Source organism: Helicoverpa zea, chromosome 24 (assembly GCF_022581195.2).
Source record: "Helicoverpa zea isolate HzStark_Cry1AcR chromosome 24, ilHelZeax1.1, whole genome shotgun sequence".
NCBI lineage: Eukaryota > Metazoa > Arthropoda > Insecta > Lepidoptera > Noctuidae > Helicoverpa > Helicoverpa zea.
In genome coordinates, this window is record NC_061475.1 from 8,130,031 (window position 1) to 8,202,119 (window position 72,089).

Sequence of the window (72,089 nt, forward strand, 5' to 3'; positions counted from 1 at the left end):
TTTTTTTTTTTTTAAGAAATCGTGAATGCAATCAAAGTATTGTTTGTAGGGTGCTCTTAGGGAAATGAGCAAGTTATATCCAAGTTGAATGAAAAGGGCCTTGTGTCATTAAGCGAAAGCCAACCTACTGAAAATGGCAAAGAGAAAAGTTAAAAAAATATATAATTAAATTATAACTACTTATGTTTATCATCTACACATTATTTTGCAAATCAATTAATTTTGATTTTAACTAACCTGGGAATCGAACGCACAAAGCAGTATTATAGTTTCAGTTAATTATAGGTATCATATTAAGATTATATTAAGTTTTATGTAAATATGTACACATTTGTTTACCTATGTTCAAAATAATAATAAAAAAACATTTACTGTCAGAAAAAAGTAGAGACAGATTCTACAGGTGTGCGGCACTGTTTGTTTGTCAAATAAATATTTATTCTGCGCCACTCGTTCAAGTAAACAGTAACAAATTAGTTTATAAACTTTCGCGATTTCTACAAGTATACATAATCGAGACTTATGAAGTAACAAATTGTCTGGGTTTTGTCTATTATTACAACGTCTTTCAAAGGTTATCAAAACAACAATTTATATAAAAATATATTTATTAAGTACAAAAATACATCATTGTAATCTATTTAACACTATGTACAAAGTCTTCCTATCTTTTACAATCTTAATACATTTCTTAACATCTATGTATGTACTTTAATACACTGATATTTATGTACGGAACCATAAGGACACATCTGTTGTCTCCATAATGCTTAGGTGGATCTCACACTACCATATCCTGCTTCGATGCTATAGATAGATGCAAATTTTTTTTCGTTTTGATTATGTAGTATGATCACTGTCTCGGCTGGACTATGAAAATCATCATCATTATGAAAATACACTTTATTTTGTGTAGGCTAAATAATATTTTTAATAAGGCAGTCGCTCCTTGTAAAACACTGGTAGGTACTCGGCTGCATACGGTAAGACTGGAAGCCGACCCCAACATAGTTCGGAAAAGGCTAGGCAGATGATGATGATTTTATTTACATTTACAGTATCTTTGAGCCAGTATAACTTTGTAGAGTTACACAGAATTGATGACAATGTTTCTTGACATGACAATCTAATCACGACAGAGATAAAAAAAATCACTTAAAACTGTCAATACTGTATAATAGATGCAGGTCATACATGGTGCGCGGTAGTGTGAGATCCGCCTGATGGCATTACAAGACATTTTGATGTATATCGTACAAGCTGTGCCGTTATGACAGCACGGATTTATTCAAAACTATTTTAAAGCTTGATAGAGTCAAAATGACAAACTTCATTCACTAGAAATATAAGATCTGTTCTGTTACAGCCTTTTTTTTATCGTCCCAATGCTGGGCTGGCGGCCTCCTCTCACACGGAGAAAAATTGAGTGTTAATCACCGCTCTTGCTCAATGCGGGTTGGTAAGATCTACTAGTTTAAAAAAAAAACTTTACTCTGATTATAGTAACATTCTTTGTAAGGTACTTACTTGGTGATGCTTGGATTGGAATACCATTTCACAAGCTTATTATCCTAATATCTCGAAAATCTACTTTTTAATACTTAGCGCGATTACACATCAGGCCGAAACGGCTATATTTTCTCAATTAAAACTGCGGCAAAACTGTGTGAAGGCCTTCAGTAACAATCCTTAAAAAATCTGAAACTAATGATTACAAAGCAGTGCTTACAAAAATCATCTAATCAGCAAGAGAATCTAGAATTAATTTTAATAATCTCCCTTTAGAAGTCAATTTAAGCAAAAGCCTGAAATCTCCAAAACCAATTAATATACTAGAAAAGAAAATATTCAGTGCTCATCATCATACTTCCAAAAAAATATCTACAGCCACAGAATAAAGATGTACAGTTGTGAAGCTACGTACGGTAGACTGCACATTAGTGGTAATTGTCATGCACCTTAACTCAATAGTAATAAGTACGATTTTCCTATAAAACTGTTACCATTGACCTGAAGTTGACTGTATTAACGTTCGTAAAAATGTCACTCACACACGCATGTGCATCGACGAGCTTCTACCGGTGCTACCGGTGCTGTCAGTATTGAGTGTCGTGCATCGAGCACATGCTTTTGTGAGTGACATTGTTACGAACGTAAGTAGGTTCACAACTGTTAACAAGAGAATGAATTTAGGCTGTGTTCAAACTAAACTGACTGTTAGCCGCTGAATGTGAACGAATGTTACGCAATTTATTGTATTTCCATACATATTCACTTTTGCGTTCGCATCTAACTGATGAAACGTTATGCGTAGTATGCTTAGACACTGACATATTTTGACAGCTGTCAGCCAGCTCAGTTTGAACGCTGCCTTAAACTGTGCTACAACTACGCAAAAAGCGACCTTATCTATATATGCGTAGAGACTGTATTCACAGAGACGTTGGAAATGCCAGGTTTGACATGGTTAGCGTTTGAATTTTCTTTCTCCTTTCGTTCCTGAGGTTTCCTCTTGGGTCCTAGTAGGAGTTTCTGGAGCTGGCAGGCTGGGGCTTCCACGAAGAGATAGAGGGGTAAGGCAAAAATGTAGGTGGTTGTTACTATACCGGCGTAGAGCATAATCTGTAAAACAATATTGGTATTAGAATTCTTCTCAAAAATAACTTCTGTTTATCCAAATTTTGCTGATTGCAATAAGATCGCAACTTTATGTCCAGCTATCGGGCTAAAAATGCAAGAAAGTCTATCTTGTTGTGAAAATATTTTTCATTTACTATGTCCACACCTGATAAATAATGTTAATAGAATATAACCTTTCCTTTACAGACTTTTGCTACGTCTAGAACTTCGGATTTATGGCGCCACTCCCTGTTAGGTACTTATTTTCATTAGCTTTGTCTATGTACATTTGTTCTGACCTCTTCCGTTAGCAGTATATCTTACTAACAGTCCCCTGCGGTTCATCAACTTATTTTCTGAAGAATTGAGCTTGAGTTTTTGTGAGGTAAATTAGTATTCATACTCACAGCAGTATAATCAGTAGCATAGAAGGATCTCCTCATCTGTCCCCCATAAGTCCTGAGCACCGTCGCGTGAAGCAACATGGCACAGTAGGACATCCTACCCAGGGGCTGTAGTGGACCCCATTCTACGGAGGCCACGTAGATTCCTAGGAAAAGAAACTCCTGTTAGGTTCGGTTGAAATCTTGAGTTAGACACTCGCTGTTTGGTGTAATGCTGAACTGGAACTATTGGCACAACCATTATTGGAATCCTTGTTACTTATTGTATTTGTCGCGTGTTGTGTTTTTTTCTTTCTTGAAAATCATCACTTTAAAAGCTTCAAATTTCTATAAATATGTCGAAGCCTCAAACTAAGTTCAAAATTTTTATAGATCTCATCATCAGTAGACAGAGTGCTTTTGGGATATTTATTTATTTCACTCACTATTTCATGGTAATATTTTCGATAGGGAAAAATTATACGTATAACAGACAAGATCAAGATAATTAAATTGGGTAGATTACCACATTTTGGCTGTAACACTTATTTCTGTAAGTTTTGTGTACATTAAAACTATAGGAGCTGCTTAGTGGATAACAAGGTTGAGATCTCACAGCATTAGCTAAACCAGGACTAATCTACCTTATTATTAACTAAAAACTATTAAAAAAACAATATACTCACTATTACACCTATAAAAGTACCCAATGATGAACACACAGATAGCCAGAGCGAAGAAGTTCTGGTTCAAAGCGTTGAAGATGGCAGACTCGAAGGCTGATGCCTCACGGTGGTGCAAGTCCCATCCCATGAGGACGGTACCACCGGCCACGGGGATGGAGATGAGACAGAGGAGCTTCATCAGCTGGAATTGGATGAGGTGAGGTGTTAAATTGGTCTTTAAGGGTTTGTAGGTAAGGTTGAAATTTGTTTGAAGGATTAGTTCTGTTTTGCCTATAGCAATTTTTTGTTTAGTTAGAAATCACCGTTTTTAACTAAACAAACAACACTTGATACTAGATGTTTTACATGTTAAATTTTTATATGAATTTATGTATGTTTTTACACTACGTTTCTGGATTTTTTAAAAATATAGCCAAATATAGTAGGATCAATAAAATTATTTCGACGGTTTAGTCAATCCTAAATGAATACTTGATTCCATCTATTTGGGTCCAAACTTTTTCATTTTAAATCATATAAAAACTACTGGTCAAACGACTACTCATTTGAATTACACCGTGATTAAATAAACTGCTGACAATTTATTGGTACTTATGTAAAAATACTAAAATTTTCCGCAACTTACCATAGATTCTCTAAGATCCCATTTCTTCTGCTGAGCCTTATGATAGAAGTACGCAGTTAGTACTCCTAGATGGTATCCAGCCCAATTGCCTTGAGCAGACACATACGCATGGTAAAACGTATCATTGTACCCGAAAATATCCCTTATAGACCTGGAAATAAAGTCGAATATTGTAAAGCAAAAAGTTAGGGAGGTAAGATGTTTTCGTTTTGGGTGTTGGGGAAGTTATGAGCGAAAATTTTGGATATCTTTCGAAGTCACGTTCAAAAATAATGTGTGTCACGATTTCTATTATGGCATAAGCAGAGATTGAAGTACTGTTAGTATATTTGTGTGAAAATACTTCAAGTGAGGATTAGGGCTTTCTTTGACTTGAGGGCCCGTTTAAGATGTGTTGGTGAAATTAAGCAATGTTATGTTTACGATAGAATGTCAGTAAAATGAAGTGAAAAATAAACATACATGCACGGTATGAAAATTACTTTGTATATGAAAAAAAAATACAATAAGTAACACCGAAATCCATCTAATATTATAAAGCTGAAAGTTTTCGTGTGTTTGGTCGTGGTAATCTCAGGAACTACTAGTCCGATTTAGAAAATCTTTCAGTGTTAGACACCACATGAGGCAACCAAAATCGCGGACGAAATCTAGAAAAACCAATCAATGCTACTTACTCTGGGAATATGCTGACCCTAATCGGCAGAAGATTCATAAAGTAGCTCTGCAAGAAGGGGATGAGTAGACTGATGACCATCACAGCTGACAGCACTGGTACTCCACTCCTGGGCCATCTCCAGATAATGAGGAGCACGACCAGGGTTATGAGGAAGAGCTGGGTGTCGGTGCCGAGGTACCTGGAATGAAAAGTTAGGTTTTAAGGTGATTAGAATGTTTGTTTGCCAGTTGTTATGGTATAATATAAGGTACTAGCTCGTGCCAGCGGTTTCACCCGCATCCCGTGGGAACCTCGGCACGAACCCGGATAAAAAGTAGCCTATAGCCTTCCTCGATAAATGGGCTATCTAATACTGAAAGAAATTTTCAAATCGGACCAGTAGTTCCTGAGATTAGCGCGTTCAAACAAACAAACAAACTCTTCGGCTTTATAATATTAGTATAGATTTCAAAAATACACAGAAAATATCTATGATAGTAAAGCTTTCTTTTATTTCTGTATACTATGTGTTACTAAAATACAAATAAAAATAATATCTAAGTAAAGAGTTTTGTACATTTTGGTATTTGTGATATTAAGGAAAGTGGGAATGTATTACTTAAATAGGATTGTTGTCTTCATGAGGGACCATTTTACATCCTCTAAGATTTTTTTTTTGGAACTGTATACCTACACACAAAGATAAAATAAAGAAAATTATTTTTCTTAAATTCTATTACATTCTTTTGCTTGCAAAAGAAATAAAGTTGTGTTAACGTGAAAGTAAATACTTCAACAAACGAGTTCTTCAAGGAGCACTTCTAAACGGTTGTTTAAACTATTGTCACTTCTTAAACCATGTCAAGGAAATCCCATTTATTTGATTACCCTCCAAAAGCGCACGAAAAAGATAAAGATACCATCTTTCTTAACATTTCTCAACTCTAATTACGAATGCAACTTAAACTTGCCTTGGACAAAGACTATATTTACTCTAAATTGCGCAACGCTTGTAAAATAAACCTTGTGACTTGAGCAATAAGACTCAAATTGCTCATGATGTTTGCTCTTAATATTTGCTTTATTGTCGTAAGTGGTAAGAAAATCTGACGAATGATGAAATGTATGGAGGTCAAGGGAAAAGCGAGAAACCTTCGTGGTGATTGTTATAGAAAAAAAGAAAATAAAATCATGGTTTCTATTGGTGTAATTGTTTTTCTGTTCTATTTGAATTGTCCTTCAGGTGGAAATTCGGTCATGGTAAGTAGCTAATATTGACTACTCCACTTACTACTTCTTATTAGTTAATTAATTTAGTGTATTGCAGTATCAAAAGTGTATTAAAAAACAAGATTTTATACTCGCTTTCAACACCCACTATTGAGGTAGGTATTGGAACTATTCACTAGCGTTCCGAGATAACTGCTTCCCGTAGCCGGATTTATAAAAAGTTTCCTATTTCCTTCTGTCTAATTTTCATCTTAAACGGTTCAACCATTCTTAAGTTATAAGTAGTGTAACTAACACGTCTTCTTCTATATATATAGAGTCTTCTTCTTCCTGCCCTGTTCCCAATTTTATTTGGGGTCGGCGCAATATGTCATCCTCTCCTATTTTTCCCTGTCAGTCGTCATACTGGCACTCCCTGCCTTCTTATTCATGTCATCTTTCAGGCAATCCCTCCATCTTTTCTTAGGTCTTCCTCTTCCTCTCCATCCATCTACATTCATACTTAGCACACACTTTGTTGCATGCGTATCATCCCTCCTGATTACATGCCCATGCCATGGCAATCTATTAATCTAATTCTATATACTTAAAGTAATGGAAAAATAACAATTCAAACCCATCAAGAGAATTTCATATACCTCAACAAAAATACTAATTTCTTTTCCCAATTTCCTTTTTTTCCATTACTTACGTAGAAACAATGATAATATTAGATACGTTACATAACAGATGTCTGGCTGTCTAATCAGATTTCGGTTCGTAAGGCCATACCGTCTAGACAGACAGAAATGAGACTGTAATCTCGGATAGCGAAAAAAAGTAGATTACCTACATTTGAAAAATTAGCACTTCCAGATATTGTTTTTTTTTTCGAGATAAATCTGTTAAGTAATCTAGATTTGTAGGAGCTTGTGGTTAAGAAATGACTGAAGTCTGTATAAGTTTTGTCAATACATGTTAGTAGGTGCCTAAATTAAATCTAAGTTGAGAGTGAGTTGCACTGTTTAACTATAACGATAACTAAACTGTAACCAACCGTCAAATCGGCGATGTGACAACTGAAAATGGTCTGGTTATCGTCATAGTAAAATGGTGCAGTCCACCGCAAGTTTGTTGTTTGGATTTGTCTCTATTTGCGTTTTGCAGTACGACTGTAAATAGGTTTATGTTTAAAATGGTTTAATGTCTTTCACCCGCAGCCTATTGAAACTATTTCGTCTACTTTCACCACCTTTCTTAATAATTCAATTGTAGGGACTTCTAAAAAGTATTAAAGTCTTTAATTAAGGTTTATTAATCTTTATTAAAAAGTAATTCTCACCTATTATACTTTAAAATCTACACACTGGCAAGTAATATAGTCATTATCGAACAGCATAATTTTGTTGTAACCGTAAGGTTTGTAGGAAGGAAGGCATTCGTCATAGCCAAGACTGGTTGCATCGCTTTGGGTAAGTGACGTTTCCTACCACACTATAAATCATTAAGGATGCATCTACATAGTGCAAGTAGCTTGCGCATGTTGAGACACATGCGCAGGTTACATGCATTTTAAAAACGTGCGGGTCCAGCGACTCGCGCATGTGTCAAAGCAAAATACCCACCCACCCGCGTGCTCTTGTCATTTGTCACTTGCGCATGTTAACTTGCTCCAGCTACATGCAGCCTTAATGCCAGCTAACATATCGATTTTTGTTTTTATTATATTAACATCCCTGGTTGACCTTAAGTTGCATCTGTTAAGTTCTTTCTCGAATTGTTTGGAGAATAATGAGGTTTAATACTGGTTCTGACTGTCATTTAACTTGGTATCTTTGTCAGATGTTACGAATAATCAGAAAGTCTGACAACCAATCCTAAGGCTCCTCATTTTAACTGGTAAGTTTCAAAAAGTGCAGTGGTTAAACTGAATTTAAATTACATGATGATTAAATAAAACTAAAGAATAGAACAGTTGAGTGATAAAGTAATATAATTATACAAAAGTTAAAAAAATACTTATTAGCAGATTAATGTTTGTGTTATCCGTAGATCATCATTAACTTTGTTGGTATAAAGCAACTGTTTGTAAATATTCAAGTTATTTTAGTAATAACAATTGCAATGCTTGTTAAAAATATGATATATGATGTTTATTTTCGTAACTAGGATATAATTAATTATATCTTTTATACGTTTGTTTTAATGATGAAGTTATTCCTTTCACTGAGTATTTATCCTTCAGAAATATGTTTGAAACAAACTCACTTTTGAAGACTCTATTATATTATTTTAATGAAACAATTATAATGTTCTTGCTAATTTAATTATATGGTTTGGCCATTTTTGTTCCTCGATCAAATTACTCTCAAAACTTAAATTTTTCACTGTCAATATGCTATCTAAAGCATGCAAATCGAACCATTTACTTTAAAAAATCTGCAAAAAATACTCGAAACCTTCGTTCCGCGTGATCGCGTTTGCATTAAGCGCAACAATTTCACGGGCTTTACAAACAAATTGCCACATTTCAGTTCACGCATCTCTGATTATCATAAGCTGTTTCCTTTTTCCTTCGCAAGTAATTGTTTATTTGCAGCAGACTGCAGACTAAATAGTCGGCCGACAATTGCTCCGATGCTTGAAAAAAAAAATTTTTTATGCAAAGTCGTGAATTCAATTGCTGGGAAGTTCGTTCCACCACTTCTTCTTCCCAGCAAAAATACATACAGGAAGTGGTGAAGGGCGGGCTTATTGGGGGCTGTCTTTTGTAAACTTGACCTCCAAAATGTGCTGATTTTCAGCCTGTTTGGATATACTTTTTATTTAAATTGATGTTATCTTATCTAATCAAAGTTTTTAGTCGGTCTGATACCGGCCAAATACCTGATCGTTTTTATGTGCTCATTACCATACATTTTCACACTGATTTATGAGCCGGAATAAACTATCGGCCGACTAAAAGTTTACAGTGTGTGTGTACTCATTTGAAGTTAAATCGTTCTTATCATTTGCTAGGGTTCGTTGACCGTTATGGTTGTTGAGTTTTTAATTGGCGTTACGTGTTTTTAAGTATGTGTTGTGAAGCAATTTTGAGTTGCTTGGTAAGTTTGTATATGTAGGAGCTGAGAGATGGTTGTCATTTGAAATAACAAACGTTTTTATTCAGGTCCCCAAAAGACCAAAACTGAACCCTAAAAAAATATGAGAAAAAGATCAGGTAGGTGTTGATAAACCTAAGAATAAAAAAAGCCTGCTTATAAAAAAACCGATAGTGTTTTGTTTCTCTTGAAGAAATTATTAAAATTAAGTAGATAATGATGGTCTACAAAAAATGCAAAATGTGAAATCCCAGTGACAGTAATTTATCTCTAACGAGGGGAATTTATGTAATTGCAATCACTCGTTTTATGTTTGCGAGCGTTTGCGAGCATTCAGCTTTACGATAACCTTGTCACCTATTCGGGCATTTTACGTTTCAATTCATAATATTATTACTGCATGCATTATCACATATTAAGTCATAATGACGTATGTGGTTGATAAAACGTTACTGGGTAATGCAACAGTTCTTTATAAGACAGGTTTTCAAGTTTTTGGCTTAGTAGGTACTATCCCGGATCTCCATTGCACGGGTGCATCAATCACCTACTTCTACACTTCGGACTGCTTTATTATAAGGGTTACCTAAAAACCACAAAACGTTTTCGGGCCGACCCGGGAACCCCGTGCACAGCAGTCGTCCACTTGATCAAGAAGGCAGTTTTCTAAGCTCGTGTAAAATGTAGTCCATAGCTTACCTTTTCTTCTTATCAAGTATGGGGCAGGTTTAATCACCTAACAAGCCCTTAATGTCAGAGTTTACTCAAACCTTCCTGACGGCCGGAAAACTATAGCTTCTCTATCTTGTCTGGCCTATGTTGTTCAATGTTAGTTAATACTAATATTAATAAATAACTTACCAAGCCTGAGGCAAGCACAGATGCTCAAAAGGAAACAGGTTAGGGCTGAGGATGACCAGCTGCCACCAGTTCATGCGGCACATGTCTCGCTCCCTCTTCACTACCGCATCCCACATGGGGCCTGAGCCCATGTGCGGGACCCATGTCATAGCTAGGCCCATTACTACTAGTACTGCTGGCATTAATCTGAAATACAAGAAGTATGGATTACTGGTCCTGCTGTTCGGTGGAGGGTCAGTAGGTTTCCTTGAGGGCGGAGTGTAAGAGTTGGATTATACCCATGGGGACAATATGAAACAAAAATAAACTTTTTGGAGAAGGCGAAGGACAATGGAAGGATGCGAGCTGCCCAAGACGGATGGCGTTTACGGTGCTCAGCTAGTATGATGATGATGATATCATTTCTCTAACTAGCCAATACGGTCGTTACTACAGTTAAATTTGTATATTGCAACTAATTTAAACTAAGCAACATACTTGTTTTGTAAATATGTTGTTGGTTTGCCTGAATCCTACTTATATTATAAATGTGAAAGTTTGTGAGAAAGTATGGATGTATGTTTGTTATTCAATCACACAAAAACGGCTGGACCGATTTGATTGAAATTTGGTATGAAGACAGGTGATACCCTGGATTAACACATAGGCTACTTTTTATCAACATACCACGCGGGCGAAGCCGCTGGTGGAAGCTAGTAAATAAATAAATAAATGATAAAATTATCTGGAAAATTCATATGAATATTTTTATCGAGATAAATAGGCTAGCTACACCTTTTCTACTATTACTTATCTCAATGTTGGCATATGTAGATTGGTTCCTTTTTGTATTAAGGAGGTCTATTTGAAAACATACCTGAGCCATCTATTAACAAGAGCCATAGGCACAGTCTTCAGGGTAAAAGGATGGGTTTCAGCATACACCAGCATCTTATACGCCATGAGGAAACCCCCCATCACGAAGAATATTTGCACGATGACACGCGCGTTGAAGAGCAGGGCTTTGAAGAAATCGTCGTAGGACTGAAAAGATGGCATACATTTAATTAGGTAAGTAACAACCTTCCTGACTGTGGGATCTTATTGGCGCACCAGGATAAGAGATTCTTTCAAAGTCGAACTAGTAGTTCGGAAGATAAGCACATTCAGACAAACAAATTCTTCCGCTTTCTAATATAAGTTATAATAATAGATTGAAAATGAAAAGTATGAAATAATGTATTTGTTCTACAAAGTAAAGTAAGGTTTTTTTATGGCAAAAATTCTATTAATTCATTCAAAAGGCTTCAATAACCCATCGATGTAAAGTATTGCCATAAAACCGTTACAGGATATTTTGATAGTTTTTAATTAGAAACATAAAAATAATTTCAACGGTCTCTCCACGCTCTAAATAACTAACAAGACCATCAAAGCAATCACTCCTTCAGTGTATCAATTTATGTAAAAGATTATTATCAATAAGATAGCAGATAAGTTTAATTAGTAGCCACATGTAAATGACCTTGAATAATACCTTTACTAAAGTACCATCATTATTAAAATTACCTTTTATATTATTACAAAAGATCCACATTCATTCTTACCAAACATATATTATACACTGCTGGACACAGGCCTCCTCTCACACAGAGAAGGATGAGCGTTGATCACCACGCTTGCTCAATGCGGGTTGGTGATTTCAGACTTTATAGTCCAGGTTTCCTCAAGATGTTTTCCTTCACCTTATTATCAGCCATTGGTGTCTAAGATTACTTAGAAAGTACATACAAACTTAGAAAAGTTGTATTGGTACTTGCCTGACCTGGAATCGAACCCATACCCTCATACTCGAGAGGTTGGTTCTTTACCCACTAGGCTACCACGACTGCAACGACTACAAACATTAATAATTATGACGCAAAGAAAAAAACACATATCGATCAAAGGCTTAAAACTTCGGTGTTGTAGTTTGATGACGAAAATAAAATAAAAAAGTCTACGTACGAGTATGTATTACTGACCTCCTTTTAGATATAATAATGGTTGCAATATATTTTATTATTAAGTGTGTCATCATCATCATCCTCCGAGCCTTTTCCCAATCATGTTGGGGTCGGCTTCCAGTCTAACCGGATTCAGCTGAGTACCAGTGCTTTACAAGAAGCGACTGCCTATCTGACCTCCTCAACCCAGTTACCCAGGCAACCCGATACCCCTTGGTTAGACTGGTGTCAGACTTACTGGCTTCTGACTACCCGTAACGACTGCCAAGGATGTTCAATGACAGCCGGGACCTACAGTTTAACGTGCCATCCGAAACACAGTCATTGGTGTCTAAGATATACTTAGAAAGTACATACAAACTTAGAAAAGTTGCATTGGTACTTGCCTGACCTGGGATCGAACCCGCGCCCTCATTCTCGAGAGGTTGGTTCTTTGCCCACTAGGCCACCACGACTTTTTATTATTAAGTGTGTATATGTTGTAATTACCTCACACTATGTGTTTGTTTTTTTATTTGTAATTTTTTCTTGTTTTTGTGTAAATCCTTTTCAACTTACTCAATGTTATACTCAACATATTTTAGGTAGATATATCTAATTAGATAAATCGGCTAGTGTGTCTGTCTATCAACAAAACTGCCGGGTTTTCTGACAGTAGTTGTTCCAACCGCTCCCGGGAACTTCTTCCCGTATCGGTATAAAACCTAGCCCATGTAAACATTAGCATTTTATTAACATTAACATTGGTATTTTATTTGCATTTTAGCGCTGAGTGTATCTTCCTAACAGTCAAAGGATTTAAAAAATCGCGTCTGTAGTTTCGAGGTACTTTAGTATACAGAAACACACAAAAAATTCTATCCAACTTATTAGTACCTATAGATAGCACTGTGTAAGCCGACATGATAGTTACAATAAAAGACATGACACTTCTCAGCAGTCGGCTAAAAAAAATCCGCAAAACAGCTTACATTTCTACCCAATCACTTTCGTCTAACGTGCTAAGTGTTGTTACCAATAGGCGCGCGCGCAACGGAAGCAATTCACTACATTGAACGATTGCGGTCACTCACTCAGTTCATTACTTAGTGGTCAGTTGCAGTAATCTTGCAATGAAGTGCATTTATTGTAACTGAATGCAGTTTAAGTGCACCGTTTCGCGCCAAATTACTACGTATGCATTTCTGAAGTAAAACCCACCATGTTCTATCTTAAGCCTATGTATCAGCTGCCGGGGCTGCGGGTTGTTCGAAAGAGATACCGCGGCCCTGGTACATAAAAGGCCTGCGACTGAACACGACGGTTTTTAGTCAGTAAGAGTCTGGCACTCCCTCACCGCTGCTAACCCACAGCGGGAGGGGTCATTTGATGATTTTTGACGTCGTTAAAAAAAAAGCCTATGTACCAGGGCTGCGGTAACTCTTTCGAACAATGCCGCAGCCCCGGCATGCTTTGGCCCTGGTACATGACATACATCCCTAAGCTATTTTTTTGAAGCATGCTAAACTGTAGATCCCATCTGTAATTTAAACATCTTTAGGAGCCGTTACGGGTAGTCAGAAGCCAGAAACTCTAACAACCAGTCTTACTAAGGTTTGCCCGGGTAAGAGGTTAGATAGGCAGTTGCTACTTGTAAAACTCAGCTGCATCCGCTTAGACTGGAAGCCGACCCCAACATAGTTGGGAAAAGGCTAGGCTGATGAATTAATTAATCAACCATTCAGTAAAATGTTTCACCAATTTTGAAATGTGTGACCAATATTTTCAAAAAATTACACGAAAATATACCTTTAAATAAAAAAATCTCAGATCTAAAGTACACCTTATTCTTACCACGACACTTAACCGCGAAATCCACTGACCTAGAGATGTCAACGACCTCTTACGCAACGCGAACCCGTTTGAACTGCATCAAATTAGACTGCTAGTGTTTACCTTTCGTTAATGACGTTTGTTTGTCTGTATTTAACTCGGAAACTACTGAAGCGATTGTGTAAATTATTTTAGTGTTTGAAAGGTATTTTATTACTGAAGATTTTGGAGCAATTTTGGTATGGATATGTTTAAAGATGACTGAGTTATGATAGTTTTTGTGAATCAAGTCTTTAGGGAAACCGACATTTTGAACGAAAATGTTTTTTATAGGTACTTTTCGTCCGTTTTAATTGCAGCATGAGTGTGATCTACTTAATGCACCTTGAAAAATGCTATGTACATTTTCAAGGCCTCAAATCTATTCTATGGTCATAAACAGTTCCATCTAAATTGTTTTAGCGGTTTTACCTTGAGTGCGTAGTAAACTAACACTTTCAATTTTAATATAAGGACAGTCTACTTTAAGTAGGTACCTACGCATAGTTATAATTGATTCTAAGTTATAATAATATACAAATGTGAATGCATATTGGTAGGTATGTCTTAATGTCAATAATTATTTTAACCTTACCCTGACAATAATGAACAAAAAAAAAAAAATACATTTCGTTTAGAAGTTATTTTTTAAATATAGACATCGGAGCTGTTTACCGCGGAAGCCATATCTCTTATCCAGATAAAATACAGCCCATATGTCCCCTGGGGAAAGTTCGTCTCCTAACATTGAAAGAAATTATATAGGTAAATCGGTTCCGTAGTTTCGGCCTACTCTAATCCAATATACCTAGTTGGAAACAGGCAGATGATGAGAGTGCGTTAATGTCGTCAATAAACCTTATCAGTTTTTATTTATGCATCCATCCTCCGAGCCTTCTTCCCAACCATGTTGGGGTCGGCTTCCAGTCTAACCGCATGTAGCTGAGTACCGGTGCTTTACAAGAAGCGACTGCCCTATCTAACCCCCTCAACCCAGTTACCCGGTATACACATCGAAGATATTTTTATACAATAAAGATTTATATACATAGAGTATCTTATACATTTAATTCATATTGCCCACTGCATTTAACGCAATACTGCATAAACAGTACCTGCTAAGCTATTGCAAGCAACCTGTTTTACTTAACTAATACTAATGCAAGGAATAGTGAACACGATCTTACGTTTCCTGCGATGAAATAGGTATGCGGTGTGTAACGTATTTTATTACTATGTTTTGTTTATTTATTTGGTAAAAAAGTCAAATGAGTGTAATGAATTATTACGTACTGAAAAGTTATAAAATAAGTAAGTGAGAAATTGGTCTAGTTGTTTGAGATGTTTCTGTAACGTAATTTTGCTGTCTAGTAAATAATGTTTTATGAAGAAGTTTACTTCCAAGTAACGTGATTTTCCTTACTTAGATCTATTATAACCACTTTAAATAACTCTAATTTCTTACATGATGACTATTATAAGATAACTAGAGAGTACGGAAAGTTATGGAAACCTAGGTCTTTTCATATTCTATAACTATTCTACATCTGTAGCTATTCTATGCTTCTAGGTGACTGAATGATTTAATACAATAGGACCAATAGTTCTCAAGATTATCTATATTATTAGTAGGTATACAAACAAACATGAAATAGATGTAGGTATCCATGAGTTAACAGGTTTACAAATAACACTATAAATATGTAGACATAGAACCATAATAAGACTTTGGCATTTACTTCACACTGGCACTAAATTGCGAAAGCCTAACTGAAAGGAATATATACGTTACTAAATGCTGTGCTGTCTGTTATATTATTGCAAGCGGTGAGTACAGGACAGGAGGAAATAAAACAATAGAACAGCTATAGTTATCGGCTCGAATCTTGAGCTCTGACCTACATCTGCGCAGAAGTGATTTATTAGCAAAGAACCAACCCCGAGTGAAGGCTATGACGCGATGCACTGCGGGCCAATCACCGCTTTAGCCCGCCCCCGCGCCTCACTTCATACCACAAAAGGGACCCAATAAATCACTTCTGCGCAGGTGAAGGTCAGAGCTCAAGATTCGTGCCGATAACTATAGTGCAATAATCGCCTTGCCCGACAGTGCCAGAAGGAGGGTTATGGATCCGGATCCAGTAAGGTAAATACATAGGTTAGCTCTTATCTGGTCACTCGAAGTAATACTCTCAAGAACTTCAGGTTATAATGAGGGTATTGCCGGTTTGCTCTTACCTAGTCGCTTGAAGGAGGACCCTCAAGATCCATAGACAAGATCCAATCCATGGAGTATGTATGTATATAGGAATAACTTACATTTTCAATAAACTCGGGGTTTGCCGTGTAGCCGTAGCCGATGAAGATCATCGAGTGAAGTCCAAGAATCATCACCATAGTGTAAAATCTGAAACAAAACATGCCATGTAAGAAAAGCTCCAAAACCTCGGAACTAATTTAAATAAAATACAAATAGCATAGAGCCTCAGAAAAGGAAAAACATGGGCTACTTTTTATCCTGATAACCAAAGTGCCTAGTTCCCAGAGAACATGGATGAAACTACTGGTGGAAGTCAGTTTTTTTATAAAATAACCAGAGCGTAATTCTAACTTTAGAGTCCAGAGTTTTTTTACAAGATTGAAGTTGTTTTACTGTCTCACACAACTCTGCTACTACTGAGTTGGCTCTTTATAATTATAGCAGATTATTTATCAAGGTGTTTACCTTTGGTTAAGGTGCTGCGTGTTGTACTCGTCCATACTCGTATATTCAATAGAAATCAGTCAATAAGCCATTCAAAACACTAAAATATTTATCCCCACATTAAAATTATACCTGCCTACAACCTGCATAATAGTTAATGCTACGTTATAACCGTCATATCGTGGATGCATCGATTACCAACGACCGCAGAGCCACCGCGCAATCATGTCGAGCTTTAATCACCAGGGAATATTTTGTCAATATTTTTCAACAGAACTTTAATCATGGATGAAAATGTGACTGATTGAGGTGGTGGGAAGGTGCCAAGTTTATTGAAAAAGGTTTTTTAGGACTGCAAACGACAACATTTTGTGATTATATGTATTCTTCATTGATAAATAATAATATGGTCTCTCAAGAAACAACATAATAGTGGGGTCGTTTACAAGAGAGCATTTGTGCACTCTGTCATACCCTCAATCTCTCAATATCCTCATAGTCCGTTGGGATATCAATCCGAGATCTGGTGCAGTACCGACATTTACGAGCTCTCCGATGCAGGGGTGTATCAATCACGAACATTCAGGCTCTGGGCTACTTTGCTAAAGTTTCTCAAATCCGCAAAGCAATTTCGACTCTACCCAACTGTGGTCAAAAATGATTGGCAAATAAGAAACGTCATGACCACAACCATACCATTTTGCATGACGGCACAAAAAATCTGTTAAATTGTCAAGATATGCCAAAATTATTTTGTATGATTCATCATAATAATTACTGTTGGTCGTTAGTGTTTAAGTAGGTCTAGGTAACTTTATCAGGTACTCACAGAGCTATTTCGTTTAAAGCAAACATAACATAAAGCTCAAATTGTGTACTTAAAACAATATGCGAATTGATTTATGACTCTACGACAGACATCCAAAACCTTTAACATTATATATTTAGTGTTTCGAACTAAAAGGACAAATAACTTGTAAGTTTAGTACATTCAATGATGGTTTTGCTGTTCAAGAGCCCATGCATCCAAAGTATCTGCCTACAGATGACTCAATGGTTGACTGCTGAAGTTCAAAACAATTGCTAGTAGTGGACTCACACCACACCTTCGCGTACGCAATTTTGGTTCGCAAACTGGTAGGATATCATCATAATCGTTAAGAAACTAACCTTAATCCTTGGAAACACTTGAAGATTCCACCTTCAGCGCTGCCTCCATATTTCAAAGCTTTCCAGTTCTTTTGAATGGCAAAAGCTAGCATGAATTTGTTAGCTGAAACAAAAGACATTAGTTACTAATTTGCCTTTTATAAAAGTTAATGCAATCATACGGTTTACGCCAAATATCTTGGCAAAAATAAATTTAGCTATTTTACTCTTTGAGTTTTTGTTCGTACAGATATTGTCAAGAAGATTTGCTTGTCCAAAGTTGGCTGCTATTGGCTTCGGAGAAAAATATGAACAAAACAAGGCATTAAATAGCTAACTTCATACATTCACAATCACGAAGGTATTTATTTACCTTTTTCCTTCTCAACAGGCGAGAAGAAGTAATAGAACGAGCATCCCAGGTTGACCAGAAGTAGAGCCAGCAATAGCACTCCTATGACGTAGTCCAGGACATCAGGCGGTTTGTAGTCATTCTGGGTCTTGCAGTACCTCACCGATAGGGATTCCACCTGGTAATGTATCAGTAAGGTTAGAAAAAAAAGAACTGTACATATGTACAAAAGTGATGCAGGGGAGCTCAATGCTATTTTCATAAACAATCAAAATAATTTAGTAGGATAGGACGGCAATTCAACACCACCGGAGAGAGATCAGGCGCAGGCTCAACATTCACGTGCTTTGTGACAGATTATAAAAACCGGTAAAGCGATTTTAGTAAAGCGAATCCAGGAACCTGAACACAACAGTCGAACTATGTGACACCTAGACCAACGAGGCACTCAGGAAAATAAAAACACCCAGATAATATGTAGATCAAAAATAGACCTAACAAAGCCTCAGGCAAAAACAAAATAATCAAACCAGGCCAGTTTTGATGTCAATGGCGTTAACAAAAATATAGGACAATGAATAGCACTCTATAGTACGAATGAATCGTACAATTCAATACATTGATAGGATAGAACAGTAGAGCAGCTATATTCATTCGCTTGCTTAAATTTCCAAATTGGATCCGATATTGACTGAAACGTATTTTATTTAAAAGCTTTTGTTAATACAAAAAGTTTTTTTGTTAGAGTACAAATGTATTGGAAAGTCTATTGATGAGCATGAAGACAAAGGTTTTATAGGTAGGGTGGAAAATTTCGTTTTCTCGTTTTTTATTCCCTTCAATTTATTTTTCTGGATGGGAGCCGACCCCAATACAGTTGGCACAAGGCTAGGCAGATGATGACTTGTTTAGACCTCCTGCAAATATTTTTTATGCTTTACAATACTCTTACTATACTAAAAGTTAAAAATAATAATTATTAGTATGAATACCAAACTATCTATATACATATACCTAACTCATCATCCTCCGAGCCTTTTCCAACTATGTTGGGATCGGCTGCCAGTCTAACAGGATTCAGCTGAGTACCAGTGCTTTACAAGAAGCGACTGCCTATCTGACCTCCTCAACCCAGTTACCCGGGTAACCCGATACCCCTTGGTTAGACTGCTGTCAGACTTATTGGCTTCTGACCATCTAACTATATATATGTCACCGTAAGATTACAAACATCGTTAGATTACAATCTATCTCGAGAGATTGTAAACTGTCGAATTATTGTAAACTGTAACACCTGATTGCAATTTAACGCATTATTTTTCGCTATATTATAATCTATCGATGAGAAATTGTCAAATTGTCAACTGTCCGAAAGCTCTCCCTGATTGGTCAGTCTTTTTGTAAGATCGAGAGCGATGTAGAGCGGTCAAATTGTCAACTGGCGTAGAACGGAATGCATCTTGCGCGCTGATTGGTAGAACGTCAAAAAAGACAATGTTCTTTGCAACTCCCGGTGTCACAGCTCTTTGACGTGCAAAAATAAGTGACGGTTTAATTTTTTATAAAATCAAAAATTGTACTTAATTTTTAAGACTCAAATTACACACAATTAAAAATTGTATTAAAAATTGAAGTTAGTGACGAAAACGAATCGCTGCAAAACCGACTCCACGTAGTCTTGTCTGCCCTACCCCTAGAGTGCAATTCAAAACCGCGTAGGCGCGGAGGGGCGAGGCGGCCTGCGAGCTGAGGCGCAGGTAGTTTCAGCGCTCGCCGCCGCGGCTGAGGCTGGCCGGCTCCGCCGGCCAGCAAGCCGAAGCTGCGGTGGTGAGCGTGAAAACCATCTGCGACGATAAGCTCGCATGGGACCGCCGGAGCCCTGCAGCGCCGGAGCCGTGACAGAAGTTATGCTTGCTGCATGTTGCATGCTTACTTCCATGCTGGGTCAATTAATATGGGATGTGTTATATTTTAAACAAAAAACTCAGTAGGTACGAGTTACAAAATTAGAAGGTAAATAAATATTTTTATGATGTCATTTAATAGTATTTAAGAAGTTTACTGTTAGAATGCATGCTACAAATTTAGATGCAAAAAAATAACCATCATGCTGAGTTGTATTTAGAGTGGAAGATAACTCGTGGCTAAGATAGTATTATTTAGATGCTCGACGCTTTATTAATTGTGGCTGACTTAGTAATTTAGAAGGCAACATACATTTTTGGGGGCGAATAATGATATTAAAAAGAAGCCTGTTTAATTAGCACCCCTTTTATTTTATTTTTAAATATTAGTTTGTATTTGAAGACAAAATACCTAACTGTATTTTTATAAGAGTTATTTTTATATAAATTTAATACTTGAAGAATTTTTGAAGAGCATTTATTTTATTTAACTGACACCTCTATTTCATTCCTAACTCTACGGGAACTCCATGGGAACAGAACGGCTGGTCGTGATTGGTCGATCTTACAAAAAGACTGACCAATCAGAGAGAGCTTTCGGACAGTTGACAATTTGACAATTTCTCATCGATAGATTATAATATAGCGAAAAATAATGCGTTAAATTGCAATCAAATGTTACGGTTCACAATAATTCGACAGTTTACAATCTCTCGAGATAGATTGTAATCTAACGATGTTTGTAATCTTACGGTAACATATACAAATTGCCCTAAAACAAAGTGAATAAGCAAGGTACATATTTCGCAAAAAATATCACTTGACCAAATGGTCCAAACTAAACGCTTTTTGTAACAGATGTGCTGGTCGTAACTTAAACCAATAATTGCCAAAAATAGTCGTAAAAGGAACACATGGTAAATGAATTTTCGGTCAAATTGTGCTAATGGAGTAACTTTCGTTTTCGTAAAAGGGTCACATTTTGGTCTAAAAATAAAATACGTAAATGGTATATAAAAAACATGGAAAAAAAACTTCAAAGTACAATTGTCTTCATAATGAGCAAGTATGGGTTGTGATGAAGATTTTTATATGACGAAGACGACATGTAGAGGTATAATATATGATAAAGAGGGTGATCGAAGAAACAATTGCTAGATAGTGTGAAGGTCGATATAGCTAGAAAGTATATTACTTGTGAGATGACGGCAGATTGAAGAGGTTGAAGAAAACACGCTTAGCTTACCGACCAGTAAGTTTCAAGTATACCCGTACCTGCTTTTCGTACAAACTAATTAAACATGGTTGGTTTAATTAATTGGTTGACACTTCCCGGGACCCAAATGCTGGCTTTTATTTCCCATAAAGCAACGCTGCCAGCCTTTTGGTTACTCAGTGACAGCGATTAGGAGCAATTTTTTGATGCCATTTATTACGTTTAAGGTGTATACAAATATAAGTTCATTGCTAGTATTCCGTAAATATGTGCACATTGAACATTATTTTTATCCTTACCTGCAATCCATACCCTTGATGTATAGTAGCATTGAGGCAGTCCTTCAGAGCATCAGCAGTTGAGTTACCGGCGTCAGCATGAGAGGTGTTCATGGCACAATGCTGGGACGCACACACTCCTCGGTGGAGTTTGGTATGCTCATAGTTCTTGTAGCTGAGCGATGAAAAATTCTGGATGGAAGAGAATTTAGGATTAGTATTCATATATTCTGAATCGGAAAAGAAGAATTTAGGATTAAGACTTATGTAGTAATCTGACAATCAGGTGAGATAGTGGTCAAACGGCTGTCTATCATCAATGCAAGGTAGACTAGTATAAAGAAGTATAACAGATACATTATCAGGCTACTATGAAAAGTAATTCACTAGGTCATTATAAAGATTTGAAAATTTGTAAGACCATTGAGTACCAGGCAGCAACTATTTGTTCACATTTAACGACTAGCTTGCCAGCAGTTTTACCCGCATCCCGAGGTAGCTCCGTGGTTCTCTATGCACCCATACAATAAGTAGCCTTTCCTGAGAAATGGGCTATTTGACGCAATAAGATATTTTCAAATCCGATCAGTAGTTCCAGGCATCATTGCGTTTAAAATAAATAATTATCTCTTCAGCTTTCATTACATAAGCATAGATCGTAAAATTGTTATTAATAAATAGAAATTAACCCATGACATAAGTCATGCAAATGTATTTGTCTTAAACCCAGACCAATAAACTTCATCAACAAGTTGCACTACCCACTTCCACACTTAGCCGCCAAAACAAGGTCAATGAACTCGCAATTCAAGTCCCTTTCAAACAAATCGAGTGAAGAAGGCAAATATTAACATGTGGTACACCAAATACTGTGTCAAGGTAATGTTTGAACGCAATAGAAGTCTGGACACATATTATTAAAGTTAAAGTCCGTGAACATTTGTAAGACCTTAATGCTTACCGGTCACTATTGCAATGTTGGACTTTTTAGGGTTCCGTACCCAAAGAAAAACAGTGACCCTATTACTGAGGCTTCGCTGTCCGTCCGTCAACAGGCTATATTTCATGAAACGTGATATTTAGACAGCTTAACTAGGTACTTGTGTTTATATGTCGCTAATTATAAAACAATAGAAAATCAATTGTGTCTCGCGTATATCTGAACTTTGACACACAACGGATTAAGTCGCAGATTATGAGTTATTGTTGCCGCTATGAAAACCAATAATGAAAACTAGAATAAAATTTAGGGGCTCATACAACAACCGTGATAATTTTTTTTTTACTTATTTTATACAGAGAATTGCCTATGTCCAGCAGTAGATTGCGATAGGCTGATGATGATGATGATACAGAGAATGGATACGGAACATTTCGTGCAAGAGTGCGACTTGATATTTTTTTACTACTGAACCTTTCATGCAAGGGTACGACTAGCACTTGTTTTTTTTTTCCATAGAGCCCTTGCTCCTAATTTGTAGCGTAATAATTATTATGACCTTAACAAGTGCAATAGCCCTTATAGTAATGTAATTTGGGCAAGTGTACATTATTTAAGTGATAATAATCTACCATTCTAATGGCATTCAAAGTTGCATGATTTCCTTGTGTTGTTAGTTTTTTATATCAATAATGATGCAATTAATGGTAATCTTTACATACCTACTGTTGAAAACTCAAAATTACGTTATATTGTTATTGTTTGGGTTAGCTAGCATCGCAAAGTGACTACTTATTGCACTCAAGATTTTACCCGAGTGTAATAAGTAATCACTAGGTCACACACTAGGGCCGTACCTATCTCCATTTCGAATTCTAACTCGATCGGTTGATTGAAAGCATATACTGTATATACTTGGGCATTTATAATACTACTAGTCATTATACCAAACCTACTTATTTTCTTTTGCCATATTTGAATCTTCTACACTATACATACCTACTTGTAAAGCCGAAGAGTTCGTTTAGTAGTTTTCTTGAATATGCGAATCTCGGTTATTGCTGCATAAATTAAAAAATGTACTGAGGAAGGCTATAATTTATTTTTCTCTGGGAGGCCTATTAGTTCCTACGGGACACGAGTGAAGCCGCTAGTGGTAGCTAACTGAATATAAAATTCTGGCCTTACCTTAATGAACTGATACAGTGGCGTATCATCTTCCATGAGTACCAGGTCTGTGATGCAGTAGACAGCTTCAGGGTCCTTCAAACAAAGGTCGAAGTCATCCAGCTCAGATAGCGCCGGCATCGAGTGGTAGTCGAATATCGATTGTGGTGGTTCTTCTGTTGGACAAGAAATATCGGGGTTATAATTTATTTTACACACAAAATTAATTAAACACAGTAAATTAATACATGACAGAAGATCTGATAAAAAATAGTACTAAATAATATAATTATAGAACCTACTAAAGGTACTGCTCATTTCTAATGAAATCTCTTCCATCATATGCCACCACTTTCCCAACTTTTACCAACTGTTGGGAAAAGGCTATAAGAATAGACACAGCGAGGTTCGGCGTCTAACTAGAAGCAGCTGAATACCAGTGTTTTATTTATCTGTACTCAAACTTACTCGGGCAACCCTATGGATGGTAAGACTTTCGTTTTTATCTGTTTTATAAGGAAATCTAAAATGGGGATTGTAACTTTAATTTGGACAACTCCTATCCGACATTAACAATCCAATACCCGATAAAATCGATGTGGACAGATTTCGCTTCTAACTGCCCTAAAAGTCCTAGCAATGACAGCCCGGACAAACTCGGACTAAGCCCTGGATACCGTGCTTTCTAAACAAACAAAGACATCCATTCATGAAAGGATCGTGCTAAGAGTAGTTTAACATTTATTACATCTACCCATACATACATAGGTCACTTAGTCAGAAACTTCCAGTCAAGTGGTACATTGAGGTATATTGAGTTTACATAAAAGGCTTAAAAAGGAACATGGTGGGTTTTAGTCAGTAAGAGTCTGACACTCCCTCACGCTGCACCCACAGCGGGAGGGGTCATTTGATGATTCCTCACAAAAAGATGTGGTAGGTACTCTATGCTTAAAGTATCTGAAATGGATTAGTCGATGCTATACACCATATCATACCTTCAATATTTCTAAGCGCAAGTTTTTAATACAAAAATACGGTTGAAATATAAATGGAAGCAATCATGTAAAAGTATTTTGCAGTTTCATAAACTTAAGATATTTTTCACATTAGAAATCTTTATAGAAGCCGTTTTTGATATTTTCAAGAAAATGTTATTCGATTTATAAATATGAGATGGTTTTAAAATATTTTCGATACGTGTATTGGATTCAGGGGTTTATATTTAGGTTAAAAGAGCTTTTGAACCAACTTCAGTAAAGCTAAAAAGTGGAAAAAATAAATTACAATCCAGTCGGCTTACTGATTTGAGATTAAAAAATTATAAATTTAAAAAAACCCCCGACCCAAAAAAGTACGCAATTAGTATGACAAAAGGTTAAAAACGCTAAACCCTATAAAAAGCAAATAATAACTTTTAACTCTACGTAAGTACCAACTAAAGCATGTCAGACTAAACTAAATTTTGTCGTGTCGGGGGACCGCTCTAATTTATTAGCCTAACGTTAGAAGTAATTAAGTATATACTACTTATAACTGTGTATATAATTTTGTTTTATACGAATGTTGTAATTAGGTAGGTATCATTTGATTTATGTAAGTATTTTTGAAGGTAAAAAGCGGTCCCCCGACACGTCAAAATTTAGTTTAGTCTGACATGCTTTAGTTGGTACTTACGTAGAGTTAAAAGCTATTTTTTGCTTTTTATAGGGTTTAGCGTTTTTAACCTTTTTTTTCTAAAAGCTTGATCTACCTATCGTTTCTACCTTTTGCATGCCTATAACGTTCAAAAGTTGTCCACGATTTTTCAGGACTCCCTTGTACAATGAAACAATTTTGGAAATTAAAAAAAAAGTATTTAAATCGGTTAGTAGGTAATACCAATAATATAAGTGATAAAATAAATAAACTGAGAATTTCCTCCTATTGGGAAAGTCCGATATGCAGTATACATAAAATATTGATAACGACCCCTTCTGCGTCTTAAACCATTTAAATAAGAGACACAACTTCATCAAATCCAGTATATATCGTTACCTGATCAAAACATCTCGTTTGACAAGGAAAACGTAAAGAAATCCAACAAAACCGGCTTAAAACAATGAAATTTTAAAAAATAATAATGATAAAACTATTATCATTTCTTCTGCTTGTGGCCGCGGTTCAAAGTGACGATCTAGATAAGTTGCTTGAAGAGATTTTCGATCCTACATCTACGACGGATACAAAGTCAGCCCAAAATCAATCAGAGACGACTTATATTGAAAACGCACCATGCAAGTTGAGTGATGGTCGTGAAGGAAGATGTGTACCATACTACCGATGCTCTTCTACTGGTAATGGTGACTTAGACGGAAATCTTTGCAGTTACTACATTGATGTATGCTGCCCTGAAGACAAGACGATACCTAAACCTGCGAAACGTGAAACACAGCAAGAAGGTTGCGGCTGGTCTAGTCCTATTGGCGTTGATCTGCCAACGCAAGGAGTAGCACAGTTTGGAGAATTCCCTTGGAGGGTCGTTTTTCTCAAGATCGAGTCATTAAACAATGAGGACCCTGAGAGCCCGAAAATCAGTGTATATGCTGGAACAGGCACCTTAATACACCCAAGCATTGTTCTTGTTGCTGCTCATCTAATACTCACTGGTAAAACTTGGAGGATTAGGGCAGGAGAATGGGATACACAGTCAGCCAAAGAGACCTATCCATTTCAAGAGAGAGATGTAGCATCATTTGAGACTCATCCAAACTATGACAAAGATCGGAAGCTCAACGATATTGCGCTTGTATTCTTAGCTAAACCTTTTGACCTAGCTCCTAACGTTCAAGTAGCTTGTCTACCACCAAAGAATTTTCATCAAAAAGATGGTTCACGCTGTTTCGGTACTGGATGGGGCAAAGAACTAAATAACGGTTTTAGAAGATATACAACCCTTCCGAAGAAGGTTGAGTTACCAGTAATAGGACATGACAAATGTAAAGAGAGGCTGGGAAGTATGTCTGAATTGGATTCTTCCTTCATGTGTGCTGGAGAAAACGGGACTGAATCCTGTTCGAATCATGGAATTTCAGGTCTCTCTTGCCCATTTGAGTTGCAGACAAACCGGTACGTTGAAGTAGGTATAACAGCGAAAGGAGATGGTTGTGATGAAGAAAGTACTCCAGTAGTGTTTGTGAATGTTTCTGCGGTGAGAGAATGGATCGATGATAAAGTATCAGCTAAAGGTTATGACTCCAAGACCTATACTTATTAAATCTGATTAAACAGTATGGTGTTCAAATTACAGTAGCTTTATCTATAATGTGGCTTATCGTTTATTTTGTCAATAAATGTAAGATCATTAATAAAGTCAATAGGTATATTTTGGTATTTATTTGTGTTGTTTCCTTAAACTCGAAGTGGCAACAATATGGAATTTATTTATCGAAGCAGTCAGGCCGGTTATTTGTAAATACGGGTTTTCTTCTTTGCAAAGATAAAGCTAATCAACTACTTTGATGGGAAAATGCATGCATAAAGTTTTTTTACATGATCTTGAAAACCACATTGTCAACATTTGCTGTCCAGCAGAATAGTTTTTTTTAAACGAGGATATGAGCAAACGTAATATAAAAATATATATACGTCTATAAGTTGTTTTTTTTTTTTTTTTTTTAAGTAGTAGGTAAAGCTGTCATGAATGCAGATGCACAAATACAGAGAAACAAGTAACCTTATCATTGGGTTATCCCAACCGGGGTTAAGAGCGGCCAGATAGCAGGATAAAAAAAAACATCTTCACTGGTGTACATCCAGTTTGCATTCAGAGTGAACAGTCGTGCCGAAACAACTAGTTATACGAGGAAAATAAGTCGAGAAATATCCTTACAAGTGTGTACTACAGTGAAGTTAAAATGTTCAAAATACTACCCGTACTACTGTTATGTAGTAGATTATTAGAAGCAGCCATGTACTCGCCTGGTGGAATGAAATATCCAGGTCCATCTAACGCACGCCAAGGTCGAAACGATCCTGCGGTCCCATGCACAAGAAAGGATGGTCAGGTAGGAGAGTGTGTTCCATACTATCTATGCAATGAAAACATTAACTCTCCCTCTAATTACCACGGAAGTATTGACGTCATTGTTCAAGGCGATCAATGTACTTCGTCAATAGATACTTGCTGCCTACGATCAGAAAGGAGACCTCCTAACCAACCAGTTAAACCCGTACAGCCTACAGCCCGTACAGGATGCGGCTGGGCTAACCCTGATGGCGTAAGCTTCATAAACATTAATGGAAATAATGGTGAAACTAAATTCGGAGAATTCCCATGGATGGTGGCCATTCTTAATAGAGATCAAGATAACAAAAATCAATCAGGTGACCAACAACCTCATGCATTTATCGGCGGAGGCTCATTAATCCACCCAAGCGTTGTTTTAACTGCAGCCCACGTAGTAAAAGATGCCAAATCTTTGGTAATCAGAGCAGGAGATTGGGATACACAGACTGACAAAGAAATCTACCCTTACCAAGAAAGGAATGTAGAATCCGTTCGGATTCATGAAGATTTTGTTGCTGGGAACTTATTCTATGATATCGCTGTTGTATTCCTAGCTGAACCAGTTCAACTGACTCCGAATGTTGGAGTAGTTTGCTTACCAACTGCTGGAATCCACCAAGAGGAAGGCAATCGATGCATTGCTACAGGTTGGGGTAAAGATAAATTTGGTAAAGAAGGACGGTATGCTGTTATTTTGAAGAAGGTTGATCTACCGGTAGTGAAGCATGATAAATGTGAATTAGCTCTTCGGAAGACTCGTTTGGGGGAACTGTTTTTACTGCATTCTTCGTTCATGTGTGCTGGAGGTGAGCCAGATAAGGATAGTTGTACGGGAGATGGTGGGTCACCATTGTCGTGTCCTATTGAGTATTCCAAAGACCGTTATGTGCAAGGAGGAATCGTATCCTGGGGTATCGGATGCGGAGGAGGTGGAATTCCTGGTGTTTTCGTTGATGTGTCTGGTTTAAGGAACTGGATTGATGATAAAGTGGCTGGTAAAGGTTATGACACTAGAGTTTATACTTACTAATGTATGGTAAAGTGTTTTTGATGTTCTAGCTGTGTGAACTATTTTATGTTATTGTCAACTGGATAAGATGCTTCTTATCGTGTACCTACTCGTATGTGCTTTATTTAATTTTATTTTGTTTTCATTATAAAATGATTGCCTAAAGTGAAAAATATTCTGTGAAATACTCTTTGTCATAAATTGTATGTGTAATTCTAATTGTAAATGTAACTTGCTTTATATGTATTTTTATAAAAATAGAGTTATTGAAGGAATCCCCTACTTAAAGTAACATAATATTGCATTTATTTAAATAAGGATAAATTAAACTTTATAAATCAAAATATTAAATTGTTTTATTGAAAAACTAACACAACAATAATAAAACAGATATCATTGCCGTAAACACTGATTTACACTCACTAGTCTTTTTCTATCACTTCTCATTTCACACTAGCCTCATCAGATACCATCTTGTCTTTAGGGCAGCATACATCCATATAAGAGATACAAGGAACTCCTTTTTCACCGTCATTATCATCATCAGGTGATACAAAACCATCATTTGAAGAACACAAATAATAAGCAACACATTTTCCTTCACTACCATCAGCTAATTTGCATGAATTGTTTTCGACTGTCATTTGTTTAGCGCCATTTTCAAAAACGTCTTCTATCACACCATTAAGATTATCTTCACATTGGACTGCAGCTAAGAGTAGAACAAATGTTAGTAATTTTAACATTATATTGTTTTAACTTTTCCCTGCTTCACACAAGTCGATTCTGTTGGATTTTCTTGGTCTTTCCTTGTAAAACGAGATGTTCTAGTCAATCCGTGAGTTGCACTGGATGAGTTTCAATAATTGCGCTTATTATATATGTTTGTTTCTCGGTTCAGGAAAACTATACAAATAATAGTTTCAGATAAAATAGATTTTTTTGTTCAATTAGATTTTAGCTTGAAGTTATTATCACTATTTTTAGTTCTGGTTCCTTCTTGTTAAGATATATATTTCTTTGTCTTCTGTCTGACTACGTATTTGTTCTCAATGCACTCGAAAACTACTGAATAGTGTTTCACACTTACTAGATAACAATAATATTTTTAATTCAGACCCACGAAATAGACCACAAATTGATAGTGAGTTAGTGACAGAATATGCTATAGTCAGTAGGTCACAGAATATAGTAGTTTATTCGGAAAGTTTATAAAACTGTAGTCTTATCATTACTTCAAGATAACGTAGTTTTGAATACAAAATAATAAATAAAATCCTGTTTACAAGAAACTAGTTTTATCTATTTTAAAATAATTTTCCTCAAACAAACCACAACGTTATATTATTTTTCCTACAGCCTTCGCCTACGGGTTATTCCCATAAAAAACACAACAAAGTTATTTCTGGTACTTATAGTTAGCTTCAAAACATTTATAAAGAACAGCAACACTGAGATTCAACCAGTTGAAGATCGAGATCCGATCAAAAATAAACTTCAAGCAAGAAAAACATAAGCAGTCTCAAACTTGTTCTATAGATCTGTGCGGTGCAAATACATAAACTAACAGTTAATAGACCAGCTACACAAAAACTGTATTATACTGTGACTCCATTTTTTCGAACGCAAGTTTAGACGTACGTCTAATTTCTACTCGTGATCCCAGAGTGACTAAAGGAACAGACAGTGCACCTGTGGCATTTGAAGAACTTCATACAACAGTGGAAGAAATAAACGCTAAAATGTTTAAACTAATTCCTATTTTCCTGCTATTGGTTATTGCATACAGTCATGCTGAAGATTCTTCAGCTGATAAAGTTGTTGCTAAATGTACAACTTACGACAATAAAGAAGGAGCGTGTGTTCCGTATTACAGATGTAAATTCAATAATGCTAATGTAGGCGACGGGGCTGTTGATGTTCGTGATTCGGAATGTCCGTCTTTCTTAGACGTTTGTTGTTCACCGGCTAATACGGTTGATGAGGCACATATTTTGGACGCTTAGTAATCTATACTTAATTAAAGAAGAAGAAGGAATCATCATCATCCTTATGCCTAAATCCCAATTTTATTTGGGGTCGGCGCAGAAATTATTTTGAAATATCATATAAAAAAAAACCTTAGAAAGGCCATGTATGTTTTTGTTTGCCAAGGTTTAGTTTCAGCAAAATTTTGAAATCTTTATTTGAAATTGTTTAGCTAACGTACCATAAAGAACCTCTGTCTTAATTATTATAAGTTAACAACATGTTTTTACTGAAATCAAGGCTTATATTTTTCTAAAATTATTGTTAAACATATTTTTATTTGTTAAATACATTTTTATTGTTTCTTTCAGCAGTTTTACCATCACTTGTAACTTTTGTTGTTATAACTTTTGATATATTTTGGTAACTTTTTTGTCGCTATAAACTTATACAATGAATTTTATGATCTTTTATTTACTGTCCCTGATAATAATTGTCTTAGAAACAAATACAGTAAAACAACTGACTCTTGAAAGCAGGCTCCATTTATCCAGGCGCACAGAGTTAGTTCCATCGAGAAGTCAGCAAACAAACATACAGGTTCAAGCTAAGATACAATTATATAACATCTGATTAACCGCCGATATCAAATCTTTTGATTTTATGCCAGTCGACGAGGAAGAGGTCAAAAAGATTATCCTGTCCATAAAATCTAAGGCGGTGGGGTGTGATAACATCAGCCGTCAGATGATCGTCCATATCCTAGTCCCGATCCTTCCTGTTATCACTCATATCGTAAACTTTTCGTTCTACTCTGGAGTTTTCCCTTCACTCTGGCGGAAAGCTTACGTGCGTCCTCTTCCCAAAATTTCCAGCCCTACCCTCCCCAGTCACTTTCGTCCAATTTCTATCCTACCTTTCTTATCCAAAGTGCTTGAGGCTTGTGCTCATAAGCAATTTGCTCGTTTTATCTACGGCAATGAGCTACTGAGCCCTTTCCAATCCGGATTTAGGCCGGGCCACAGCACTTTTTCTGCCCTCCTCAAAGTGACTGGCGATATTAGATTTGCTATGGAAGACGCTAATCTCACAGTGTTGGTACTCGTGGATTTTTCAAATGCGTTCAATACCGTCAGTCACGACATCCTTTTATCTATTCTATCACATCTTATGGTCTCTTCTAAGGCGTCAGACTGGTTTTCCTCTTATCTTCATGATCGCCAGCAGTCGGTTCGGGTGGATGAGGATTCATCTGCGTGGTGTTCTTTGAATGCTGGCGTTCCTCAAGGCGGCATACTCTCACCTCTGTTATTCTCCATATTTATAAATTTCCTTACTCCTGAGCTTCAGTGTTCATATCATCTCTATGCCGATGACTTGCAGTTGTATCGTCACACAAAAGTGAATGAGTTGGCAGCTGCGCTTGTTAAAATTAACAAAGACTTGGAGGTAGTCAAAAGTTGGTCTGACAGGTTCGGAGTGGCAGTCAATCCTGTTAAATGCCAAGCTATTATCATTGGTAGCTCAAGAAATTTAGGTAAAGTAGACGCACTTGGGTTACCAACTTTGGTATTTGACGGGATAAATATACCGTTCAGCTGCTCAGTGAAGAATTTGGGCCTTCATCTTGACTCTTCACTCAATTGGCAAGCACAAGTTGCAGCTGTCAGCCAAAAAATCACTAGTACACTGCGGTTTCTTTATCGCTTCAAAAACTTGCTCCCGTTCCATGTAAAAGCAATGCTTATGCAAACCTTAATCTTTCCTATAATCGACTATGGTGATGTTTGCTACTATGACCTGAATGCAGATCTGCTCAATAAACTCGACCGGCTTCTCAACAATTGCATTCGATTCGTTTTTAATCTTCGCAAGTACGATCATGTGTCAGCGTATCGAGCGCAACTTAAATGGCTACCGATAAGACAACGACGTGTGATGAGGGCATTAACTACTCTTTTTTCTATACTTTATACCCCGTCTTCACCTTCCTATTTAACCTCTCACTTTCAGTATGTGTGTTCTCAGCATAACAAAAATCTCCGCTCCTCTAATAATCGTCTTCTTCACTGCCCTGCTCACCGTTCAGACATTATTCACTCTTCCTTCTTTGTGAAATCTATTCTTCTCTGGAATGAGCTACCTCTGGAGGTCAGGATGGTAAATAGTCGACACACTTTTAAAATGAAACTGCGAAATCACATCCATGGCAAGTTGGCCGAATCATTACAGTAGTTCATTTTTCTTACCATCTTCTCCTACATTCTCCTGGATACAGTTGTACATATATATAGTTATATATATATATATTATATTTATATATGCATAAATATATATTTTTATTATCTTCCACTGATGCTCAAATTGTGTTGCACCTACCACTTCTATTTCACCACCACCCTAAGGTAGACTGGCAGAGAACGCCTAAGGCGTTAAGTCCGCCGTTGTACAATGTGCAAAAAGTATTTTAAATAAAATAAAATAAAAAAAAATTAACAGAGAACAGCTGTCTACAATAACACAAACTTAAACAAAACTTTTCAAGGTTAACACAGTATTACATCATTTAGCTTTTTATATGTAAACCGGTTAGTTATTAAGCTGACTTCCTCGTGAGTCTAGTTATTTTAATCGCGACTGCTATGCATGAGGTCTCGGGTTCGATTCCCGGGTCTTGCCTAAATCGCTTCGTACCGTTACCCAGAGTGTGGAAAACGGTAGTGATACACCGTTACAACGGAACGTATGTAAATGTCGGTCTTGTCTCTTTCCAGTCATGTCAGATTGCCGTCCCATTGGGCTCGAGAGTGAAGGAATAGTGAGTGCACCTGTGTCTGCGCAAATGCTCGTACACTATAATAAGCTAGCTGATCTCCTTAGAAAGCCTCTATTAGTAAATAAGTTTATGATGATAGATGTCTGTTTTGATTTGGTACTTACATGGCACGCGCAACTTTTTTTTTTTTTTTTTTTCCGACGTCAAAAATCATCAAATGACCCCTCCCGCTGTGGGTTAGCAGCGGTGAGGGAGTGTCAGACTCTTACTGACTAAAAACCGTCGTGTTCCGTCATAGGCCTTTTATGTACCAGGGCCGCGGTATCTCTTTCGAACAACCCGCAGCCCCGGCAGGCCTTGGCCCTGCTGGGCCCCGCTGGGGTTGCTGACATCTCTTTGAGGAGCGCGTGGAACAACGCGCGCCGTCGACACGGGTCTGTCGTCTAAGTAGACAGAGGGACGATGAGCCACCCGAACTCACCGCCCACAGACCCACGCCTACGGTGGCCGGGAGTCATCTCGCGACACCCGGCGCCCATGGTGTCTACCTGGTCCAGCGCGGCGGCCGGGATGAGAGGTGCGAACTCTCTGGCGTTCCACCTCCTCCTTCTCGAGCATGACCGCTTCGCAGAAGGAGGCGACGGCATCCCATTCCCTCTCGCCCCGGACCATGGCCTGAACCAGGGCCGGACGCGAGAGGTCGCCGCCGCCCAAAGCCTCGACGAGGACCCGGCGGTGCCCTTCCCATGCGGGGCACACCTGGACTGTGTGGTCCACCGTGTCCTCGGGGCTGTCCGCACAATGGTGACACCCGGGCGCCTCCTCACGACCGATTCGGTGCAGGTACCTCCCGAAACAACCGTGTCCGGTGAGGACCTGCGTCATGCGGTACGTGAGGGCGCCGTGACTCCTCCCGAGCCACTCCTCAAAGAGGGGACTTACCGCCATGATGGTGGCGTGCCCTTGGCACGCGCAACTATTACCGAGTTTCTTTAACGGACCGATTATGAAACTGTCTCGGTGAACTTGACCCTAAGCCGATTACAATGGCTTATTGACAGAAAAAATATTTTATAAAATATGTAAATTCAGAGTAATACATAAATATATTGTGTGATTACTGTCACTTAGGTAAACATTGTGTTTCGTCATAATACATATTATATAGGTACCTCCAGTAAATATTGTAAAATATAGCTCAAGGCAAAAGATTTTTTATTAGGAAATGTTTTAGTACACAATTGAGAGGATTAATCATCATTAGAAGATAGTGTACACTATCTGTTTTACTCGCGTCCGATAAAATTAATATAGGTATAACCTATCATACCCGGGGATAGACCAGCTTTCCAACAGTGTATTTTTTTAAATCGGATCTGTAGTTTTGTAGCCGTTACCCTAACGGTAAAACAGTATCTTTATATTACATGTTTTGATTACAAACCAACGAAAATTAGTTATGGAATGTACAGAAGTAAATTAAAAACTATATGCAACCAATGGAATCTAGCTTAACTGTGCTCTTAAGTAGCAAGAAATGCCTAGTGCTAGTTGTTCCATTTCTAGAATTTCTTAGCACTAACAGGTATTTTCGTAACAAGCGTCCAGTTACCTTAACTTACTAGTACATTCGCCGACGAAGTATTTTTAGTATTTTTAAGTGTTGTAAGAAGTACTCTTTAAATTTAACATTTTTGTGTATTTTAACTGAAATAAACGATTATAAAAATACACCCAGTATTTTTTTATATTCATATCTTGCATCTCAATCGGTTTTGCCTTTTGGGCTAAATCATTTTTGACGACCACTCTTAAGAGATTATGCTAAACGCCTGTCAATAGATAGGCCCTAGAGCTATTATATCGTTTTTAATGTATGCATGTTTAAATATATAAGTCTCGAAAATCATAGGAAGTGTTTAGTTCACTCCTTTAGCCGCAGCGCAGTTATGTTACGATTATGTTAAAGGCTTTTTGCATCGACTGTACCTACGGATTTCTGCACAAGTTGCATTTAAAATATATTAGATTTTCAGCTTTTTGTGGTCATTACAGAAATTGAGAAACTAATATGAAATAATTTTGTTAATCGGTTTAATAGTTTTACAACGCAGCATTATCTTGAAAACTAAATGATTGAATCTAAGTAAATGTATTTAAGATTTAAGGCCTGTAGTTTAAGCCTCTTATCTCATTATATTACCGCAGTTTTTAACTGCCCCTTTTGGTCACAGTGACTGTGGTTTCAAGCGCAACTACCGTGTAGCGGATCCCAGGTTTGATTCCTGGGCGAAACATCACAGATAGTTTAAATTTGAAATCAAAACAATTAAAGTTTTTTTTTTTTTTAATTCAAGTACCTAAATAAAGTCTAAGTTCAAGACAAAGAAATAATACCTCATCATCCTCATCCTCCGAGCCTTTTTTCCCAACTATGTTGGAGTCGGTTTCCAGTCTGACTGGATGTAGCTGAGTACCAGCGCTTTACAAGGAGCGATTGCCTATCTGACCTCCTCAACCCAGTTACCCGGGCATCCCAATACCCCTTGGTTAGAAAGAAATAATATCTCAAATGTTATGCAAAAGCATATCAATATCAATTTGCAACTGCACATTGTGCACGCAATGTACCTTCATGCGTGCGCGCATACCTCACTATTTTCTTGCAATATCCTTTACTTAATCAAAATGCAATAGGTATTAAGTGTTTGTATTTCCGCTAATTATTGTACGTAGGTGGATTATTATTATCGACTTTCTTGAAATATTCTGAGGTTTAAAGTAGGAATTCTATTTATGTTTAATTAAAATTATATGGAAAACTGTCATGAATGAGTAATGGGTTCGATTTTATTAAGGTAAGTATATATATTTCTAAAAGCAATTGTTGACTGTGTGTTGCCTTAATTTAAATAATCTTTAACATAGTAAAATTATCATTTAAAAAATGTAAAATATAAATTATAGAAAGGTGTCGTAATAGGTACGTCAGAAAGGTTGAAGCATCATAATGCTGAAAAATTATAAATCTCGTCATGTCTATCATCTGCACAGCCTTTTCCCAACTATGTTGGGATCGGGTTCCAGTCTAACCAGATTCGACTGAGTACCAGTGTACAAGGAGCGACTGCCTATCCTCCTCAGCCCAGTTACTTGGAAAACCCAATAGCCGTTGGTAAGACTGATTGTCAGAATTACAGGCTCCTGAATACGCGTAACGACTGCTAATGATGCTCAAATTATAATATCTATACTTTCAATAAACCAAGTACGTACAAAGTCCAAATGAAGGTACGAAGTCCAAAACCTGAAGCAATTTTTACAACTAGGTCACTCATTGGACGTAGACAAAAAAGGCTTAAGACTATTTCTTTTGTCATTGCCAACTTTAAAAATAATATAAAAAAAGTTGACGGCTAGTTGCAAAGTGCATTGGTCAATAGTTTTTGGTCAGCATCGAGAATAATGCAACATTGTTATAATTACGTATCTTCATTTTAAAAGTGTGTTTAAGAAAGTAAATAAACAAGACTAAGATGTTCAACTAGCATTACAAAAATAGACAGTTCTATTGTGGATATTACTAAAAATACTACAAAGTAGAAATTAAAGGTTTATTAAATAAGGATTTTGACTTTTTTGCAGAAAGTTTGTAGTAGAGAGGGATAGAGTTTTTCTGCATAAAAACAAATGTTTTGCCATGAAAATAAAGAAAAAGTACTATCACACGGTTTGTCAAAAAATTTCAGCAAAAAATGTTGACATTATTGATACTTCCGTACTAATTTGTTTAAGATTTTCAAAAGCCTGTACCAAAATAATAAAAAAGTCATAAAAAAAAAATACCATTTCCTAAATCCAAACCAAAAACATCCCCTAAAAATCCTTCAAATTAAAAAAAAAACTTCTAATCTTCTCCGCATTTTCAAACACGACAATACCTAAAAATATATTCCTATTTAGTATGAGAATATCAAAAACTCACCATTTTCAGTAAGATTTTGTCCATTAACAGCAATAGCACAAAACACTAAGAACCACCACATTGCTGCTATGCACTTAGTTCAACTGTCGCGTCCACTGCGCGCGCGCACCGTCCCTAATATTTTCGTAACCACTCTTAGGAAGGGGCTGAGCGTAAATTCCAATGATTCTTTTAGGATTCCGTACCGAAAGGTAATAAATAGGACCCTATTATTATGAATTTGATGTAGGTACGTTTGTCTGTCACATTACCTAATGTTATGAACCGTGATAGTTGAAAAGTTAGGATTTTTCACTGAAAACTACAATTTTACAATACTATAAACAATATTACAGATACTTAATTCTAGTTTTCAGTTATCGTGGGGGGACCCCCCGTACAACAAACATGATTGTTTTACCATTTTAGAGGCTATACAGAACCCTTCGAGCGCAAATTCAACGCGAACTTGGTTGGTTTTTATGAAATAGCTATTCCCCTCGATATAAAGCGAACATACAAACTTTTCAACATTATGTATTTCATGGCTTAAGTGCATAAATAATGAATTGGCTTATTCATTGTGAAAAGCTGGTTTTCGGCCCAAGGTAATGAGGTGAATTTTAGTAAATGCCAGCTCATGTCCTAATATCTACGCCTAATGTAATCATTTGCCTAACCTTTTCCCAACTGGGTTGGCAGTAAGACTGGTTGTCAGACTTTCTTGCCTTGTGACTACCCTTAACGACTGCTGATGCCAAAGATATTAATATGTATCTTTGCATAATTTTGACTTTTCGAGTAGCTTTAAATTGTTTTTCGACAATTATTTTTCAGACTGCTCAGTTACATCTAGTTTTCTGATTAATGCTAATATTAAAAGCCAAAGAGTTAGAAGCTTTTTTTAAGTACCACAAGTGAAACCTTGTGCAGAAGTCTTCCAGTTTAAATAGTAGTAGGTATATCTGCTTATTTTATCTTTATTTAACAATTCTTTAAAAATAATAAACACATAATGTGTTCATTATTTTTAGTAAGTTTCGGAAAATACGGTTTAAATAAAAAATAAGACTTAACTGTGAATTAAAATGGGGCTGATAAGATTTTACTTTTGAATATTTTATGCTATGAAAATAATGAATTACGTAAATACTTAGGTAATTAAATGTGATTAACCCTTTTTGGCCAAATGACTCAAATAAAACGTTTATTTTTTGGTTAAAATAGGTGGATCTACAATTTCAAATTAATAATTTTACATAGTCGAGTTTATACTGTCATCGTCATCATCCTCCTGTCCTTATCAATTTTATTATTTGGGGTAATTTATAATGTTTATTTCTTCCTTACTCTTCTGTCTGCCATCACCTCACAGGTACCATTTTAATATAAAACGGAGAAAACATTTTCTTGTTTTTTCGATTTAACATATTCTCCATCCTTCAGGACGAGGGTAAAACCGCTAGTTTATAATAAACAGCCGTTTTCCTTACCCCACTTCAATCTTGTTGCTAAAAACGAGTCTAACTTTCGAATTTATAACTATTAGTTTACTAGTTAAGTTACTAAATATCATTCTTAGTTACAAACATTGTATGATTACTTTTGTAACTGGAAGGATGTCCGCGCAATAACTGATCATGCATAGTGCATGCACCTAAGTATGTGCCAATTATAGTATTTAACCGTGAACTTCAGTTTTATATGGACGACATTATTTTCATGAGGACTATGTAGTGATGTTAATTTGAACTGACCGTACCTATATAATATTAAGAAAATTATCTGTTCATCGTTGTCTGTTTAAAGGATCATCTTTAACAAACATTCAGGTATATTTAGGTATCACCAAAATCAAACTAAAATATACAGACATAAAAACCTACACACATTGCCTTTAAAGCCAAAATACTTAATTTCATTCTGCATCATTCTTTTTAATTACTGTTTACGCGTTATCTTCAAGCTATAATTTTCACACTGAAACTCAACTGATAATTAAATATCGTGGGAAAACTGGCTGTTGAAAGAATTAAAAACCCTTTCTTTTCAATATTTTTATAGAGAATTTTAAGAGTGCAGCGGGAGGTGGTTAAAAATTAACCTCTATACTTTCTGGAGACCTTAATGTACCAGTGCTGCTTCAACTCTCTCGAATAAGTCTCCAGGCAGCTTTTTTAAAACCGACCCCTGAATCGAACCCGAGACCTCGTGCTCAGCAGCCACGTTCACGACAGCTAGACCAACGATTCAGTTAAAGTAATACTTTAACTACTAGTAACTTAGTTAACCTAACTAAAGCAGGTTTATTACAGGGCTGTTAGAAGTAGCGTACTCGCTTATTGCAAAACGTCTTGCAATCCGTCTACTCTAAGCGATCGCCTACCTGTGATAATATTTGCTTTCCATGTAAGTAGAATTACATGCGTTTGCGCACTTTTTATTAGCTAATCGTGTTGGTTTAACGGTGGTTTTTGTGACTTTGAAGAATGATTACAGGGTTAGATTTTGTTAGGTGAAGTTTCAAGGGCTATAGACTTTATAGACCCAATATCACGTATATTGTGTTAAATTTTAGGTAAGAAGTTAAAATATGTAGTTAGTCTACGAATACTAATTTATATCTGAAAGCTATGTTACTTGTAAGAACATATATGCAAGTATTACAAATATTATTCGTATTTCGTCCTCAAGTAGTTTCTACGGAACTAGAGTGAGACTGCGGGTAATATCTAGTAGGTATTAAATATGTTTATCGGATAACAATTAAATTAAATTGCCGTTTTCATTAGTTATATTATTGAGTAATCGATACCTATAAGCATTTAATAGTTTTTATAAAATTGATTTCATATGATACGTAAAAGCCATTGTTTTAATGGCATTAATTAAAAGAGCAATCTATAAAAGTTGTCTTCCTAGTAGACTTTGAGAACATTTTTTTTGTACATACAGTTTTACATAACATCTGATACAATTTTAACACTTCATAATAATTACCTCAACATACTCAACAATAAGAACTAATCAGTCTTTATTCTTAAAGAAATAACTTGCGTAAAGAAACGGGTACTCGATAGAGTATCCGTAGACCGGAACGTTGCTAAACATTGCCAATTTTACGTAAGGTTCTGGCATCTGACAGATTTAGACGGTTTCCAATAATGAATCTCTCGTGGATTTGCTTACTATAAGATAGGAATTCGATGCTATAGAAATGCTATAGAGATAGCAAATCCACACATAGATAGTTATTAAAATACATCGTTAGACGACTATCAAGGCAATGCTTAAGTAGCAAGGTAAATTATATTTTGTAGAACCTTCTACGCATATTGTATCATCATCATCTGTCTAGTTTATTCTCAACTATGTTGGGATCGGCTTCCAGTTTTATGGAGCTGTGTATCAGTGTTTTAGATGGAGGGACAGCCTATGTGACCTCTTCAAACCAGTTACCCGGGCAACCTTCTACCCTTGGATAGACTGGTGTCAGACTTACTGGCTTCTAATTACCGGTAACGACAGCCAAAGATGTTTCAATGACAGCCAGTATTCACAATTATAAACAATGACAAAGGTGAGGATTTTGTTGATCTAAAAATACCAGATGTCACATTACTGGTATATTCATCTCCCTAACAATATTGCTGTGAGATACAAAAATAAACAAAGCACTTAAAGTACATAACGTCTCTTCTATATTAAACTTGACCGAATATCTCGCGCGCTATGTAATCGTGGCGCGATCTGCGCTTATTGTCTTTTAGTGTTGGTGCAAGATACACGCGATTTGAGGGATTCTTTTTTCTATTTCGAAAAGATAAAAAGACTCCAAATTAACTAGCTTTTTGTAGGTTCCTTTTTATCAGGGTGAAGGAGATAGTCTTCTCGGGCTGGAGGTATATAAAAGGACCAGCTTGTATTTTACATCTGTGGCTTCCTTCATATTTTAAAAGAAACTGCATTTTATGCAAAAACGGTTAGATATGTTAAGCATTCGAATGAGACCGACCACTTGGAATTAATATTTTCCTAAATCCTCTCTCATGTTGGAGTAAAGGTGAATGAAAACACCTTGAGGCAACCTGGAGGTTGAAACCTGAAATTTCCAGTCCGCTTCAAGCAAATGTGGTTTTCTTCTACCGGAAACGATCTGTGCAATGTGACCCAGTGGGTCAATAAAGGTACGCGCAAAACGAAGAAATAATTGTTTTCTTCTTCTTTGCCCTTATAATATAAACTGGTGTCATCATCGACATTATTTCATCCATAGAATATCCACTGCTCAATATATGTAGGTCTGGCAGTCTCAGTGATCCCAGTCTATCAGATTGTCTGACCCTCTAGTTGGTGACCTACAAGCCATCGTGGTAACTGGGTTCGGGAAAAAGTATAAAGAATATGAATTATCTCTTATCACTTAAACCACACGCAAAAACAGCTCACATTTCCGCGAAGGTCGTGCGCAACAGAGACGGAGAATTAGAAAGTGTTATTAGAGTAGGACAGCAATAACATGTCCAAGTAATTGAATGATTGTATGTTTTTTAATGAAGCGCTTTCTTTTATTAATATCTGGATTGCTTTATATTCAGTTTCAGATTGATTCAGGAAAAAGGCTTTTTTTATACCTACAAAAGCATGTTTTTGTGTTGTGTTCAGTGGGTTGCGAAAATACGGGGTTTTTACGTCCATTTTCTTCATGGTCAATATTTATTAAACTGTCTTAAAATAAATTTATGCTAATATATTATAATGAAGAGGATTTTTTTGTGTTTGTTTGTATCCAAAAGGCTCCGAAATAAAATTCTTTTACTGTTGGAAAGCTACACTCTTCCCGAGTAACATAGGCTTCATTTTATCCCAGTACGGGCAGTAGTTTCTATGGAATGCGGGTGACCGCGGGGAAACGGCTGGTCGGTAATAAGTCTCGAATGGTTGAACTCTTTAAAAGGTTCAAATACACTGAAATACCTACATTAAAGAATTTAATGAGGCATATTATATTTTCTATGCGAGAATATTTACAATATTTTTTATACGGGTACTTCTATAATAAGCGAGGAGTTTGTTAAGTTTTTATATAGATGTTAGTCTTCCAAAGTGTATTAAATAAATACACAAAAAATAGTTCTTCCCCACGTCTCGTAAAAACTATGAATTATTTTGCATACCCAAATAAAAATAAAATCTTCCTTTCCTTACTTATCGGGCTAACAACAAAATTATATTACAAACTGATCCAGTAGTTACGAAGGTTAGCGTGTTAAAACAAATAAATTCTACAGTTCAGATGGTCTCCCTTTTCTTTTTTCATGAGTTATTAGGTAGATATAATTATTCATTGTCTCTGAAATGTTATTGTCAATACTTAGTTTCTCAGAAAACTTAACCTTAAAATTAGCCTTACGTTAAATGCTTACCTACCTAAAGAAGTAATATTTTAACTTGACTCTTTTAACCGGGAAATGAAATGAAATGAAATGAAATGAAATGAAATCGTTTATTTTGCAAGTTGGACATTACATCACTTTTACACGTCATTTTAAGAACGCTGAGGTCGGCATTTCCTAACTGACTGATCCCTGAGAAGAAACGCCGAAACAAACTCAAGGGTCATAGTCTCTTTTAAAGTCCAAACATGTTATAAATCAAGTAATATCATGTGTGAGTGTCACCATGTACGCGGTCTGGAATGGCCTTTTGAGGAAAGAGCCACATCAGGCTGGAGCTGACCAGTCCCAACAGACGGCACGCATGCATCAGTCGTCGTGTAGCTCAAACCATATCTTAGGGAGCTCAACGACCTGTCACACGACGATACCAGATCTGCAGAACATTTGCGTAGGCCATTCAAAAATACTCAAACCCGCCAGACAGTATTTATGTTATAAGAATATATAATGTTTCTCGCATACACGATACTCACATTCACAATAATAATAAAAAAAATAAAAAAATACAATTATAGTATATAAATGTCAATAAACAATGTCATTAATAAAATGTTATCTGATGATAATATATATTTAAATGTCAAAAGTAACAATACACAGGCATTTGAAAAGATATCACTCACTAAGCGAGCAGCTCATTCCCAAGCTTTTTTATCATTTAAATAATCAGATATTTTGTAATATCCTTTTTTCAAAAGTTTGGATTTTATATGATTTTTAAATTTCTTGATAGGCAAATCACGAACCGCTTTGGGAAGTTTGAACCCATGAACGAGTTGCTTACTCTATGGAGGCGAGTAGCATGTACAGCAAGATTATGTTTATTCCTAGTATTTATGCTATGAACATCTGACATTTGAACAAAGTCAGTTATGTTTTTACGAACGTACATTAAATTTTCAAAAATGTATTGAGTGTTTTGTGAGGTTTGATATTTGCATGTAACTGCCATCAATGATTCTTGTAAATGGAGAATCCTTGACTGCAGATCCTGTATATCAACCTCATATTCTTTTCTGCTATTGTTGAAATTTAATTGTAATTTTTTACAACTGTTAAATGATTTGTGGTTTTTGGTGAAATTATTTTTGTTACTTTTTATTAATTTTTGAGTCCTTTTAATAAATTTATTTATTTTTACATATTTTTTTACTTTGTTTTTGCTGCCAATGATTTGCTTTACCTGAGATATTGATGCAAAACTATTGTCAGTAGTCAGGTCAATGGTTACAATTTGAGAACTATTATTCAAGAGTGAGTCAGCAGACCGCACCGGAGTGGTACCAACCAGTTCCTCAAACAGTGCATTGGTTTGCTCTGTCTGAAGTTTCTGGCTGGTACTTTCCATCCTGATAATAGTATCCTGGGCTTCACTCAACCTACACTTCAGTTCAGCGTTGTGTTTGAGAGTTGTGTCAAACTCATCGCTGCACCGGTCAAACTGGTCAACAATGTGTTGGAGCTTATCCCGTTCTTCTGTGATGTTTACAAATTGGCAATGTAGTTCTGCCATCTCACTCTTGAGTTTACTATTATTGTTTAAAATTTGAAGTACTTCCTTCTCATTGTCATCCTGTTCCCTCTGTAGAACCCCACACAAATCCTTATATTTCTTAAGTTCCACTAATGTTTGTTGAAGTTTAGCTTCCTCCAAACGTGCAGTGGCTTTCCTGGTCATTATTCTTTCCATTTTGCACAGAAAAAACAATAACTCAGGTGGCTGTTTACGAAAGTATTTTAGTTTGTGTGAGAAACTATTTTCTATGCACTATTATGATGAAAATTATTTTCTCCAGTAATCACTGATGAAGAATAGGAGTTCTCAGTAATAAATAAAGTTGAAAAAAGATAGTACTTACAGGATTTCACGATGACAATGCACTTTAATTCAAAACTTTCAAAGATCGTTATACCAAGTTTCGAACTTTGACAGGTCGAGATTTGGTTATTTAGAATTACACAGTAAAAACACAATTATATCACAAAATTTACCGTCCCAGCAATAAGAGTTTATTATTATTGCGAATTAATATTATAAGTTATATAAATAACACTAAAATCATATTTAAATTAAATTAATTAATTGGGAGAAGTTTTGTTGACGTCTTGTCAACAGGGTTGCCACAGACAAAAAAAAAAAAATAAAAAAAAAAAAAAAATAAAAAAAAAAAAAATAAGGTGAATAAACTTCTTATTGTTATTTTAACTCTTAACTGCAGTTTGTTATTTTTAACGAAATCCGAGATTAATGTAATCATTAATGACATCAAGCTGGGCAATGACCTTATTTGCGTACATCGCAAGGATACAAAAATAAACATTTCTAAATTTTTAAATAACCTCAGCACAAAAATTATAATCATGTAAATCATAAACAGATATAAATAGACGTTCTTTGCCTAGCGAAAAATGATAAAACGTAATCATGTATTTGAATATACGTTAATGTAAATTTTAAGTTTTAATCTCCTTTGAAAATTTTGATTCATCGATATAACACTCGTCGCAAGAAATGCCTATGGACTTGAAAAGAAAAATATATTTACAAAGTTATATACATAGATATTTACAACACAACAAAAAAACTTTCCTAGTAGAACAATAAAAAATATATATATCATATACACTATATCTAAAAGGCGTCAAAAAATTCATCCCCATCGCTGTCAACTGGGAGCGTACCCAAGAGGCTGGCAGCATTACCTCGTTGGATGGCCATGCTGATCCTTTATCCGAGGTAATAGCCAGCCTTTTGGTCACGAGAAGCGTCAACCAGCCGCCTAGACAGGTCTTAAAATATATTGGACTGAATAGCTCATTATCTGAAGAAGGTTGACATATATTTTTTAACAACGTTTGCTTGAAAAACAATCCACATAATCTCAAGTATCAATTAGGTAATAAAACAAAAGATCTCTCGTGCGGTTTCGCCCGCTTTCCATGAAAATTTGAGTATACGGAAAAAAGTAACCTACAATCATCCTTGATAAATGGATCCCGACTTAGTTGGGAAAAGGATATGAAGATGATGGTGACATAAATATATAGGAGTATTTTCACAACTGGTTCACAGAAGGCTCACAGACCAATGTGAAGTACCTATAGACATCGAGCCAAATTGTCAAAATAAACATCGAGATGAAACGACAATGTCTTGTTGATGATACGTACTATTGATGTGTGTTTAATGGTCAATGTTACTGCACTGTTGTACTGTTGCATAATTGTTCGTACTGGTAAGTATTTGTGGGTTAGTGTCTTTGGAATACTGGCCTTTGTAAATGAAAATAATAATAAATAATGTCGGGACACCTTTTCACACACGGTCAGTTAGCCCCATGGTAAGTTATTAAACAACTTGTGTTATGGGTGCTAACACAACTGATAAACTACATATATACGTATTTTTAAATACATATTGTAACACCCAGACTACGGCCAACAAGCATGCTCATCACACAAATGTCGACCGAACCGGGAATCGAACTCGGGGCCTCAGGATCGGCAGTCATGATCAGGTCATCAGACATGGTGACCATTGCGCCGTCGACGTCGTCCAATGATGAAAGAAATTGGTCCGTTTTTTAGATAAAAACTTTGATTTCATGTGAAATAATAGACGTTTCTCTGTTGTTGTCAATTCATTATACTAAATGAAAATCACACGAGTGAAAAATAAGCGGTTTGGTTAATTTATTATTTTACTAACTTATTTATTTTTCTATCAGTTTTATAACTCCGAACTCCGGATCTAAACTATCATTATAAGTACAAAATATAATTTAATTTAATTCTGTAGTTTCAGCGTAAAAGCGCGACACACAAGAGCTAGTTTCGCATTTATATAATGCTAAGTAAGGATTACTAATACCAAACTTTTTCTTCCCAAAACCACTTTTTAACAAAACTTCTAATCATATCTTTTCATCGGAACAGTTCAGCTTTTCCAGAAAAGTACGCGAAGAAAGAGTTTCTAGTTGAAAGTTTTTCGCTAAAGTTCTTATCAGTACTGGCCCACTTGCAGGAAGATTGTACATTTCAAGGAATAGGTATTGCGGGTAAATATAAATTTTCACGCTTTTTACTAGAGTGGTTAAGCAGAAATAATAATACTTTTTCTTCTCATTTTAATGTGGTTTCCTGTCATGAATCATAAAGTAGGACTCTGATCTCTTCTTCTTGTCCTATTTTTTATTATTGACTATTCCGTAAAGAAAATATGCTTATTGAAACCAATAATTCTTTAGATATTTACAGGGTTCTTTACCAGTAATTCGTGCCTTAAATTCTCAAAAATGACAGCTGGATCAAACGAGTACCACTGTATTATTGTATTCACGTACTTTAATTATGAGTATTACTGTATTTACTTACTTTCATTAACTATTCCTCAATATTAAAATTCATGAAAACCTCCTTCAAGCTTTAAAAACTATCTTTCCTATCTTTTCGCCTGGTCATCTTTCCTTAAAGAGTTTAGATAACAATTTGCTTCTAACTATGTCCTCGCTACCATCTCGGGCTATCTGGACAAAGTTTTTAATTCGGAGTTTTTCCACCTAAAGCGCTTATCAAGCGACTGCGTAACACCGTTAAGTTTGGTCCTGCCTTAATCCCTGGGTTAAGATGGGGTCTCTTTGAAAGCGATTTTGGATATTGAAGATTTAAATTGTACCTTTCATTTGTGTGTTCAACGCGCTTTAAAAACAAAATTACTGTTCCAAATGGAATGAAGGAAAATTAAGAATAAAACGGTCTAAAGTCTGAGAAAGGAACTTTTACTCAGTTGCTGGAAGTGGTTCATCTCGGACGTTGGAAATACAGCTATGGAAGTGCAAACTTTTGTTACGTTTTCAAGAATTTGACTAAACTTAAAATTTAGGGCTGATTTTTCAATCATCAGATAACTTTTATTTGTGAAAACGTTTGAAATTTTAAGAAAATATGTCACCCGTTAACTGATAATTGAACAATCAGCCCTTAGTATTACATTTATTTTAGTATCCTCTTTTCCGTGGTAGCTGTTTTGTAGCAATGTCAAAAGCCTTTATTTATTTCCAATGAGAAAATTGTTATTAGTATTCCACGTGTCTTTTAGACATAAACCGTCTTACCACAAAAACTTTTAAACGTCAGTTTATGCCTTGTCTAAAAAAATGTCAAATTATGACGTTGACATATGGTTCATTTTGCAGCCAAAATTTTATTAGACAAGCGTAAAACAGGGTTTAAAGTTTTTGTAGTAAGGCCAAAGAAATCTAGGAAACAAGATTTGTACCTAGCACCAGCAAAAACCTCAATTCAAGACACTAACACATACATAGACAAAGATAAAAGCAGGCATATCTCTGTTAAGCCCTAAGGATTTTTATGACCACACAGCCAATCAATTTTGAACCCTATTCCGCTGACACTGGGTCCACAATCTAAGACCAAGAGTCTACGAACATAAGCCGTTAGTTGAACGGTATCGCACAACTTGAAAGGTCTTAAGTGCTGCATGTAAATTAGACAAGGGTTGTAGCAGGATTTTTTAAGTATTTTTTTGTATATGTGGAATGATACGTGGTGAGAATGAAGATTATAGGAAGAAAGTTTTGGAATGACTTTATTTTGTTTTCGTTCGTATTGGTATTGGAGGTATGAAAGATTGAAGGTATAAGGAGTCTAGGGTTATAGGAATGTTTGAAAGACCGTGGCCCTGGGAAGCAAAGGGTATGAACGAAGATTCTTTTGGTTAAGATTTTGCGTACAAAGAATTGACATTACCTAATTTTAAGACGTATAAAAATATATGTCATGAGATTATAATAACAGAATCTTCACTGAGCTTTAACACGTTAGTATAAGGTGATCTTCACACTGCCCCGCATCACGCTGCATCTTGCGTGTCGACGCACCTACGCGCGTTCCTGCGGGAGTGCAGATCTGCATCATCGTGCGGGTTTTTCACGCACTCACGCGCGTAGGTGCGTTTTGTAAATTCTCGCACAGCGAGTTCCATTTTCAAATATACACGTCACGCCCATTCAAAATCACGCGCGGCATTGCGGGATTCAGTGTGCCATACCTTGCGTCTCGCCCCGCACCTACGCGCGGGGGTGCGTGTTTCTCCGCATGTATGTGCGTGATCCGCATGAACGCGCGTGGATGCATTTTCAGTGTGTTGGACTATGCGTGTTTTCCATACAAACGGAGATATTTCCATACAACGGAAAAAAACGCATCCACGCACTACGCTGCATCATGCGGGGCAGTGTGATAATCGCCTACGTAGTAGTCTAGAGTTCAGAGATAATCGGTACAATAAAGCATTTACATTTAGTAGTAGTTATCCAGTGAGTTATCCAGTGCTCCGTTACTTGACGTAGGTGACATACAAAAAAATATAAACAAAAGGCAAATAAATGGGAGACGCCTATGTTTAGCAGTGTACAAATAAAATAAAGATGATGAGGAGACGTTTAGGTATACGGATGACTAACCAAAATAATCCAAAACACATTTAACTTAAAGACATTATAGTTCGGCCATTCAGAGAATGCGTTCCTGACACGTCGCGATTGAACTGACGACGTAACTTTGCAATGGCGTTGCAGTTACGATAAAAATATTTTTGCTGGTTGTTTACCGTTTTAACAATTGAGGAGCATTAAAACAACATTATTATATCAATAATCAATGAATGTTATTACGTCGTCAGTTCAATCGCGACGTGTCAGGAACGCATTCTCTGAATGGCCGAACTATAACACAAAGCAATCACCACCAGATAATCCAAATCCGATACTAATTACAACTATCACGGTTCAATACAAATCTTATCGAACATCTCCGCATTATCCATAATCAGATACAGAATTACACCTATTAGAGCAATCGGCTGTACTTTGGTAACAAAATATGGAGAACAAAATAACTAGCGGAGATGCGTTCATACATAACGGATATCATCATCGCCTTAACTACTAGCAACATTATCCATTTAACGTCAAATCTTCATTATGTAGCCTTATCCTCATCCTCATCATCCTCCGAGCCTTTTCCCAACTATGTTGGGGTCGGCTTCCAGTCTAACCGGATTCAGATGAGTACCAGTGCTTTACAAGGAGCGACTGCCTATCTGACGTCTTCAACCCAGTTAAGATAAAAAAGCCTTTTATTTCTTACTGTGTACAGAATTAACAATTAAACTAGAAAAACATGCTTAAATACTAATGTTTGAAGTATACTATATTTTTGAACTAAAAAAGTAAGAACCCCCCGTTAGTTAGAGGTGAAGGCCTCCTCTAGAGAATGCCAAGTGTCCCTGTGGCCTGCCACGTTCATCCATTGCCTGGATGCAACAACGGATAATAATTCTAAGAAAGTAGCGCGTCAATATGCCAGTGTGCGGGGGACGAAGAACGTTCCTATCGCCGCCCTTATACGCATTCTTTGGAACCTACCTATTCTTTTTAATACCAAAAAATGTTGACAGGTGTCTCAAAGAACCCGAACGCTTCATTACTTCATAACTGATCATTTTTGTCAAACCCATCGTACGAATTTGACCTAGAAGAATGCGCCTGACCTGCACCATGGCATCTCCGCTCACCTTTCCTTATTCGGCAACAAACAGACGAGATCCAATCAATGTGATTTGATTATGTTGTTTACGAACTTGTTGAAAATGATAATTGTATTGCTTGTTAATCAGTGGAAGTAGCTACGTATTAAGTGCTATTATTATATGGGCTACGGGATTGTTCGCGCCAGTTGCCGCGGCCCTGGTACATAAAAGGTCTACGACGGAACACGACGGTTTCTAGTCAGTAAGAGTCTGACACTCCCTCACCGCTGCTCACCCACAGCGGGAGGGGTCATTTGATGATTTTTGACGTCGTTAAAAAAATTGTGACAGTTGTGAAGATTTTTATACGTCATCAACTATTGAGATTTAAGATAACCCGGTCTATTTGGGTGTAATTATGACGATTCTGATAAGTTCAGGTAATAATAACTTTATGGTATTTAAAAGACAATGATAGTGATAAAGGATCTGATGTGACAATCATTTACATAGATGACTTTAGGATAAGGGGAAGGCAAGAAATATTACTAAATAATTCTGCGTCAAAGACGGATCAAAAATTAGAAAAAAGTAGATATAAGACTCCGAAAAAATATTTAACCATTGTGTGATGCTGTCAACTTCTCTATGGTCTCCATCATACCTTATCTTCTTTATGTCATTTACGAATGGTCTCTCTCATTACATTTTCATCTTTACCTCATTTAGCTCATTCTTTTGGCTGTGTAAGCTTAACATTATAACCATGCAATCCTAATTTTCTAATGCATTATATTATTAGCTTACATTGCAATACGTGCTATGGCATAGACTACTCCAAACCTCATCACAGCTGATAGGATCTACATACCACACTCAACAAAGTGGACAATGTCATCAAATCAAGCCGATTGAATGACTGTTTGTCTGTTTGTCAGTCCGGACAATCGATTTGGCTAATTGAACCTGTTTCGATTATAGCGATCGACTAATTTGGTTTACATAATCGATAAGGCTTGATTCGATTATTCGATGACTGCTGGGTTTAAAGCGTTTGTGTTGCATTTTGATAGTGTTAATGCAGTTTGAGTGTAATGGAGTGTTGTAATGTCACTGTTTTGTCTAAGCATTTTCTTATTATAATTGGATACCCCTATTTCAAACCAATTATTTTAGCAATATTTTTTAGATCAAAGACTTTAAATAAAATGTATCCAGTCTACTTTGGAGATTTTGTGAATAAATATTTTTTCCAGGAATTAGAAAATTTTAGTTCGGAATGCCATTTAGAATTACCTTGACTGTTCAATATAATATTCCAAAACGGAAGCAGTAGCAGACGAAATCGAATTATATATTACGATGCCAAGGTCATCCAATCCTGAATCGACCTTCAATCTTCTATCCAATTGATTAACAAGACTCCTCCAAATTGTATTCCAGTGTTAGATCAAAATTACGTAGAAAATTATATAACGTAAATTTTCCCCTCGGGACAGGAGAAAATTGGGTTAGCAAAATACGGATTTCAGAGGAGCTAAGTGTTACAAGAAAAATGAAAAGATAAAATAAATCCAAATCAGGATATTCAAATTCTTGGGGCTTCGGGCGTTGGTTGCCATGGTCACACATCCCGACAAAACAATAGGATCTATATATAAATGCTTGGGGAATGCTTGCCTTTTGGGTGTATTGTGATCGCGGAAGAATGTGACGCGTTATTAAGGTTTATTTATAGGAAAAGCAAAAAATATACATTTCCTCTATCTGTACTGATTGTGTATAGGTTTAGTTTTATTTTTGTGAGTTTGTTTCAGGAAGTACATACCTACTAATCGGAAATACTTTTTTTTATTTGCGTTAACATGTGTAGGATAGGCAAAAAAAAAAACGCGTGACAACGCCAGTAGGTACGAAAGTGTGCGAAAAATCCGCCAGTGTGAAAACGCTGTAAAACACATTTCTGCACAGTTCTAAATACAGGTTTAGGCAGTGTTAGCAAAATTTATATTTTCTTGAAATTTTGTTACACTTTCACATTCAAAAATTCTACACCAAAAAAAAAAATCTCCACGTTTCTTTTAAAAAGAGAGCCTTTGTCTCACCAAGCACATGGTCCGTTCGAGTCCATACATTATTTAACAGTGCGGAACAGTTTATCCGGGTACCAAGTAATGCGTGAAAAAGCTCTTAGATTTTAACAAAACTAACAGGAAAGTAAGAATAAGGGGCGATTAACTCAAAAGATTTATGGTCCGTGTGTGGTAATGTTGCTGAAAAGGTCTTGTAGGCCTTTTTTGGAAGATTTCTAGTCTATTTTTAGTACAAAAACTACTATGTTTTTTGGGCAAAACTGCTTTTCTCTGACAGTTTTTCTTCAAAGTAATTCATACGAAAAATAGAGAACTCAAAACTGCTCTTAATTCACTACTATGACTTACTATAGAGACTGTTTATTAATATAAATGAACAAAAAGTTATAATTACAAATCGATCTTCGTAGCAATTACCAGAAATTCGATCTAACACCACCAAGGGCAATATTTCCTGCATGTGGATTGAGTGTACCTTATGATTTCCCTGAGGCTCTACATTATCTGTGTACAAAAATTGCAGCAGAAAGACAGAATTACTTTCACATTTACAATATATGTAAGTAGCGATATCTATACATTGTTGTCATGCAAATGCTTTTCGATTTGACCCAATTTGAACCCACTAAAAAGCAGTACAATTTAATCTGAATTTCAGTATTGAAATCTTTATCTGTTCCCTCTTAAAAAAGGCGAATTGTGGGAGTGAAACCAATAAAGTGAAGATTGATTTCCCTCCGGCAACATTATATTGGTTGGACTCAAATGGGTCCAGCTTTTCGTGTTAAATTTCTAATTGCACCTCTAGGATACGATTTTTGATAGAACCCTAAATTTTAAAGGGTATTTTTGGGTCGTGATTGGGTGTTTTATTTTTGGGGAAGCCTATTTTAGTAATGGTTCAAATCAATCAATCGAAATTAGTGGTTTTAAAATAAGCGTTCCTAGTGAATTTTTTGCTATTTATTTTACTGATGGTCAGCTAAATATGAGTTTTAAATAAGGCGCTAAAATAATGAAGTAAATATTTTTTGTGAAGACTTTGATATATTATGCTATGCTTTAAAAATCTTGATTCTAATCAAAGTTTTCAGTCTGTCTAATTCCGGCTAAAAGCCAGACCTTGCAATATGCGTACTACCATACACTTTCAAACTGATTTATGAGCCCGATCATACTATCGACTGACTAAAAGTTTTGCGTTTTGTATGCGGGTACTCTTAAAGGGTAGGCAAGTCTTAATTGCAGTTCAATACACGCTTGCATCATACTCCAAAAAGAAACCCTTATTAAAAAAATACCCAGTTCATATTTCACCTCTGAAACTGAAACACTATAATGCTTCGCAAGTAGCTGAAAGAATAAATTAGCATATAAATCGAAAGGCTCTGGACTGTCGAAACTTTTATTAGAGACTCGATGATAAAAAAAAAAAACTTATTCAAACTTCGAGGTGAAATGAGAATGACTTGGGAATCCTTTGAAGGTGGTGTCTTGGAAAGTTTTCAATACTTTCGTGGCCCGATTAGGATCTAAGTTCTATGATAGAGGATCTTTTTAAATTTATTTTTCTTGCTAGCGATGCAGTATTTTGCGGTGAGTTTGGAGATGGTATGTAAGAATAAGCAACGGTAACGGTCACTTCTGAGTACTAGTACTAGTATGGCTGGAACTATGATATTTTTCTTTGAAAACTATTTAGCATGAAGAAGAAATATCGTTGTTATTACAATAGTGAGATAAACAGGACTCTAAATGTATCCTTTTGGTGGATTTTAGGTTCAAAAGTCAGCAATTTCCGACCGAATGCTGCATTCTGTATCTCATTACCATGTACTAGAAGTTTAAAGAAAAAAAATATCCCGAGTTATTTTTCTGCAAAACTTATCTATGTCATCTTATTCAAAAGAAGGTAAATGAAGAATTTAATAAACAGATAATTTGTCTGCATATACTTGTACAGTATATATAACTTTCACAATAATTAAACCTGATATTACAAAACTTAAACCTTATAGGACAAAAAATCAAAAAACCTAATCTATTTTTTACTGGTATTTAATTGGCCACACTTTATAACATCAAAAATAAATAAAAAACAGTTCAAATAATTGTCGTTTTCATCCTTTCCGAACCCATTGTACAGACGAGCGCGCAAATTAAGCAATAGCCCATATTGACAAACCAAACTTTTTACATAAAGACTTTTCTTTTTCCCCTTCTTATTTGTTTTGTAATCTATTCTCGCCCTTATTCAGTACCCCATAGGGAATAGTTTCCCTCGAATAATTAATGCCGATAGGTAAACCTGATGTATTTCCCAAGAGTTGAGATTTTGTTTTGTAAGGATAAGTCGGTATTTTTTTTATGGGGAATTAAGTTTTAAACGGGTTTAATTGGAAAGTTTGTTTGTTTGTATTTCTATTTTTTTTAGGGATTTATGATTAAAATATTTTCGAAATGACTAGACTGGTTAATCCCCTTGGGTTCTATCTGACGATGTAGGTACTGAAGCAATTTTAAAAATTAATTTTCCAAAGGGAGGCAACGAAATTTGTATGTGTCCTAGACATTATTTTATCAATTTGCTGAAAGTAGTTCCCTCCAGACGCAATAATCAGCTAGTGTTTATAATACTCGTAACTTCCAAAATTTGCGATTTTATAGATCCTTTTATGGAGAACTAAACGTGACTAAAATGATTGCGAAACTGATTCTAGTATCAAATTCAGAACTCTTTGGTAAACAAAAAGCGGTAGCACCAAGTTTACGCCTACTTAACAAAATAATTCACACAGGTGATATTGAAGTCCATTATCGTAAAACATATACCTACTGAAAATATGAAGAGCTTTTAAAAGCTGTTTTAAAGCTTAAAGCGGTATAAGAGTTGCGTATTAATAATTACGTACATCATGAAGTCATCAACGCAGTTGTAATATGCTTGTCTTTTGATGTGTGTGTGGTATAAGGTATGAGGTTAAAGCGATTTTATTCAAAGACATAATAATTGTTGATGACTAACTGCCAACAACCACGTCTCGAGTATTTTCCAGGCTTGGATAAAATAGCCTATTATTCTAATGTCTGCCTAAAACTGCCAATTGACATCAAGTATCTTTTGTGTAAAAGAGGAACAAATAATACATACAATCTCGCATTTAGTAGGATTTTGCTTTTGATATTTTTTGGAGCTCGTCGTTAAGTAATAACCGAACCAGTCGGACGATCATATAGTTAGTAACCACCAACTATGTAATAACAAGTTTCTGAAGGCACTTTAAAGTGGTGAGGTCTAGCTGCCATTTAAACATCTTCCGCAGCTGTTATAAGCCAGAAAGTCTGACAGACTGACCAGTCTTATCAAAGGATATCGGGGTAACCAGGTTACTGAGTTGAAAAGGTTAAATAGGCAGACGCTCCATGTAAAACACTAGTACTCAAGAACAGTTAGTTCAATATTTTCTGAATTAAGGATAGATTAGTGAAAATCAGTAAATCACATTAGTTGTCTCTACTACAATAGATTATTTGTCATTTTATACAATTCCTTAAAAGATGAGGGCATTTTTAGGCATTGTAGAGGTATAAAGTGATTTTCAATTACCATGCCGCTACCACCTACACCTTACACCATCACCATCACAGACAAGAGATAAGCCGGCATCCGTTTCCCGTTGCCATCAGCAACCCTGACGGTTGATATGTAGCTCTCTCCCACGATAGCAGACACACGCAGTTTATCTTTGCAAACAACGATGATGTGTCTTTTTAACACGCTTATATTAGCTTCACTTGTACATTATGTGTAAATCTTGCAGTCTTAATTTGACCCACTTATCTGTCTTCGATTAGAGGACATTTTGCACACGCTCTGAGTTCTGATGACAATGCAAGGCTAGCTAAGAAACGTCATTACAAATCCAATATGGCGGTCTCCCCAAGATGGCGGTCTGGCTGCTACAATACTGGAAGAGATTTCTTAATGAATAAGCAGTGTCTTTGTATTTGATTGTTCTTTTTTTCTTCTGTAAAATAAATAATACTATGAAGGGGATTGTTTTTCTTACATAGTTATTCAAAATCCCAAAACTGAGTATAGCGCACTGATTTCTTTAGAATTCAATATCTAGATCTCACATACATGTCATATACGTTTCGTACAAACTTCATACAGCTTAGAACATTAAACGAACCGGAGCCACCATGAACAGAAATCTGATAAAAATGAGCAGTTGTAAGGCAACGTAAAAGATAGAGATAGCTCACTCATGCATTTTCGATCACAGTTTTACGCAAGCACACCACGAAATTGTGAATCACAAACATAAAGTTACACCTTGGACATACTATCAGTAATTTTATCTTATGACCAAACATAAACTTATTTTTCACAGTCATTGAGAATCAATATGGTCGACATTCGTAAAAAAATTCGTAGAGGGGAAAATTATCGGGATTTAGATTAGATGAAAATCCTTTTCATGATAATCTATAGACAAAAAAGGTTATTATTTAGGTGTGTTATAGTTGATAGCACATAATTATGTGTGGCGATCTCGTACTTTTGTTGAGGCACTGGCAATGGTGTGTCCAGTTATTTAAGTTATCTAAGTCATACAGTATACGGAATACAGTATTATTATTCCTCGCAGATTGCTGAAATTCAGCATCTTTTATTGACCGAAAGCGTTCCGCTGAATTTAATATGGGATATGTATATTCAGGAGTTCTGTTGTTTGTGTGTTTATGCTGCGAATTCTAGTGGAATATACGATTATTTTATGAGTGTAAAGTGTAAAGAGTGTATAATAATTGTTCACCAAACTACTTAAATGTAGCAATTTTTTATAATGAAGAAATAAGTGTTTTCAGGGAGATTTTTGCGCTATTGGAGTAATCTCTTTTTTATGGATTTCTCCCATAAAATAATAATTTTCTTACATATTGCTACAGTGTTTTTGGTCCAATTGAAATGAACACAACCCGAAAGATAAAAATTTTGTGTTGTTTTACCTCCAAAAAATACTTGTTTTTCTCAATATTAAATACAGTTATATTAATTAAAACAAATAAAACGACAAAAACACAAGCGAATCCAGCTGACCGACTAGTCCATCCAATAAACCCGACATACGCGCATTGAAATCTGAAATGAGACTGGATTCCGTTCGAGAAATTTTCAATATCTATGTATATTGCATTCTTTTTATCGCACAATAACTGAAATTCTTTTATTAATTACTTACTTATCTCTGCATTTACAGCCACGTCCCTTAGGGACTTCTTCCCGCATCTAGATAAAAATATAGGCTTTTTCCTCTCTCAAGCTCTAGATTATTATGTGTACTGAATGACATTGCAATCGGTTCCATAGTTTTGGCTTGACAGCTAAGGAAACAATAACTTTCGCATCTATGAAGATTTGGATTATAAGTCAAAGTCAAATCATTTATTCCATTTAGGCCTTTACAAGCACTTATGAACGTCAAAAATATAACTAAGTTTGATTCTAGTTGCCCATTCCAAAAGTAGCTTCTTAGGGAGAAGAACGGGCAAGAAACTCTATATAGGTAAATAAGAAACAAATACTATTGTCAAAATATAACTGGAAAGCTATGTGGAAACCAGCTATAATGGTATAGGTATGTGTAATGAGAAGGAGAGTGATGAGAATGTAAAGAGTAACATAAAGCCCCCAGTACACGTTGGCCTGTGTTGGGCCAAGCTTTGCAATGCACAAATGTAGGCCACGATCAAATGGTGTTTACACATTGGCGCATGGCTCATTGCTGCCCGGCAAACCACTTGCGATGGACGTCGAGGTAGTTACGGCTGCGGCAGTTTATTTGTATACTACACTATATTTATACTTATACTATATTTATTCTATACTGTACTACTATATTTATATTATACTACACTACTATATTTACTACTTTATTTATTGTTATACGCAACACAAAAGTGTACTATCCTCAGCGGCCGGTGACGAACTAAACATTGGCCGAATGTGTAAACACCACACGCCAAGCTGGGCCACGATTCCTTTGATGAGTGCCCAAAAAACCGACAACTCGCCGAATGCGCGCCAACCTTGACAAATGTCCGCCAACCTGCACCAATACCCCGTGTACTGAGGCCTTAACATGATACAAAAAAAAAAGAAAATTGAAAAGCGACAAAACAAAGTATTATAAACAAACAATTGACAAGCATTATGAATAACTGTCAATCCTTCTTTGTGTGAGAGGAGGCCGCAGCCCAGCAGTGGGACGATAAAAAAGCTGAAGATGTTAATGATGAACAAACAAAAACCGAATAAAGTGATTCATCGATTCGAAAAAATACTGTTATTAACCGACCAATTACAAATAAACATGGAAAATCATAAATATTCCTCAAACAGATATTACCCTTTATTTCAACTCGATCGACCCAATTATCCGATATTTACTTAGGTTTGTATACTAAATTGTGGACGACCTAAATAAATATTAATTTATTGGATTATGACAATGGAAATCAATTGGTCATGAATTTATTAATCAACTGTGTACTAGGAGAGTTGGGTTCTGTTCTGTGTGTGTGTGAGGGTGTAAGGGAACGTATGAGTGTGTGCCTGTGTGTGAATATACTCATAATTTATAGTATTGGTACTTACTAACCATTAGAAAATGAAACAAAATAGTGTAGGTAAATAGGAGGGATATCCATGATTAGATTTTTAGAAACTGTAAAATAAATAAATATCTTTTTTTTAAACTAACAAAACATGTGGTGTGTGTAAAATTACTAGCCCATTTGAATTACTATGGCTCAAATCATCAGCTCTTTTCACAAATTCATTAAAAAAAATCCTTTTTAAAAAAAAGGATTTTTGACCACAACACGACCCAAACTTAACAAACAAAATAATTAACCGAAAAAAGTACAAACTTGTGTAATTCAAACTTCAATATTTCTATTTTAACTTCAAAAGGCTCAATCTTTGAACTCTGAAGCGCCCATAGCCATGTCTTAAAAAGCTCGTTTTGAATCCTTTGCGATCTAAGAGCATTGAAACAACTGGAGCTGCTATTGTAGTGCCCTTCATATTTGTATGCACAGAGCAATGTACAAGCCACTCCAATCGATAAATACAATTAAATAATGTTGATATGGATAAATATTTTTTTTTCTATCAACATTGAACCCTATACTTTAGAAATAGAGTAGAAAATTTATTAAAGAAAGACAAAACTTTTACTTGAAGAAAGTGTGATGTGCCATATATAGACTCCACTATACATAATGTACAACTGCTTGTATTTGACAATAAATGTATCATTTGCAATGAGCATGCGTAACGATGTCATAAAATTGCATGAGTAAAATATTTCATCATCATCATTTCAATGACAATGATGTTCAATGACAGCCGGGACCTACAGTTTGATGTGCCATCCGAAACACAGTCATTGGTGTCCAAGATATATACTAAGAAAGTATACAAACTAAGAAAAGTTGCAGTGGTACTTGCCTGACCTGGAATCGAACCCACGCGCTCATACTTGAGAGGTTGGCTCTTTACCCACTAGGCCACCACGATATTTTTAACATAATTATTTATTGCATTGTCGCGTAAATTGGTAGCCTTTCATAAAATACAGATTGGGGCTAATGGCGAATCCCGTTGGTTCAGTACTCTAAGTTTGCGTTAAGTGAAAGCTACCCTTATCCATTCGCCCTGTTAACCTAATTACGTAATATTTACTTGGTATAATTAGGCTTTTGTGACTTCATTTCAATTCTTGTTTAATAGAATATTATTGTTTGTTGTTTTGACTTGAAATATTAGGACAGAGTTTTTCTTTAAACTAACTAAAGGTTTACGGAGCTGCAGGATTTTTAAGTAAATATATAAGTTACTAAGAGTACAAGGAAAATTGGTAGGTTATAGAGTAAGAATCTGACCTTAACTTTTTCCAGCATTAGTGAATGTGATTTTTTTTTTATTTGGTGTGATTATATATTTAAAGTACGAAAACTAATGTAAAAATAAAAATTTTAGGCTTAGTGATGAAAATCAACAATAGCCAGTGAATTGGCTCTTCAAAACCTTAACAGACAAAAAATATTAAGTTCTTTAAAAACAATACCATACGCGCGGCAAACTTCAGCAAATAAAAAACTTCATAACAATATGAAAACTAAATATTGATAGCGCTATTGATATAGAATATATTTTTTAAATTGTCTCACTGTTTGTACGAGAAATAATCAATCATGCTTATTTACAAAGGGATGAGCGATTCCATTTTTATTTCGTGTCAATATTTTTATTTGTTTAGTCGTTTTTCAATGACTTTGACGTAAAACTGACAACTGGTTTTTCACCGAAGTAAAATCGATATTTTTGACGATAGTTTTATGTTTATACAGTCCAAAATTTAAAATAAATACGCAAAATGTGATCACAAAAAATTGTGATAGTAAATCCAAAATGGCGGCAAGAAGACGCCATTTTGAAATGCGACGAAATTCGCTGTCGAATTGGGCAAGGAAAAATTATTGCACCATTAACAAAATTTATAATTATTCACAATTTTGCCGGCCAAAAATAATTACGAGAGCGCAACACTGTCGTTTCGGAAATACACGAGTAAAACAGAATTGAACTCTGTAGGTACCAATCACAGAATAAGGAAAATGAGCAGAGATGCCATTATGAAGCTAGGTCATTCCCTTACTTGTAGGTCAAATTCGGTGTGACGGTGACCTTGGCTAAAACGTGATCAGTAGCGAGTGAACCAACGAGGTGTCGAGTATTTTGAGACATCTGTCGACGATTTTAGGTAGGTATTTAAAAAAAAGTACTAAGGTTCAAAGAAGGCGTGCAAGAGCAAAGCTATTCACGTTCCTCGTCACACGAACACACGCATTATGACGTGCATATTTCTTAGGGGATTTTGCGTTATGGCATCTCCGCTATCTTTCTTTACTCCGTGGTACCAATTTTCTCTCAATTAAGTTACCCCACCACTCAAATTAATGAATTCAAAACAATAATATTGTGCAGGTTCGGAAATTGGGGAAAGAGGAGCATTTATCTTGCGTTTCTGTTTGTGCTAAGCATTGGAGAGTAATTATGAAATTATTTTAACGTAGACACGTTAGTGAATGTAGTTACGTTAAAATTACGTACATAGATATTTTGACGTGTCAGATTCTTTATAATTATAGATGTGGGCTTGACATGTAATTGGACCCACACCTATGTTCAACATAAGCGTCAGTTTTTATTTTGAAACATCTTTATAAGTACTGTGAATTTTCCAGTTGAGGTTACGTTGTGAAATATAAAATTGTTTCAGGAAAAACGGACGTTAATGCTGTCAGTGAAATTGAGTCTTTATATTAATAGGTAATTAGTTATGTGTATATGAAGGTTTTAATTATTTTGTTTTTATTACGTCGGTGGAATCTTTTGAATAATCAGTAAATGTGAAAACAAGATGAAGATAACATTACGCAGCAGTGTAAGCTCAAAAAAAAAACAGTGAACGAAAATTCTCTGAATTCGCACAGAAGGAGGAAACCACCAAAACAAGCTATTTAAAATTAATTAAATTTCAATTAATAACTTTTAACAAACTTCGATCTTCTAGGTCAGCTACTTAACAACAAAATTCAAGGAACTGTTAATCCCCTATCTAAGTAAAAACACGTAGACGTTGAAAATTAAGGTGAAATCAAACAAAATAATTACCGTGAAGCTATGACCTCATAGCAGTTCAAGTTTGTTAACGATAGGAAAGTAATTACTTGATATTAAGCAAGTTTTCCTTTTGAGAATCTCATACAATGTTATGAGCAAGCATTTTATTGATATTCCTGAGTGGATTTTTGGATTGGTGTAGGATAAATTGATAAAGGCCATCTCTATTACTTTACTAAATACGTGATATTATCGATTGCTTGTGTTGAGGAGTTCCTTAATTACGGCCCGTTAAATTAGTGGGTCTTGGCTGTCATTTAAATATCTTTGACAGCCGTTGCGTACAGAAGCCATAAATCAATAGAGATTTGAGATATATTCAAAAAGTATCAGGTGATACCCACGATAAATATTCACGAATGACTTACTATCTTTCAAGTTAAATTACTAACCTGCCCAGGAGATTAAATTGATCAGAAATCTGACAAAAATACCATATATATTCTCATTCTTGAACCCTTATCTGAATAGCCTTTTCCCAACCATGCAGATGCAACTGAGTACCAGTGTTTTACAAGGAACAACTGCCTATCTGACCCCCTCAACCCTTTTACCCGGGCCCTATATACCCAAAAATACGTAAACATGCGAACAACAAATAAACATTTCACGCTCAATCGAGACACGGCCAGACTAATTCGAGATTATCTCAGAACCTAATGTTAGGTAATAAACAATTATCTAAAAGCCCCTTGATCTTCCAAACTGCTAAACAGTCCCTCAGTCTTTTGTAGCATTAGACTAATCCTAGGATTATTGTCTGAGATCCAAATAATTGCTTATGATGCCCTTGTGACTAGGTTTAGAAATGTTACAATGGGTATTTTAGTTCTGTAGTTGTTTGCTGCGGTTTTACTTGATTCCATATAACATGTAGTATACCTAATTGATAAAATATTGCTTACATTCACAGGTTCAAAAAGTCTGAATATTTTCATTACCTGCCTAGCCTTTTCTCAATTATGTTAGGGTCACCTTCCATTCTAACTGTATGTCAGCTAATGCCCAATATTTTACTACCTAATACCCATTATCATTTTTTTTTGTTACATAAATTACTTTTTGTACCTATTTATTATCTCCCTTTAACCCGATGGTTGACTGGTAGAGAATGCCTTGCGGCATTAAGTCCGCCAATGTACCAATTTTGTACATAAAGTAAAATAAATACCCTTTGGTAAGACTGTTTGTCAGATTTTCTGGCTTCTACCAGCACGGACTAACAATGAATGACCGGAACCCACCTTCTAAAGTACGTTACGAACACTTTATATTCGGTCACCCATCCAAATACTAACCCCAGTAAGTCCATCTTAACTTTACATTAGAACGACTATTCCAAAACCACGTGCCGAACTGAAGCCATTGAAACAGAATTGCACCCCCAAAATTTATGCTTTCGCATTTTTCAGACCTCTAAAATCCTTTACTTGGTCTGTAAGTATTTTAACTGGCGGAGTAATCTCATTTAATGGGTGAACTTCGCTCGTTAATGTCAAATAGCTGCGATTGTTATGTGGGGACTGAGCCCAATGGCCCCCACCTTGGGGGAGTGGTACAAAGTATGGGGGAAGCGGGGAAGGATTTCTGGTTGTAGATGTTTTGTGTGTCCGCATATTATGTGATCAATTTAATAAATTAATACATATTTCAAAATACTCTAAAAAAGCACGCTTTTATAAATGCACGACTTTATAATGAATGACATGAAAATCTGCGAACTCGAAGAGGAAGATGTCTATTCAGGAGGATAGAGCGAAGTGGAAGAAGGAAGATACGGAAAGCCGACCCCGTCACAAGACGGGATAAACGCTAAGAATTACCGTAAAAAATATATTTTTCATTGAAGGGAAAGCCCTTTTTTATGGTAAATCATCAAATGACAGACTCTTTCTGTCTAAAACCCATGTTTTTAGTAGGTGTTTTATGGACCAGGGTAGCGGTAACTCTTTCGAACAATCCCGCGGCCCCGGCAGGCCTTGGCCCTGCTGGGCCCTACTGGGTTTGCTGACATCTCCCTGAGGAGCCTGTGGAACAACTCGCGCTGCTGACACGGGTCTGTTGTCTATGCAGACGGTGGAACGATGAGCCACCCGAACTCACCGCCCACAGACCGACGCCTACGGTGGCCGGGAGTCGTCTCTCGACCCTTGGCGCCCGTGGTGTCTTCCTGATCCACTACAGCGGCTGGGATGAGAGGTGCTACTCGCAGTCGCTCCGCCGTCTCCTTCTCGAGCATGACTGCTTCGCAGAAGGGGCGACGGCTTCCCATTCCCTCTAGCTCCGGACCATAGCTTGAACCAGGGAAGGACGCGAAAGGTCGCCGCTGCCTATTGCCTCGACGACAACACCGCGGTACCCTTCCCAGGCAGTGCGCACCTGGACTGTGTGCTCCACCGTGTCCTCAGAGCTGTCCGCATGGTGGTGAAGTAAAAGCCCTTGCTCAGTAAGGTCATAGAGTAGGTAAAATAAGCAATAAGCATTTGTACCTTGTATGAGCTGACAGCTATGAGGAAAAACAGAATAACCGAATGAATACAATTTGTTTAGATTTTATAAATTAAGATGAGAAAGAAGATTTGCATCTAACCTAGAGATAGTTAAGGACACACAAGTTTACTTTTCTAAAAAACAGCAACTTTAACACTCTTACAATACGTAATGTATGCAACATTACATTATATTCAGGCTACATAACAAAGATTTGACGTTAAATGAACAATTGCTATATTTTATCAGAAAAACGTAAAAACCGGTAAATTACCGGTTTCATATTATTTTTACCGGTAATTTAAAACTCGCAAAAATGGGCGATTTACCGGTAAAAATGAAACCGGTTAACCGGTATTGCATGCCCTAGTTTTGAACGATGTAAGTGAGGTGGATCACATACAACCATGCCACATTATTGCCATCTGCCTAACTGGATGTTGCTGAGCACCATTGTTTTTCATCGAGCAATTATCCGGTGGTTATCGGTGTTATTGAATTTAGGTAGATCGAGGTAATCCATTTGTTAAGTGTAGATTTCAATTTATCTGTCGATTTTCTTATTCAAAATAGGAGTTTGACGTTACTTTTATGGAGTAAATGTCAAATTCCTATCTCTAGAAAGCAAATCTGCTGATGGATAGCTAGTTGAAAACTGGCTGTCTGACTTTCTGGCATATAAGTCATAATGGGCATAATTTCCAAATGATCGCCTGTATATACTTAATTCGTTACAGTCTTGTCAAAGCACGGATGAACTGGTTATGACATAAATATTCACCTATCTATGAATTGACCGCTGCTTCTGGTTTGAGGTAGGTATAAAATGTGCAACAACTAGTCCGTGCGCTCTCGATCGTATCCTCTGGTAGTGTGTGATCCACCAAACTTATTAAAAAAGATTCCAGCTACACACGACTTTGAAATGTTTAATTACTTCATAAAATATGAACTTGGAAAGATATTTATATGAGTAATGGCCTTTCGGGTCTACTTACACATAATAATACGATTACAATTCATGATCTGCCATTTACGTGAGACTAGTCAAACGTGAGAGCGATAAGCAGTAATCTTTGGTAATATTTAAAATGCGAAAGTGAGCCTGAAAATGTAGATTGCATGTAATAAGTACGATATCGTAGGTTGATGATTGCTTGAAGGTGGCATTGATAGTCTTACGAATGTTACAACTGCTAAAGTAACTCTACTTACTCGTATTCTCAAAAAACGGATAGAGAGACCACGTTACCCGCTCTCTGGCTTTGGAGTTTTTTTATATATTTTCCACTTCGTCACAAGTTAACGTGTACCTACAACGTTTGCTTAGCTCGTGTTTCATCTCCGTTGCTTATTTCTTGGAGAGCCGCGTTTATAAAATATAAATTACCAGCGGCAGCTATTCCCGCGATTCTTCCCGTGTCCTAAAGAAACTATTCCCCGTATTCGGATAAAAAGTTGCCTACAATCTGCCTAGATAAATGGACTATCTAACACTGAAATAATTTTCAAGTTGGACAGATAGCTCAAGAGATTTAAACAAATACTTAAAACTCTTCAGATTTGTAAGTTTAGAACCTAATTTAAATAAAACTACTTTTACGGATTTTATCGCGGTTATATTAATATTATTTAATCCTGATGTTTCTGATCCTTTGCAGCATCCATGGTGACGGGCAGACAGTACCTAAAGGTGATCTATTCTATCTCTATACCTAATAAGTTTTTAACTAGGTATCAATCATTTGACCCCAAAAAAGCTTAAACCCCAAAAGGCACCTCTCTATCAATCCACAATCAAAAGCCCTCCACACAATATAACACAGAAACTACCTTCATAAAATTATAAATTTGAAAAAACCCCCGACCCAAAAAAAGTACGCAATTAAACCCTATAAAAAGCAAAAAAAATAACTTTAAACACTACGTAAGTACCAACTAAAGCATGTCAGACTAAACAAAATTTTGTCGTGTCGAGGGACCGCTCTAATTTATTAGCCTAACGTTAGAAGTAATTATATACTACTACATTATATATACTACTTATAACTTTGTATATAATTGTGTTTAGATACGTGTTTTTTTATACGAGTGTTGTAATTAGGTAGGTATTATTTGATTTATGTAAGTATTTTTAAAGGTAAAAAGCGGTCCCCCGACACGTCAAAATTTTGTTTAGTCTGACATGCTTTAGTTGGTACTTACGTAGTGTTTAAAGTTATTTTTTGCTTTTTATAGGGTTTAATTGCGTACTTTTTTTGGGTCGGGGGTTTTTTCAAATTTATAATTTTATTTTATTTCATGCTTTTTGAAGGAGCTCCTTAATTTTTCCTTCCTTCATTTAATTTCTTTTATTTTAAGATGGGGTCGCTATATGCGATCACGGCCAAAGGAAGCTGTTTAACAATCCTCATGACAAACTGGCTCTGAAAGAATTGCACAGATAAAGAATCAATAAAGATTCACTTTTGGTCATTTTAGATTTTCAGCAAAAATATAAATCGGTTTATCCGTTTCATTCCGGCATTCCAGGGTTTCATCCGTCACATCCCATTTCCAGCATCAGGTTCTCGTCAATTAGAATCATGAAGAGAACTAGTCAAGACAAATTCAACGAGCCCAAACTCGATGCGTTTACTAAAAGGCAGTTCAGGGTTACGTCTCCTATCTTCGTGCCTTAACAGCAGACCAGCTCAGTGGTTCTAGAAGATATTAGTGTATCAAATTTCAGATCCCACATATGCTTGTAAGTAAACTGAGCGTGTAACATTCCTATCACACCTATCAAACGAGCTGATGACCTTGAAGACCTGAACCGATTTCCACCAAACATAGCTAAGAACACTCCCGAATGCCATTCCTTTCAAACAAAAAAAACCGCATTACAATCGGATCATCCGTTTGGGAGCTACGATGCCACATACACACACACACACACACACAGACACGTCAAACTTATAACACCCCGTCGTTTTTGCGTCGGGGGTTAAAAAGAAAGTCGAAACAGAAATGATACGACTTCCAGTTTAAGAAGTTTCAGTTCACATCAGAAGATATTTTTATATACTGTCGAACTGATCGTCGACAGTATAAAAATATTGTGATGACAACATCAGAATAACATGCACCTGCCAATTTTTATAACGTCTATTCTTGGAAAATGGTTAAAGTAGTCCGTCTTAGATTCAATTTCATAGTACCTAAGCTACGTGCAAGTCCACTCATAAAAGCGTTTTAAAAATTTAAATTATTTTACTCTTTTACATAGTCGCTACTTTCTTATGCTTGGACCACACACACACACACACAACAAGCTGAAACCGACGAATTTGTGAGATTAAAACTCCTAGTTTTGGGAATAGTTACCTATTTCGGCTCCTCAAGGTTACTTGTGTCTTTATTATAAACTTCACTACGCTAATATGTCTTGAAATTATTGTTTTGCTTTCTGACAGTGTATTAATCCTTTGTATACAACCCCGCTCACTGCAGACTAATTTGTTGAGGCTAAAGCCGCGGCCCTGTTACATAAAGGGCTTAAGAAGGAATATGATGGGTTTTAGTCTGTAAGAGTCTGACACTCCATCACGCTGCACCCACAGCGGGAGGGGTCATTTGATGATTCCCATAAAAAAATAAAAGGTTTTAGTGAATCCAATCAAACTTTTAGTCGGTCTGGACCGGCTGGATACCTGATCTTTGTAATGCGCGCACTACCATTCATCTTCATACTGATTTATGAGCAAGTTCAAACTATCGGCCGACTAAAAGTTTGCAGTGTGTTCTTGAACCCAATCGTATGCTTTAATAGCTTTGAAAGTGTAATTTTGCATTAATAATTAATTTTAAGTATTGTTTTATTGGACTAATTAAAACAAGTTTAAAGGCGAAAATTATGGATTGGAGTGACTTGAGAATAATAGTTTAATTGTTTTATTAGCGTCTACAAAAGTAGAATTTCTTTTAACACCGACACAAATATGAATAGGTAAGACAAAAAAAAAACCTTTTTTTTTGTTTTAAATCGATTTAATGGTACTGACATGTAAGCTTCAAGCAGACTTATGAATGAAAAACTTATTTAAATAAAAACATTCAAAAGCCTGTCCTTTTTCATTTTTCTATAAATCCAATTACGAAAATTTCAAATAATTGATTTACCTTACTTATACAATTATAAATAGCATAAATCGTTTTCAATAATTTATTTAAAATCAGTACTTATAAAGAGACTGAATAATCATTATCATTTGTTCTGAAAATCAGTGACACGAAGTTTTAATTTATAGAGCAGTCTGTATTTTTGTTTTTTCATCTACTTTTGAAGCCAGTGAGCGAGGCATGAAATTTTATATTTCTAAAAGCAAATTACATGTTTATAAGATGCAAATTAAAATGAAATAATATCATGTGATAACGTAATTGAGTGGCCGTGATTCATTCGTAAGAGTGATTTACATACCTCTATATTTTTAAGACTGGTCTAGTAGTTTTTAAAATGATCTTTAATCATGCGCAGGTATTTGAATTAGCTTATTTCTAGAATCTCTTATGGCAAGGGATTGTTCAAAGTTATATAAAAATTATTTGTTGCAGAGCAGCTCGGACAAGACTAAACCACTTCCAAGAACCTTACCTAAGTAGAGGAAACTTAATTTTATAATAATACAACCAGGATTGCAAAATAAATACAGTAAAATAAACCTCAGGACACTGACTTCTAAAGCAATCATCATTCCAAAAGTTTTCGATTTTATTTCTTTTGTAAGTCCTTTTTTGCGGCTTGTACTGACTAAAACCCCATGTATCCTATGAGTATCTTAAGTATCTTATGGGTTAAGAAACACGGGTCTGTCATTGCTAGATAGATAGACCATATAGGTACCTACTATGGTCATTATTCACCGTCCCCATACTTAAAATAATATTCATCAGCAAGTAATTTAATCCGATTCAGTTAACGATGAATATGATGACATTGATTAAAAGCAAATTACCGACGAAAAATAATACGATTTTCACTCAAAAATATGACCCAGAAATGGCCAAATATATGTTCCAAAATTATCTCTGAAAAGAATTATTCTCTTGATAGAATTAAATGGTATCTTTTACAAATAAAATCCTTGAAGTCAATTAAGCTGAAGTAATTCAAAGTTCGACATCGGTTGTAAAATCCGGTCATATTTTTCTCTCAGTGCCGTTAAAATGATCCATAATTCTTGAGCTCTTACAATTAGGGTTGACTCACACACGGTTGTAGATGAAAATATGGACTTTTCATTACCTAAATATCCAGTAATAATCTTTACCTTCTAATGTAATATTGCTTAAGAATCTGTTTGTTTGCTTGAAGTCTGATTTGAAGAAATATTGCTGCTTACCTTTTATCCGAGTACGCGAGGTAGGTATTAGAGTGGTAGAGAAATAAGTAGGTACAAAAAGATCATTTGACATCACGGCATGACGACAAAAAAAAAACAGAAATAATATTTTTAATCGAAGTGTCGACTTGTATTGGGTTAGAAATAGCTTGAAATTAGATTTTGATAAAAAAATTTAGTCAATTAAATGAAGTCAAATTAGCTAATTGCCAAAATTATTCCAGCAAACTTTGTCTGACGCGGTACAAATGATCGCGAGTCAGAAGTCTAACAACCAGTCTTACCAAGAGATATTAGGTTGCCTAGCAACTGCGTTGAGGAGTTCAGATAGGAAGACGCTCCTTGTAAAACACTGGTACTCGGCTGCATTTGTACACTGGAAGTCGACCCTAACTTAGCTGGGGAAAGGCTAGGCAGATGATAAAATTACTGTGCTGTACAAACGCGTATTATTTCAGGCTGAAATTATTACGTTCTCCGTCTGAGCCGGTTCAAATGATTGCGAACAAAATTGCCAAAGTTTGAATGAAGGTCTACTTTTGAAGATTGTTGCGTGGGGCAGTCAGGCTATATTCTGACATAGAATAAGTAACCTGTAGAAGGTTCATAGTGGTAAATAAGAAGAATACTACTTTTTATAATTTTTGTCGACATTTTGTATACGTTAATAACTTTTGAGTATAAACAAGCATCTTCTATTGTTTATTTGAATTGGAGTCTCTTGCCTATGTGGTAGCAGAAGTGAGTGTCAAAAGAGAATAGACAGACCCTAGAATAAATACCTACTTACTTTTTAAAACATGAGTTATTTCGTATTTATGCGTATGTAATGTGCAATTTAGATAATTTGTACATAGATTGTAAACTGATGATTTGTGTTTATCAAAACCAGTAGGTACTAAAAAATGGTTTTTAATTTCTAATGTTATGATGTGATTTATTATTTTGCTTTTATGTCGTTTCTGTTAATTCTTTAATCTGTGGTCTCATAGGCTTTTAGCACTGCAAACAGATTCCAGACAAGTTTTATTAGTTAATAGTTTTTGTATCGAATTACTAGCTTGTTTTTATTGGTTTTCATTATTATAACTTACGAGTATTTTTGGTGAAAGTTATCCTATATAAAAAGCTAAAGTACTTACTTAATGAAAAAAAAAATTAATATAGGTACCTACATTCAACTTTGCTTTATTTTGAAGAGACTTGTAGGTCAGTTAAATCTGGGTAAATTACTAATAAAATTCTGGGCTTTTAGGCAAAAATTTAGACTGGATAAAACATTGAAAATAAAGACCAAAATCTCACAGTTTTCTTTTAAATCTGCTTTCAGGGTTAACGTAAGTAACTACAAAATGTTCTAATTTTTCACCCCTTTCAAAACATAAAAGTGATAAATAGGAACAAAGCTACACAAAGGGCCCAAACAACCCTAATTATGTTTAAAATATGACGAAAACGTTTTCAACTATAATATCACATAATTAACACTCTTTTCTCCTAAAAGAAAGAGACGGAGCTATACGAAACCACGGAGGAAGGAAAGACAGCGGAGATGCCCTAAGGAGGGTAGGTCAGGCGCCTTCTTGTAGCTCAAGCAACGTACGGTAGGCGTGATCAGTTGCTAGAAGTAACGAGATGTTCGGGTTCCTTGTCAAATTAAAACAATTTTATCAAATTAATTATCAAAGATAAAATATTGACTTTTGATTTTGTCCATAGAAGGCGTTTAAGGGCGGAGCTAGTAACGTTCCTCGTCCCCCGAAAAACCACATTTTGGTGCTCTAGTTTCTTAGGAGAATTTGCGTTATGACATCTCCGCTAGACATTTTGTTCCCCATGTGCCAAACACATAAACCCATCCCTTTCCTTCTCTAAATTTTTGAAATAAGTATTCTAAA

At 36.0% G+C, this 72,089-nt stretch overlaps 3 protein-coding genes across 3 annotated transcripts; 2 read left to right on the forward strand and 1 right to left on the reverse strand.

Moving 5' to 3' along the window:
* Window positions 1-590: 590 nt before the first annotated feature.
* Window positions 591-37,553, reverse strand: LOC124642306 (O-acyltransferase like protein-like). The gene is made up of 13 exons (XM_047180670.1): window positions 37,475-37,553; window positions 23,710-23,864; window positions 21,603-21,773; window positions 18,205-18,361; window positions 17,853-17,955; window positions 16,298-16,385; window positions 10,999-11,165; window positions 10,143-10,328; window positions 4,991-5,170; window positions 4,314-4,464; window positions 3,689-3,869; window positions 3,027-3,169; window positions 591-2,622 (listed from the first exon to the last, which is right to left on the reverse strand). Exons 1-13 carry the CDS (start codon window positions 37,533-37,535, stop codon window positions 2,410-2,412), a joined length of 1,956 nt encoding a protein of 651 aa, XP_047036626.1. The 5' UTR covers window positions 37,536-37,553; the 3' UTR covers window positions 591-2,409.
* LOC124642308 (phenoloxidase-activating factor 2-like) lies at window positions 25,719-27,052 on the forward strand. The gene has a single exon (XM_047180672.1). The coding sequence runs from the start codon at window positions 25,811-25,813 to the stop codon at window positions 26,942-26,944; it is 1,134 nt and encodes a 377-aa protein (XP_047036628.1). The 5' UTR covers window positions 25,719-25,810; the 3' UTR covers window positions 26,945-27,052.
* Window positions 27,480-29,091, forward strand: LOC124642307 (phenoloxidase-activating factor 2-like). The gene has a single exon (XM_047180671.1). It carries the CDS (start codon window positions 27,585-27,587, stop codon window positions 28,764-28,766), a length of 1,182 nt encoding a protein of 393 aa, XP_047036627.1. The 5' UTR covers window positions 27,480-27,584; the 3' UTR covers window positions 28,767-29,091.
* Window positions 37,554-72,089: the final 34,536 nt, after the last annotated feature.

Excerpts from the sequence above, each read along its gene's own strand:
- LOC124642308 (XM_047180672.1), top strand. The coding sequence starts at position 25,811 with ATGATAAAACTATTATCATTTCTTCTGCTTGTGGCCGCGGTTCAAAGT.
- LOC124642307 (XM_047180671.1), top strand. The coding sequence starts at position 27,585 with ATGTTCAAAATACTACCCGTACTACTGTTATGTAGTAGATTATTAGAA.
- LOC124642306 (XM_047180670.1), bottom strand. The coding sequence starts at position 37,535 with ATGTGGTGGTTCTTAGTGTTTTGTGCTATTGCTGTTAATGGACAAAAT. Across the intron at positions 10,329-10,998 it reads CTTGTTAATAGATGGCTCAG|ATTAATGCCAGCAGTACTAG; the intron begins GTATGTTTTCAA and ends CTTGTATTTCAG. Across the intron at positions 5,171-10,142 it reads CTGTGCTTGCCTCAGGCTTG|GTACCTCGGCACCGACACCC; the intron begins GTAAGTTATTTA and ends TTTTCATTCCAG.